The 64,947-nt window shown below is 52.0% G+C and overlaps 1 protein-coding gene across 2 annotated transcripts; it reads right to left on the minus strand.

The window, feature by feature from the left end:
- Nucleotides 1–54,217: 54,217 nt before the first annotated feature.
- On the minus strand, nucleotides 54,218–60,675 carry LRRC32 (leucine rich repeat containing 32). 2 transcript variants are annotated; one of them, XM_021708744.1, is made up of 3 exons: nucleotides 60,582–60,675; nucleotides 54,973–56,328; nucleotides 54,340–54,930 (listed from the first exon to the last, which is right to left on the minus strand). In XM_021708744.1, exons 1-3 carry the CDS (start codon nucleotides 60,666–60,668, stop codon nucleotides 54,424–54,426), a joined length of 1,950 nt encoding a protein of 649 aa, XP_021564419.1. In that variant the 5' UTR covers nucleotides 60,669–60,675; the 3' UTR covers nucleotides 54,340–54,423. The 2 variants fall into 2 exon arrangements, with proteins under 2 accessions (XP_008048603.1, XP_021564419.1); XM_008050412.1 differs by having other exon boundaries at nucleotides 54,218–56,328.
- Between the last annotated feature and the right edge of the window lie 4,272 nt (nucleotides 60,676–64,947).

Consider the following 64,947-nt stretch of genomic DNA (forward strand, 5'->3'; position numbering starts at 1 on the left):
TCAGAAGGGCTCTAATCCTAGACTACAATAATCACCTCCCAAAGACCCCATCTCCAACACCATTACTTGAGATGGGGGATTAGGATTTCAACATATGAAATTTGGGGGGGGGGCACAGACATTCAGATCAAAGCACCAAAACTGGCCTCTGTGTATCGTGGGGTTAGTGCTCAGCGTTGAACAGCCCAAAGCAGGCTGTGGATGTGGGCACTGGGCCAAGCGGCACGAGCTGGGGCAGCTGGCTTGGGGATGGGGGGTGTTCATGCTCAGAGCTGGTCTGCACCTGGCGGCCCAGGCCTTGGGCCCCATCCTACCACCCCCAGGGACCCTGTAAGATCCGCCTCTGAGGCATCAGTGCCCAGCGAGGGCCTGGCACAAAGGACTCGGTGAGAAGGAAAGAGAGGAAGGGGACAAAGGGATAGGGGAGGGAGGGAGGAAGGAAAGGGGAGGGGAAGATGGGACAGAGGAAGGGAAGAGAGAAGACAAGAAATAGAGAAAGAGGGAAGGAAGGAATGAAGGAGGGAGGGAGGGAAGAGAGTAAGACAGGTGAAAGAAAGAGAGAGAGAAAGGAGGGAGAGAGGGAAGGAAGGAAGGAAAAAAGTAAGGAAGGAGGAAGGAAAGCGGAAAGAAAGGAGGAAGGGAAGGAGGGAAAAGAGAGTAAGACAAAGATTAAATAATAAATGAGGGAAGAAGGGAGGAAGAGAGGGGGAAAAGAGAAAGGAAGGACAGAAGGAAGGGAGAGGAAAAACAAAGAGAGTGACAAAAGGAAGGAAGGAAGGAAGGGAGGGGAGACGAGAGCAGGGGGGAAGGAGAGGAAGGGATGGCAGGAGCGGCCCGTGGAGGAAGGAACGCGGGACGAATGGCGGAGTGGTATGTGGCAGAGGCCGTGCCGTAAGCACCCTTCTCTGTGGCCCAGCTTTGCTGCTGGCTTGAATGTACCGCGGGATAGGCCCGTAGTGATCTCCAGACCCAGCCCTTTCTACAGATGGAGAAACAGAGGCTTGGGAAGGGAGACGGGATGCGTGAAGCCACAGAGGGAACAGAGGCAGGGACAGGATCAAGACGTGCATCTCAGGCTCGCGGTCCTGTGCTCTTCCCACCTCCCCAGGCTGCCCTCTGAGACATGGTTTCCCAGAGCCAAGTGGAGAGGTGACGGGCCCTGAAGAGTAGACCAGCGACTGGGGCCCTGAGGCCGAGGAGGAGGCCTGAAGGAGGGAGTCCGCGGGCCAGGTAGGCAGGGCAGGAGTCGCGCTCTGAGTGGGGCAGTCGAGGCCTGGCCAGGCCAACGGGCACGAGCCAGCCTCTTCTACTGTGACCGTGACTGCCTGGGATGCTGGCTGCAGGGGGACTGCCTGGACGCGGAGGCTTCACTGCTCAGAGACTGCCCACATCTGCCTGTCTCACCTGCGCCTGCTGTCTTGGTACCTTTCCATTCTCTCCCGCTTTTGACACTGGCTCTCTGCTCCCCACCCTTCTTCTCCCTCTCTCCACCGTCTCCCCGGCTGTCTCTCCTTCCTCTACAAGTGTCTCCTTGGCGTTGGGTCTCTGCTGTCTCTGCCCGAGGGTCCTCTCTCCACCTGCTTGCGCCATCCGGCTCTGCCTCCTGCTATCCCTTCAGCCTCAGCCCCTTCTCGCTTTAACTCACTTCCTATCTCACTCTGCTCTGTCCTGGTGTCTCTCTGTCTCTCTGTTACCTTCTGTCTCTGACGTTCTCCCTGCTGTCTCCCCGACCCTCTTCTCAAGGCTCCAAAGCGCTGACAGGCTGCTCTGGGCAATTCCCCTTCCTCCCGCCCCCGTCCTGCCCACCTCTGGTAACAATTACCCTGGGCTGGAATGGAATCTTCCAGCACCCCAGACAGACCCACAGGCAGCACATGGGGACCAGATGGCGACAGATTCCTCAAGAAACAAACCACTATGGCAAGGGAGTGGGGGGGAGGTCAGGGCAGGCCACGCCAGCTCCAGAGCAAAGGCCTGCAGCCCTGCAGCTGCCCTGGGAGCCCCTGGAGTGGCAGCCAGTGTTCTGCCCACTGAGCCGAGGGGCACAGGGGTGAGTGTGGGCTCTCCAGGCACAGGCATGGGCTTGGACTCCCTCGGCACAGACAGCAGAAGCAGCAAGGGGCAGAAGGAAGGCCCACTGGAAATCACAGCCCTGCCCTGCCTTCACAGCCTGGAAATCTTCACACCCCATCAGTAACCTTCTCAAAGTCACTGGTGACTGGGCAATCAACCAAAAGGCCTGAGTCTGAATCCAGGCTCTGCTCCCAGGAGTGGGAGCCAGACGGGCTGGATCCGGGCCCAGCTTCACCACTCCCTGGCTGTGTGACCTTGGGCCGGTCACTAAACCTCTCGGTGCCTTTGACCTCAAGGACTGATGGGAGAATTCATAGCATCAGTATGTGTTAAGTGCTAGCACCGGGCCTGGACAGAGGAAGGATTTGGTCAACGATACATAGTACATAAATAATAGATTAGGCCGGACGCGGTGGCTCAAGCCTGTAATCCCAACATTTTGGGAGGCCGAGGTGAGTGGATTGCCTGAGACTGTGGGTTCCAGAACAGCCTGGGCAACTGGGCGAGTCCTCGTCTCTACAATAAATCAGAAAATTTAGCCCGGCATGGTAGCGCGCATCCATAGTTCCGGCTACTTGGAAGGCTGAGGCGGAAGGATCGCCGGAGCCCAGCGGGTCGAGGCTGTGGTGGCCGGGAGAGGGCCACTGTGCTCCAGCCTGGGCGAGGGAGTGAGACTCCAACTCAAAAATAAAAATTATAAATAAATAAAAAATAAATAATAAATCATAGTAAAATACTCATTGTGATCTTCCTAAAGCACAGCGTAGCTGAAGTCACTCCCTGCTCAGAGATCTACCATGGCTCCCACTGTCTCCTGGACAAAGTTCATGCAAGCTCCTATGGCCAGTTTTCTGCCCTCCTCTTACCCAGCTAGCCAGGTGGGAGTCTCTCTCTTAGGCACCGAAACGGCCATTCACTGGTCCCAGGGCTCTGGCCACTCCTCCAGCAGCCTGTCCCCACTCTCCTGCTGTAAACTCCTCACCCCCCTCCCATGTGGCCCTCCACCATGTCTTCCCATCCCCCACTCCCTTGGCCAGGCGGGTCTGTGGCCCTGGGCGTCGTGGGGATGGGGGGACGCCCCCACCCAGGTCTCCACTGGCCTCTCCCTGGACCTCTCACCATGCCTTGCTAGCTCTCCCCGGCCTCTCACATCAGAGGTCACGACTTGGTCCCCTAAATGTTTCTTTTCTGTCTCTCCCATTCCTCAGGTCACGTCCCTGGCGATCATTCTTGAGTCCTTTCTCGCACCCCACATCCCAGACACTGTTGGCTCAGCCTTCAGAAACACACCCGCCACCCACCGTGCTCTGACCATGGCGCCCCTCTGGGGGCTGCTGCAGCCCCGACTGTCTCATCACCCCTATCCCCTCCAGGTTCCGCTCAGCAGCCTGCGGGACCCCTTTTGAGAGCAAAATGTGATGTTTACATAACTCTACGCATGTGTCAAAACCCAAGAACCGGACACACAGAGGGTGTGTTTTACTCCTCGCAAATTATATCTTCCTTTAACAATGGAGCAATAAAGTGAGACAGATTGTGTCACGCTGCCTCACAGACCTACCAAATGGTTCCACCTCACTCTTGGTCATGGTCTATCAGGTACTATGTTAGGGTTTTTCAAAATGTGGACCATGACCATTCAGTAGGCCAGGAAATCAATTTGAAGATCATCACCAGCATTATTATTTGTAAGGAAATCGTGTAAAATAATATACATTGGAGTGTGTGCGTATAGTTTATTTCAATCTTATCTTCATATATGTATGTTTGTTCCGGATTGCAATGTAATCAATAAAAATTAAAAGTCACTGCTCAGCACACTCTGTCCCCCCAGCCCTTGCCACCTTCTTCCTTTTGCTCATACCCCTGGCACTCTCCTGCCTCAGGGCCTTTGCACTTGCTGGTTTCTCTGCCTGGAACATTCCCCCTTTCAGGTCTGGTTCAATTGTCAGTCTCCAGAGAGCCTCCCAGACCCACCTATTTACAATAGTCCCCAGTCAATCACAGTCCCCTGCCTCGCTTGATTTTCCTTGGAATATTGTGCATTTGTTTACTTGTCCACTTCCCTCCACAAGAATGTCAGCTCCATGAGGCAGGGACGGTGTTCACTTTACTCACTGTTGTGTCCCAGGGCCTAGAATAGAGCTTGGTACACAGTGACATTTATTAAATATCATCCTTCCCTTAATAAAGCACACAGTCTGGTTAAGATGGCCCCTCGCAGTTCTCTGTAAATGGTAAAGTTCTTGGAAGCTGCCTCAAACCTCTACTGAACAGAGAAAGGGCCCTGAGGATTCACTGGGTTCCAGTGGCCCCGTGACCCTGGAGCCTCTCTGGATTCTCCACTGCCTCCCTGAAATTCCATCAAGGATTGACTTTTCCGAGTTCCGAGTTCGAGAGCAGCTTTGTTGGGACTGCCTACTGTCCTGTCGGGATCCTGGTGGTCTCCCAGAACCCCTGGGCCTGGGCTTTGCTGAAGTAAACAACACGGCAATGCTGTGGTTGGGATGTTTTGTTCCTGCCAAGATTTGTGGGCGGAGGCTCCAGCTGAGAAGAAACAGAGGAACCTGAACCAGATGGATGGCGACATCCCTGTCAGCCGGAGGGAGGCCTCCTCGCATGGGCACCGCCCGCCAGTTTGGACGCCAGCCTGCGGCGCCCCATCCCATTGGTGGTGGCCAGAGAGCCCTGACTTGGAAGCCCACACCAGCGTCAGAGGCGACTGTGTGTGGGGAAGGATGGGGCGGGGGGGGGGGGGGGTCCACAAGTCGGAGAGCTCCCGGGCCAGGGCACGCTCTTGCTACCAAACACTCTCAGTGCTTGTGAGACTGAGCGCCCAGTGCTGGGCCCACCCTGTGGCTGCGTCAGGCGCCTGGAGCACTCTTCTGGGTTTGGTGTCAGAGCTTGTCTCTGGCTGGGGTCCTGAGCCCCAGTGTTGTTCTTTAATGTCAACCATGATCTGTTGGGCCCTTAGTCTGGGCTACGACTTGAGCTTGGTGCTCAGGCTTCAAGGTCCCTGGTCTTCGGAGCAAATTCCCCAGAAGGGGAATCACAGGCTCAGAACCCTGGGAGATACCAAAGAGATCATGAAATGCCACCGCATTACATGGGCAGGCAAACTGAGGGCCAGGCAGGAGAGTGACACCCTCAAAGTCACATGGCGAACTGAGGTTAGTACTCACAACCCCCAACCATCTGTTGGGGCGCCTTTTGAATCAAGCAAAGCCACAGGATGGGCAACCCTGAGCCAGGGGACAGAGGGCACTGAGGCACAGCCATGAATCCTGAGCCCACAACATCAGGGAACTTGCACGGCCATGCATTCTGAGCCCATGGCATCAGGGAACCCGCACAGCCACACACCATGAGCCCACGGCTTCAGGGAACCCACATGGTCATGCACTCTGAGCTCACGGCATCGGGGGACCTGCACGAGTACGGTGGCATGTGAAGAGACTCTCTTCCGAGTAAAGAAGGCATTCCTCGGTGGAGAGGCTTCTCAGAGTTTAGGCCATTTCAGAGGTGGGGAGTCTGTCGGGAACACGTGGGGAACCATGTGGCTGGTGTCCAGGTTGGGTCTGTGGGTGGGGTAGTGGGAAAGGAAGCCTCACGTTGGCGGTCCACGGTCAGCTTTGTGCACAGGGAAAGAATCTGGGACCGAGGTCTTAATGCTTGCGGAAGAATCTGGGAACACAAGAGCATGCTACCTGGGAGTTGTCCATCTAGACTGTCCTCTGACCCAGACAGCACTGCCCCTGCATGCAGGTGGCTGCCTCTCCCTGCCAAGTGCTGATGTTATTTTGGGATGCAGGACCCTGCAGTGGAACGAGCCTCACCTCCTGCAGAGATGCTGAGGGTCTGGGAAGCAGGCGCAGGGCCTGGGAAAACAGGCCATCAAAGCTGCCCGGGCAATTCCCTCCGGCCATGGAGAAGAGAGGCTGCAAGGTCACAGCAGACGCTAAATATAGGGACACTCAGAGGTGGAAGTGGTTCCTGCCGCCCGCAGGGGGCCATCCAGTTCCTTCTCACAGGGCCACGGCTGCGGCTGGAGCAGTCAGTGCTTGTGAGACTGAGCGCCCAGTGCTGGGCTCACCCTGTGGCTGCGCGTCAGGCGCCTGGAGCACTCTTCTGGGTTTGGTGTCAGAGCTTGTCTCTGGCTGGGGTCCTGAGCCCCAGTGTTGTTCTTTAATGTCAACCAGGATCTATTGGGCCCTTAGTCTGGGCTACGACTTGCACTTGGAGCTCAGGCTTCAAGGTCCCTGGTCTTCGGAGCAAATTCTTTCCTGGGTGACAAACTTGTAAATAGCCAACCATCTGTGGGTACATGGAAGAAGAACTCACCCAGAACATCAGCAGCCACTTGCTCAAATGCGAGCTCCCAGAGTGAGGGATTTTTGTCTGCTTGTTCACTGCTGTATACCCAGCAACCCCGGATTGGTGTCTGGCATATAGTAGGTGCTCAATAAATATTTGTTGAATAGTGGAATTAATGCGTCTACCCACAAAATCCGAACAGGCTTTATGGAGAGGCGGCCTGGGGCTGGCACTTGAAGAAAGGATAGAATCTTGAGCTAATCCATTAGGGTTGAGCATATCAGGCAAAATAATTGCATTACAAAGACTCAACAATGTGTGATGGATTCAAGAACATTGGATCTAGTTCTATGCGGGGGCCAAGGTAGGAGGAAGACTGGACAGATCCCAAGGGGCTCTGAACATGGCCAAGGACCCTAACGTGTAGCCCAGAGCTGTCCAAAATGAGGTACACATACAAAAAGAAAATTTTAGAACTTTAATTTATATTTATTTTTGCTTTATAAGAAAGGAAGACAGACTTGGGCACGGAGGCTCATGTCTGTAATCCCAGCCCTTTGGGAGGCCAAGGCAGGAGGATTGCTTGAGCCCAGGGGTTCAAGCTGGGCATGGTGGTGCATACCTGTAGTCCTAGCTTCTCGGTAGGCCTGAGCCCAGGAGGTCAAGGCTGCAGTGAGCCTGGGCAACAGAGTGAGACTCTGATTCAAAAAAAAGAAATAAAGGAAGACAATATAAGTTCTACTAATATATAACATTACAATACTATTTAATAAGTGAACTGGCACTGGTATGTCCACGTGTCCCACACTGCAGGGCTCCTAAGGACAGTAGGGTGGGTTTGGCTGACCACAACACCCTACCACACTGCGACACCTTCAGTAAGCTTTCCATAGCATGTAAAGGTGTTTAATTTTATAAAATGTCTTTATGTTTAGGATATTTTTTCAAAGCTTATTGGCAGAAGCAATGGCCACAAAAATCTTTTGTACCATACAGAAACTAGCTGGTTATCTCAAGCAAAATACTTAAAAATTACCACCTGAAAGATAAGCTATGCCTTTTTCTTTTTATGAGAAAACACGAATGATCCCAGTGTGCTGGCTCCTTCCATGACAACTAGGGGATGCCATCTCGCATCTATTACAAAAATAAATACATAGCAGAGGTCAAGATGTCATTTTAAAATTGAATAGGAAAGTAACTGCTTTGGGACAGAAAGTCACACTACAGAGAGAGCACTTTGCAGACCGACATCTTAGAATGATTTTGTGTGAAAGTTCAGGGTATTTTGAACCCTTTTGTCAAAAATATGAAAAAGTAGTAGCACCGTCTGATTGTTTCCAGTAACAACTGGTTGACATCGGTCAAACCAAATTTCAACAGCAACAACAAAAAAGCCTGTGCACAGAATTGAAATTTGCACTTTATGATTTAGTAAGTGCGTCCAGAAATATACATCTCCCACCGGGCACTGTGGCTCTTTGTAAGATATACTTTTCCAACTACAACAGGCGTTGAACCAAGTGGAAAGATGCATATGGAATCTAGTACCAGAGTCTCAGATGAGTGTACCACATCGTTACGGCCAGAGTCTTTTTTTTTTTAGCTGAAGCACACTTAATCGCAATTTTTAGTAACAGTATATTTAGTCAGAGCAAGAAGCTTTTTTAGCCCATTAAGTAGAATGAAAACAAAACTTTAAAAATAATATTATTTATTTAATCCTTCATTCTTTTTTCAGTGTCTATTCCTGGCATATGTTTTCAAACTTATCCTATTATTTATTAACTGATCACTTGATTTATCCATATTTACATGGCAGCATAGGTATATAGTTTATAAATAAATAAATGCACATATTGGATTGACTGCAAGAACTTCTTTTTACTCATAGGAGGATGAGATTCAGCCATGACTAGGGTGATGAGGAAGCTAGGGAGAGGTTCAGGAGGTAAGGGACAGGGAGGAGGAAACTGTAGGCTGGAGTCTCGAAGGAAGGTCGAGCATTGATCCAGACGGGGCTGAGGGAAAGGGGGGGCTCTAGAGGCTTTCTGGAGAGGCGGAAGTGCAGGCTGTGGGGTGTGGGGGTGGGGAGAGCACCCATGCTGCTGCCCGGGACGTTGGCCCACGTGTCAGGATGGTGGCAGTGTCCTCACTGAGAAGGGGCATGCAGTGTTGGGGAGGGAGACCGAGGGCAGTTCACTCTTAGGTGTGGGTCCTGTACCCGTGGGGTCCCTGCTGGAGAAACCAGGAGATCGGGGCCAGGGAGACAGAGAGGCGTCAAAGACTCAGTTTCCGCTCTGCTCCCCACACAAGGTTAAATGTCCTCGCAGGCACAGACAGGGCCTCCTCCTGCCTTATGCTCCTCTCCCAGTTCAGCTGAGCCAGGGTGGGCTCACTGCCAGAGGCCAGCGTGGGGCAGTTGGAGTCCCAGGTCCCAGGCCACCGAGTCTGGAGGTTGCTCTGGTAACAGGCTCTGTTGTGATGCTTCAGGGACTCAGGGGTCTGTTAGTCAGAGCCACGCAGGAAGGGGCCATCATGTCCCCTCTAGCCCTGGGAGGCCTAGTAGGCCAAATCTGGACACGCCTGGGAGTGGTCTGAGGACTGATCATTGTCTGGCTGCCAGGGGGAAGAGCAGCTGGTCAAAGGGGAGAGCCCGGGCCAGCAGAGACTTCCAGCAGGGATCTGAGTTCAAAAATCAAATGACTATCTCTTAACAAACTGTCATGGGACACCAGGCAAGTCAGACCTGACCCGTGGCGGCGGAGGAGGGGACCCTGTGGATCGCGTGAGGTGGGATATTAGGGGTGGCACCCACACAGCTGGGTCTCACCCTTCCAGATGCTCCTCACCCTTGAAGCATCCCCTGGGGATTTACCTGCTCTTACACCAGGGAGACGTTGGGGGTTCCACATTTCAGGACTCATTGTGGGGATCGCTTCAGGGCCACAGGGGAAAGGCAACCCCTTCAGACTTGGCCGGAATATTCTCGTCTGCCCTGGGATAGATGGCTCCCCCTTTTCCTGGGCCTCAGGCTCCTCATCGTATGTCAGCAGATTGCTCAGGTGGCCTGCCTCCAAGCCCTCTCAGAGCCCACCTCCCTCACACTGCTCTGCAAGCCCGCACTGTCCCTACACCAAACTTAGCCCACGCATGTCTCACTGCCACATCTCTGTGCAGGCTGACCCGCGTCCCTGGGGCTTGCCTGTCCAGTCCCATCCGTCCTTCCCACCGCCTTGCTCAAATGTCACTTCCAGGCTGAGCAATTCACTCCTTCGGTGGCGGGACCTGTGACTCAGACCCTGGGCCCAGTCCCCTGTGAACAGGCGTCTTTTCTCCCTCCCTAAGACTGGGAGGACCCACTGGGTTAAAGTCTACAGGCAGGGGTCCCTTCCCTACGGTGCCCATCTCCCAACACACACTTCGCCGCGACACCCCCACGTGAAGGTGCACAGTCTCATCCGACTCGCCGCACGGCCTCAGGGGAGCCACTTCTCTCCCAAGTCTCAGCGTCCTCATGTGGACGGAGGGCAGTGAGTGACCCCACTGGCAGGGTGCCACGCAGAGCTGGCTCCTGTGCTGCTGGTCACATCGGAGGGATTGCTATTCTTATCATTAACACGGGCAGCTCTTGTTGCCTCTTTTGGGCTGTTTGATGAATAATCCTAGGGGTGGGTGGCGCCCCATTTCCCTTGACCCTCCTGTGGGTTGGAGGGGATGGGGGTAGGAGGGTGGGAGGGAGACCACACCCTCGGGGAACCTGTCCCCAGCATGAATGCCAGGAAGCTCAGCGTCAACAGCAGGGCACGCCGAATCACTCAGCCATCTCCATCCCCTGGGAGCCTGGGGGAATCAATCCAGGAGGCAGCCTGCACTCAAGCTGAGGCCCTACTCAGAATCCTGCCTCTGCAGAACCCTTCTTACTGCTCTGATTGCAATAATCTAGGCTGGGCGTGGTGGTGCATGCCTGTAATCCCAGCTCTTCGGGAGGCTAAGGTGGAAGGATTGCTTGAGCCCAGGAGTTCGAGACCAGCCAACATAGTGAGACCAGCAACATAGTGAGACCTCGTCTCTACAACAAGTCAAGAAGTTTGCTGAGTGGGGGTGGTGTGAGCCTTAAGTCCCAGTTTCTTGGGAGACTGAGGTAGGAGGATGCCTGAGCCCAGAAGGCTGAGGCTGTGGTAAGCTGTGATTGTACCACTGTACTTCAGCCTGGGCAATAGAGTGTGAAACTTTAACAACAATGACAACAACACAACGTTGCAACTATCTCTGTCAGCCCTGTTGCTCAAGCTCTGCCCTCTACTGGGTCTCTGGGCCCAGCCACTGCCTCCATGAAGTGCTCCTGGGTTCCCTGACCTTGGACCTCTGCACTTTGTAGGCATCACTTCAAAGGCCTCAAACACGAGCTCCCACTCAGGGTGTGCAGCTGGGCCAGGGGCTGGGCCCTTTCTCCATATCGTCTCATTTTCCTCCAATTTACAGACCAGGAAACTGAGGCTCAGAGAGGTGCAGTAACTTGCCCTTGACAATTTGCAGAGCCAGGATTTGGAACAAGGTGACACGGAAGCCTATATGTCTTTGCACGCCCCAAGTACTTCCCTACCACCATGTCGCCTTGAGTTAAGACAAAGCTGATGTCTGAAGGAAAGCTGAATTTTAAAAAACCGAAAATTAACCAAGCATTACCAGAGACTCAAGTTCTTTTCAAACTACTAGCGTCATACCTCTCTTTCCTGGTAGAAATGTATTTCCTGAAACAAACCCTCTCAGTGAACTCAAAGAGCTGGGAGAAACATGGAAGTCAACTATCTCCTCTTTCATGACCCGGGGTCTGCCTCCTCACAGGGACCTTCAGGTCCTCTTGGCGACTCCTGTTGGGCTCAGCTGACAACTCCTCCAGGGCTAAGGACACTTATATAATAACTGAGTTCACAAGGTAAGCCCCTTGACAGAAAGAGGGCTGAGGTTTTTGCCTCGGTCCATCCTTACTCAGAGATGTGGATACTATGTACAGGGGACAGGGGGAAACTGAGGCTAAGAAGGGCTGGTCAGTGACCCCCAACAGATCTGCCGCACTCTAAAGTTCATGTTCTTTCTTTCTTTTCTTTTTTTTGGGGGGGGGGGTTGGAATCTCACTCCATCACCCAGGCTGGAGTGTAGTGGCACACTCATGGCCACCCCAGCGTCCACTTGCTAAGCTCCGGTGATCCCTCCACTTCAGCCTTCCAAGTAGCCGGAACTATAGGTGCAAGCTACCACGCTCGGCTCAGTTTTGATTTATTGTAGAGAGGAGGTCTCGCCAAGTTGCCCGGGCTGGTCTCGAACCCGCGGGCTCAGGCAATCTACTCACCTCCGCCTTCCAAAGTGCTGGGATTACAGGCTGAGCCACTGAGCCCGGCCTCATGTTCTTAACCTACCAGCCAGGGGCCTCCCCTCCCTTCCTTCCCAGGGCAGTCCCTCTCGCTATGGCCAGGGGACCTCTGCCTGGGGGAGGCATTAAGTCTCTTGCAAGGGACTTGCCTTGGGGAGGCTCCTTTGGGACTTTCCCTCCTTCAGGGACCACAGAGCTCGGCTGACCCTCATACCTCCTGGTCTTGTCTGCTTCTGTGGTCCCACGGACTGTGGTGCCCTGCTAGTGTATTGGAGGCAGCTACTAAGGATGGAATGTGGACTTGGAGCCAGGAACCTGGGGTTCGAATCCGTGCTTTGCCACTTGCTTGCTGTGCCATGGCCTTGGATGAGTCCCTCACCCATTCACCTCTGCCAGCCTCCCAGGGACTGCCTCCCAGGTGAAATGAGAGTGTGGAGATGACAGGAAGAGGAGCATAGTGGCCTTGCTGGACATGAGCTGGGTCTGAGACCGGGTGGAGGGCTGGGCAGGAGGAGCTGGGCCCAGGAGACCAGGCCACGCCAGGTCTGGGTCAGGAAGCTGAGGAAGAAGCACACGAGGGGAGGATGTGCTCGTGCTCATCTGTGCGTGGGAGGTTTTGGGGAGCACCTCCCTCCTGTGGGTAGAAAGAAGAGGGAGCTTTTGCCTTTGGAATGTGCCCTCCCGCCTCCCCCGGGTCGCTAGACAGAGACCTCCAGCATTTGGGCTGAATTAAGAGCGTCAGACGTCAGCTGCCTCTGAATCACGGCTGCTCTGAGCCAGGCGAGCACAGAGGGATCACATCCCCGACAGTGGTTTCACACTGCATCCGGCAGGCTCCAGGGGACCCTGGGGATGCCCGGGAAGAGGAGGGTCTGGGCCCCCTCAGCCCCCGGCTTCTCTCACAGTAGATCCCTTTATCTTCTTTACAAGTCAGGGTCCTCTGATTTCAAGTGAGGAGGGGGTGTCTGCATTCAAATGGAGGAACCACCCATGATCCAACACCCTCATCTTATGGAGTTCTGGAGAAGTCACACAGCCAGGTGGGGGGATGGGATCAGAACCCAGTTGCTGGGCTCATTCACTCAGGCATGCGTGCATGATTCATTCATTCATTCATTCATTCAAAAAGTAGGCATCAGATGCTTTCCCTGTGTCAGCCATAGTGCCGTTCAGGAGGGCTCTGTGGAAGACAAATAGACAGGTCCCTGTTCTCGCTGAGTTTATAGTCCTAGGAGACGACACTGATTAACAATAGCACACACATTAGCCCGTATTACCACGTGTCATATGGCTTTACATGTATTGACTCCCATGACAATCCTATGAGATAAGTAAGTGCTCAATTTACAGAGGAGGAAATTGAGGTACTGACCAGTGAAACAACATACCTAGGGCCAGGCAGTTAGTCAGTGGCAGAGCTGAGATTCGAACCTTGGCTATCTGGCTCCAGAGTTTATGCTCATTTCTGTTCCATTATATAGATAAATATAGTTTATAACCTATGGTGCTATCTATGTGTTTTATATATACAAGGGAACCTGGCCGAGCTAAGGTCAGGGTAGGGAGAGGTATCAGCAAAGGCTTCTCTGGGGAAGTGCTACTTCAATGTTAAAATGAAAGGACATTTACAGGCAACTGATTTTCAGTAATAATGCTGAGACCGTTCAGTAGTCTTCCCAACAAATGATACTGGGACAACTGGATATCCACATGCAAAGGAATGAATTTGATTCCCTACCTCACACCATATACAGACATTAACTAAAAATGTACCAAGGACCTAAATGTAAGAAGTAAAACTGTAAAACTCCTAGAAGAAAATACAGTTGTAGATCTTTGTGACTTTGTATTAAGCAATGGTTTCTTCAATATGACACCAAAAGCACAATCAATAAATGAAAAATTAGATACACTGTATATGTTCTGTGCTTCCAAGAACTCTATCAAGAAAGTAAACACAAGGCTGAGTGTATGGCTCATGCCTGAAATCCCAGCAATTTGGAAGGCAGAGGCAAGAGGATTGTGTGAGCCCAAGGGTTTGAGATCACGCTGGGCAACTTGACGAGACTTCACCTCTACAACAAATAAAAAACTTGACTGGATGTGGTGGCATGCACCTGTAATTCCAGCTATTTGAAAGCCTGAGGCAGAAGGATCATCTGAGCCCAGCACCAGTAGGTTGAGGCTGCAGTAGCCGTAAGCATGCCACTGCACTCCAGCCTGGGCGACAGAGTGAGACTCCAACTCAAAAAGAAAAAAAAAAAAAGACAGATATAAAGAAGTGTTGGCCAGGGGCAGCAGCTCATGCCTGTAATCCCAGCATTTTGGGAGGCCAAGGTGAGAGGATCATTTGAGCCCAGGAGTTTGAGACCAGCCTGGGCAACATAGCAAGATCTCCTCTCTACAAAAATTTAAAAAAATTAGCCGGTGTCATGGTACACACCTGTAGTCCAGCTACTCAGGAGGCTGAAGGAAAAGGATTGCCTGAACCCAGGAGGTCGAGGCTGCAGTGAGCCGTGATCATGCCAGTGCCCTCCAGCCTGGGTGACAGAGTGAGACTCTGACTCAAAAAAAAAAAAAAAATTGTGGGTGAGGGTCTGAGGAAACTGGAACCCTGATACACTGTTGGTGGGAATGCAAAATGGGGCAGCCTCTAAGAAAACAGTCTGGCAACTCCTCAAAAGGTTAAACACAGAGTAACCCTATGACAAAGCAATTCCACTCCTAGGAACATACCCAACAGAAGTGAAAACATGTCACACAAAAACTTGAACATGAACGTACATAGCAGCATTATGCATCATAGCTAAAAAGTGGAAAAACCCAGATGTCCCCCAGCTAATGAATGGATAAATAAATGTGTTATCTTCCATGCAATGGGAGATTATTTGGCAATAAAAAGTGAGTAAACACTGATACATGCTGCATCATGGACGAACTTTGAAAACATTGTGCTAAGTGAAAGGAGTCAATCAAAAAAGACCTCATATTGTATGATTTCATTATATAAAATGCCCAGGATAGGCAAATCTAGAGAGACAGAAATTAGATTAGTTGTTGCCTAATTGGGGATTGGGGCAGGGACTACAAATGAGGATGGGATTTTGGGGGTGAGAAAGTGACACAATGATCTAAAATTGATTGCGGTGATGGTTACTTAGCTCTGTGAAGATACCAAAAGCTATGGAATTGTACACTTTAAATAGGTGAATTGCATGATAGAGGAATAAGATATCATTAAAGCTGTTATTTTTAAAAGACGGGAGACTGAAGAAGCATTGACTGTGGACATGGAAGGAACTGGAGTTTGAAGAGTGCCTTCTAAACTAAGGAAACTGCATGTGCAAATGCCCTGTGTTTGAGAGCCTGGTATGTTTCAGAAAGCAAAGGAGATCGTGTGACAGATCTCACAGGGTGGAAGAGAAAAGAAGGGTAAGAAGAGGTTAGAGAGCCAGTGAGGCTAGGCTGTCCAGGGCCCTGAAGGCCACGGCAGGGCCCCCGTGAAGGCAGGGCGAGCAGGTGAGGCGCTCACGATGCTGCAGGGGATTGCATGTGGCCTGCCACACTCAGCTGCCCTGTCCTTCCCCTCTTCCTGATGTCACCCACCTGCCCAGGGGGAGCCCTGGGATAGGATGTGAGTTCCAGAGGAAGTGCAGGGATCTCGTGACAGAAGTCTCCCCGGAGGACAGGCTCTGTGGCAGAGCCACAGTTTAAGGGCCAGCCCTGCCACTTGTCAGGGGCTCTGGGCAAGGGCTTCCTTCCCCTCTCAGGCTCTAGTTTCTGTATCTGTACAGCGACGGCTCTACCTGTTCCGCCTTCTTCACGGGGCCGTGGTGAGGAGGGTCCCTGGGATGGGGTCTTGCACTTTGTAAAGAAAGTCTGACGGGTTGTCATCTGCCGCCAGCTGCCTTGCTTCTGATTTCCAGGGGATTGAGTGTGGAGCTGGCTCTGATCCTGAGACTGGAGGGAAAGATCCCGGCTATGGGCCGCTCCTCCCAGCTCCAGGACACTGATGGGGGTGGGGCAGTGTGGGGGGGAGGTCCGGGAGTGGGAGAGCTGGGGGCAGATGGGCTGTGTCCTCATCCCATGTCCTAGGATGTGACTAATGGACAGCGAGGCAGGGCTGAGTGTGGGCTTCTTGGAGAGGAGCAGTCTGGGGCCTTGGCAGCTGGAATCCGTTCGCTTGTCCTTTGAACAAACACAGAGGCCTTCTGTGCAACCTTAGAGATCATTCCAGTCTGATACAGGCTCCGGGTTGGACGAGGTGGCTGAGGCCCAGAGTTGGGAGGCCTTGCATAAGGCTGCAGGGTCAATCAGGGTCAGAGGGAATCAAAGAGGAAGAAAAGGAAGGGGCTGGCAGTCCTCCACGCTGTGCCAAAGGACCAGAAGCCCACGAAGCTCCAACCAGTGGCAGGGCCAGGCCAGCCTGCCATCCCGAGATGGACAGGGTGACCTGCCATGCCCATGGGGTTGCTATTGTCCCCGTCCCTGAGGCCTCTTCTTCAAACCCTTGAGAGGAGGAAGCCTTGGCATTTTCCCAAAGTCCTTGTCCTATCAGCACACCCCACACTCCCCTATAACGCCCACTTCCACCTCGACCTCTGCCCGCATTCTCATGCCTGACTGGAACCTGCAGCCCCAGCGTCAGGGTCCATGCTTGGTGTGTCACCTGGCCCCGGTTCTGCTCCCCACCGACTGGTATCGGCCAGCGAAGGCCACCCCCACCCACTCTGTGCCCAAGCCTGCTAGACACTAGGGGCTCACCCGCCTCCCCCTGCTTCCTCTGACAGCCACGTGCTTCCCAAGGCCTCCCGTCATCTCGAAGCAGCCCTCCCTGCCCACTGCCACTGGCCGGGTCCAGACCCCCTCCTGTCCCACCTGCATCTCCAGGCCTGCATTCCCAGAGGCCCCTCCGGCACGACCTCCTCCCTAGAGTCAGAGACACCTTTTGGACACACGATTCAGCTGACGCCTCACCTCTCCTCAATACCCTTCCATGGCTCCTCGGCACCCTCGGGACAAAACCCAAGCTCCTCACGGCCCTTCTACTGTCCCACTGGCTCCCGTGGACCTCGTGTGTTGCCATGTTTCATTCCCAGGGCGCCATTCCCACTGGCAGACTTGCGGGTCTCCACCTCCAAGGCTTCATCCCTAGGCTCCTCCGGCCCAGGGCTCTCTCCTCCTTCTGCCTCTGGGCTGCCTGGTAGCCATCCATTCATTTTTCAAGGATCAATTCCCCAGAGACTGCCCCACAGGCAGCGCTGACCACTCCCCACTGTCCTCTGTGCAGCCCCAGACTGAGCCCCAGCAACCCTGAACGTACAGGTCCCTCCCCAGCCTGGAAGCGCCCCAGTCCTGGATCAGGTCTGACTGGGCTTAGGAAAAAGTGTAGAAAGAAGGAAGGAATTTGACTGCCGTTAATCCCACCTCCCTTCGGGGGGCACACCTCATCAACAAGGGTATCTGCACAATGAATATTTGTATACCTAACCCTTAACTGTACCCCACAATTTTAAAATTAAAAAATAATAATAAAAAATAAAGACTACTTTGGAACCACAAAAAAAAAAGAAGGAAGGAATTTATTTGAGGTACCTGCTCAAGCGCCTCCTCCCCCAGGAAGACCTCCAGGCAGATGGTATCTCCTGCCGTAGCCTCCCAGGCACCCACGGCATGGTCATGGGCTAATTCACATGAGGTACTTGTTTGTGTTCACGTAGAATTGAGACATTAGAGCTGAAGGCCTCAGAAGACCATTTGGGCCACACTCTGTTTCACAGATTGAGGAAGTGAGGCCAGGAGACCAGCAGACATGGCTGAGCGTCACTCGGCCGGTTGGAGCAGAGCTGGGATCTAAACTCCGATCGTCAGACTCCAAACTGCAAGCTCTTTCCCCTGACCTGCTGCCTGCTTCTGTCCCCAGGGCAGAGGAAGGCCCTGCTCCGGTGCCTGCTGTCAGTACCTCCGCATCCTGGGAGCCCGTCATGGGGGCAACAGAGCCGGGAGCCTCATCTGGATGACAGGAGCCCAGGCTCACATTGGGGCAAGTGGCCCTGGGGGTGGAGGGGGAAGGGACATTCAGAGGCTATGCCAAGCCCTTTTGGGGCTCGGTCTGGGGTGGGCAGCAGGAATGAGCCTCCACGGGGCACCCGCTCGGCACCCCACCCTCTCCATTCCTTGCCTCTCTAAGCTCACCCTGGCTCAGCCAGGCAAGTCATTCTGTGATGCGACCCCCGCCCCCGCCGTGGCCCGATCCCAGCCCTCAGTACGCGGTCTGTGGAGTCCGGTCCCTTGGGTGGGCTCCCAGCCCTACCACGCACTCGCTTTGGGAGCTCGTGCAAGTGCCTTTTCCTACCTGTGCCTCAGTTTCCTCCTCCACAACAATGTTACTTCCTTAGAGTTGTTGTGGGAATTAAATGAGTTAATACACGCACATCACTCAGAGCAATGGCTCAAAACAAGTTTGTTCATGATCATCCCTTTTACGTGTCTGTCCAGCTTGCCTGTGAGGCAGTGAACTCCAGGGGGCTATGTCCTGGGGGCCATTTGTCACCCCAATGCCCAGCCCTGTGCCTGGCCCAGCAGGGATTCGTGTGAGGACAAGAGCTTGTTGTGTGAAGGGACTTGGTCTAGGTGACACAGGCATGCCAGCCACAACCTCATGGCAGGGCGGGTGCCATGCCGAACACACATGGGAAATCAAGGCCAATACGACATGAGCGGGAAGGGCTCCTTGAGACCCCTCCACATCTGGCTGTGGCTTGTAGGAAAAAAACGCATCCAGGGTATCAGAGAAGTGGACCCTGGGACCATGGGGCCAGTCCTCCCATCTCAGGCACGTGAGGGATTGCTAAAGAGAAATGGGGGGCGAGTGGGGGCGAAGTTCATCCCCCTGGGTCTGCTTTGTGTCTTCCCAGGTCTGGTCTGTCAGATCCAGGCTGCATGGCGGGAGAGTTTACATTCCCAAGGGCTCTAGATAAGGGCGGCTGATAAGACTGCCTCTGCTCTGGGAGTGTCTATCTCTAGATGGGCCCAGACTGGTCTGGACTCAGAGGGTGGGGGGTGTCTGAGAAACCTCAGAGCTCACACTCAGGAGTGGCTGCACCCACCAGGTTCTGGTGAGGTTTCTCCCGAAGGCCTTCACCCCGCCCCCACTGCTGTGCTCTCCATGCCCCTGCTGCACTCACCGTCAGCCACACCCTGCCGGGGCCTGCCTACCGCACTTGGCTACCTCAGGTACCTTGGTCAGTCTGTGGGCACCCTGAGGCCAGTCCTCCTTGGGGACCCGCAGGACCCCTACAAAAACACCCAGTCACCACTCATTTCTCTCCAGGCTCCTGAAAACCCGCCCCCCACCGAGACTGGGGCAATGCTTTGACCTCTTCCTTTCTCCCAAACCTCATGTCTCTGCATCCACTGAATGAGCATTGACTGTATGCCAGGCGCTTTATCAAATCCCCCCAAGACTCCTGAGAGGCACTATTATACTTTTTATTTGATGCAGAGGAATTTTGGGGGGGGTCGGGGACTTGCCTGAGGGCACCCAACTGGAAGTGACAGAGCTGAGCTTTGAGCTCAGCTTGGAGGGCCCAGTCGTGGGTAGGAGGACTGACTCCAGGTTCTGCCTGTGGGGTGGGAGTGGGGCCTGGGGAAGGAGCCTGGCCATCCCTGGCTGGGGGGATGGGGAGGGCGGCAGCGGAAGAGGAGAGACGTTCCTGTTCCCTGGTGCTGTGGACCAAGTGACCCTGAAACACAGTGACTTAAAACAATGACATTCCTCTCGTTCCCACATCTGCATTTGGGCAGGGCTCAGAGGGGACGGTTCATCTCTGCTTTACTGGACATTACCCGGGAGGGATGGACGTCTGGGAGCTGGAATCATTTGGAGAGCTGTTCACTCCTGTGTCTGGCAGGTAGAGCTGGGCGGTTTGTCAGGACACCCATGGTGGCCTCTCCATGGTGCTTGGGCTTCCTCACAATATGGCATCGGGGTTCCAAGGGCAGTGCACTCAGAGGAAGACGGGCAGAGACATACATGCAGCCAGACAGGAGGAAGTTGTATCACCTTGGAAGACTGAGAAGGTGTGTCTTATCACTTCTGCCACATTCCTTTCCCAGAGGCATCCACAATGTCAAGAGAAGGGACAGTGGCCTCCATCTCTCCATGGGGAGTGACAAGGTTCTCGTGTAAGTAACTGGAAATACTCCCCAAGCTAGCTTTGGAAAATGTCAATCGGCCACAGGTACCTCCTCTCCTCTTCTCTCCTCAGTGGTTCCACTTCCCCAGCCCAGCAAGACACTCCTGGGGACCCCACCAACACTACCCCTTTCTCCCCAACTTGGAGGCACGGACCCCAACCGTGGAGAAGAGGGATGGCGAACGCTGTCCACTGAGTGCTTGCTGGGTTCCAGGCCTACTCAGGGGCACTTGAGTGCTGTATTTCCATCATGACCCTATGTAACAGGCAAAACAGCCCCTATTTTGGTAGTAGGGAAACTGAGGTTGTGGGAAGGAGGTGACTTGCCAAGGCCACCAAGGAGTCACAGGAGAGTTGAAGCCAGCTCTGTGTGGCTCTGAAGGCCTTGCTCTCAACCCTGCACCAGCTGCCCCTAGGCTCAAGATAAGGAAGGCCCCTAAAGGTGAGGGACCAAGGACATGGGTTTGGGGATCAGAACACCTTGGGTCCTCACGGAAGCGCCTTGACTTTGGGCAGGTCACTTCATCTCTCCGAGCCCGTTTCCAGTGGAGTCGTGACCTCTATGTCACAGACTTGGAAAAAACTGAAATGAAGTAATCTTTGTGACAAACTTGGCACTGCCTCTGGCCCATGACACACGGACCCAGACCACCTAGACCCTCCCTAGGCAGGACCTGCTCATCTGCCGGGACAGAGCAGGTCCGCGGCCGCCTGGGGATTGGGCCTGCTGCCACTCAAAAAGGGGGAGCCCCTGAGTTCCTGCTGGCTATTTTTAGGTCTGTGTGGGCAACCACAGAACCACATGTGGGGTTTACCACTGCTTGGCCAGGCCCAGAAGAACAAGGAAACATCCCTGACGACACAGGGTGGGCAAGCGTGGTCAGGATGGGCCTCACTTCCTTCCCAGCACCTCCAGTTTGACGTCCGACACGGTCCGAGAGCGTCTCTAAGCCTTAGTTTCGTTACCCATGAAACAGAAATGATAGTAAACACCGCGGCCCAGCTTTTGGGCAGCTCGCCGTGTGCCAGATGTTGATGGAACGCCGCATGGGCGTCACCTCATGTGATCTAATGAAGTCTCCCTTTGAGCGGGCTGACTGGGGCAGACGTTCAACCAGAAGCAGCAGCAGGAATGGAACCAGCTTGGCTGTTTCAACCACTCTGTCCCAGCCCCCCGCCACAGACTGTGGAAGGAGGGCCACAAGCTGAGATTACGGATGTGGCTGTGTTTTGTACGCTGTAAACTAGAATGTTTGCTGAACAGGCTCAGAGACCACCTAGGCCAGGCCTTAAGACCACGCTCCATGGAGACCCCTGCCAGGGACCCCAGCCTGCAACCAGAGCATGTCCCATTTATTCACCTGATTTTCATGTAGGGTGTAGGGGATCCTGGTAAGATTTTATTTTGGTTCCACTACCAAAAAAAAAAAGGACTTTGAAAGCCACTGAGGGTGGACTAAAGACCAGAGGTGTGCCAGGCTCGGTGGCTCAGGCTGCAATCGGAGCACTTTGGGAGGCCGAGACAAGTGGATTACCTGAGCCCCTGGGTTTGAGACCAGCCCAGGCAACTTGGTGAGACCTCGTCACTACAATAAATAAAATAAAATAAAGAATTAGCCAGGCATGGTAGCGCATGCCTGTAGTTCCAGCTACTTGGAAGGCTGAGGTGGAAGGATTACCTGAGCCTAGCAGATCAAGGCTTGGATGGCTGTGAGGTACCACTGCACTCCAGCCTGGGGGACGGAGTGAGACTCAAACTTAAAAAAGAAAAAAAAAAAGACCAGAGGTGGCAGAGATGAGATTTCCCAGGGCATATGGTAGGGGCAGTGGAGCTGAGGCCACAACAGTTCTCAGAGGAGCCCAGCCTCAGGCCCAGTCCTTTTCTCACTCATATGGGGCCCTGAGGTGCTTACCTTGTGGGTCCAGGATGCTATGTTCCTGGAAGCACCACTGGCCATGGTTAGGACTCCAAAGCTGTATAATTCCCTAAGAGGGAAAGAGAGAAAAGGCAGATGGATATGTGTCTGCACACACACCAGATGCATCACATGGGCACACATGCAAATACACTAATATACACACAAGTCTCCAGACACACATGTTCACACAGGCACACGCCCATATATATTACACCCATTCATATTTGTACATTAAGATGCTCCTACAGAGTGTACACACACCTTACACAAACATCCACACATATCGCATACACTTAAATGGATTAACACAACTATACCAACATGTGTCTCTGCAAAAAGTATAAACACCAACAAACATGCATATTTACAAATACCCAATCATCATACACTTCCAAGGATAAATCGGTGCATTCACTCAATATGCACCGGTTGCAGTGTGAACACCTGTATACAGATAGATACTTACACAAACACACGCATCCCACACAAACCCAGGTCTACACAGGTACCTAGTGACAATCAACACAGATACATGAGCAACTGAATGTATGTGACAACACCATACATCACAACTGTCTGCATGTGCGCCTGCAAACTCGCATGCACACACACGCATGCACAGCGCATACCCTTACCTGCACAAGATCACCCACGCTGCACCCTGTGTGTACACCCTGCCTTTTCTGGCTCCTTTGTTGCTGAGTGATCCTGCAAAGGTGCAGAGAAGCAAATACCTAGTTCCGCTTCACCTGAAAACCCCCAGCCCCTGGGTGCGTGGGAGGGTGAACCAGACGCCCTCCCTGCAGGGGGCACAGTGGAAAGTATGACCCGAGTTGACTTTTACCATGAGAGCAAAGGTGAGGGTTTTTCCCACCCGGTTACCTCATTGTGGCAGGGGTGACCAGGGTCACCGTAGCTAATCTGCTTCCTATGGGCCCCCCGCAACCGTCCGGGACCTTCGGGTCCAACGTGAGAATCTCTTCGTTTATTCAGCAATTAACGAACGAACCAAAGTCTGGACACTCCTGCGTGCCAGGCCCTGGGGAGGGCTGGGGAGGAAGAGATAAAGTGGACTTGTGCCCAGTCCGTGAGGCCCACAGTTGAGAGGAGGGGTGGTGGGTGGGGACTAGGTTCTAGGTCAAGGTCAAGTCCCTGACAATGTAATCCCTTGATGATCAACTTGTCAGTTGATCAGTTTTTCAAATGACCGATTTGCTGAATATACCAAACTCGGCAACTCACCGTTAATTTTTTCTTTCAACTCAACAGGATATGGCAATTGTATTGGAGTGACTGATACTGGTTTTCATTTTGTCTTCATAATTCAGTGTATCCGATGTTCAGATCGTCAAAAGCTAAGGGCCAGAAAGGCCTTGCTGAACGAAGGCACTTAATATTTGGATCGGGAAAGGGACTTTCTAGGTGCATCCACCAGGAACGGGGCATTCTGGGAGCCCTGTAGAAAGACATGCTTTCTGGGACCACCTGACCCCAGGTGCCATGTGACCTGTATCTGGTTCTCTTCTGCCTAGCTCGGTGACCTTAGCCAGGTCCCTTCTCCTGTCCGGGCCTCAATCTCCTCATGCACAAGGATCGCTTCATTAGGGCCTTGATGACATTTAATGAGACCCTGAAGCTTCCTGTGACCTCAGTCCCCCAGGGGTCCAGATCACAGGTACCGGAGCGGATGCTGGTGGCCCAGCACTGCTCAGCAGTCAAAGCTGTTGTGTAGCTGCCTCAGCCTGAGCGGTGACATTTCTGGATCCTGTACCCAGCCCCAGGCAGAAGGGCCTCTCCTGCTCTGTGAGGGGGACTATGGGCCTGCAGAGGGCGGAGCCAGCTAACGTTCCTTTCCTGGTAACAGGCTCGTTAACCTCGTTTCCTTTTTCTGAAGGGAAATGCCATTGACATCACACAACTGGATTTTCGGTGATGCCAGATGAGAACTCGTGATCCTTCGCAGGCAAGAAGGATGACAATCCATCCGGGGGAGGGGGAATTTGGAGAACTCCTGGTCTGAGGCGCCTATGCCTTGCTCTAGAGATGGGAACCCCTCTGCAGAGAGGGCTGCAGCTATGCTCTGAGTTGCATAGCCAGAGGCAGGGCCACAGCCAGGACCCAGCCCCTGTTTCCCAGCCCAGGGCACAGGATGAAGGGGCCTGGCCTGCTCCACTCTTTTTCTTTTCTTTTCTTTTCTTTTTTGAGTCAAGGTCTCACTCTGTTGTACAGGCTAGAGTGAGTGGCATGATCATGGCCCATTGCAGCCTTGACCTCCCAGGCTTAGGAAATCCTTCTGTTTCAGCCTCCTGAATAGCAGGGACTACAAGCGTGTGCCACTATGCCCTGCTACATTTTTTATTTTTTGTAGAGATGTGCTCTCGCTATGTTGCCTGGGCTTAAGCAATTCCCCTGCCTCGGACCCTCATAGTGCTGAGATTGTAGACGTGAGCCACCATGCCTGGTCATTATCCTCTCTTATTAATTGCACTAACATTCACGAGTTGCCAAGTCAGAGACTGGCCTCAGTCTGGACTCTACCCTCCTCAGCACCCTGCTACTAGCAGCAACACTCACACGTGTCTCCTGCAGTCTGTCCCAGGCCACCCCCCAGATCAGGCCTCCTTGTCTCTCTCTAGCACCCCTACCCAGGAGATACCTGTCCTCTGCTCAGCCTCCTTACCGCATCCAGGGATTTTTCTCCATCCATCCTCTGTCCAGCTGCCCGGATGCCGTGGCTAAAACCCCAAGCCCATGGTGTCACCCCCCAGCTGAAGCCCTTCCAGGGCTCCTTGGCTGGGCACTTGAGACGCTCCATGAAATCTGCATCTTCCTCTCAGCTGCTATCTTTGCATAGACTGCCTGCCATGCTCGCACTGTGTGTCATTTTTGTATTTGCTCGTGCTATTTCTTCTGCTGGAAACTCTTTCCTCTCTAAGCACAAACCTGCTTATGTTTGCTCTTGAGGGAAGTTTGGCACTTCTGGATCCCCTCTGACCTTGGAAGAAACTCATCTCTTTGGCTTGTATGTCTAAGTCTCTCTCCCTCTTTGAGAACATCAAAGACATTTTATTGTGGAAAATTTCACGGCCGGGCGGGGTGGCTCAAGCCTGTAATTCCAGCACTTTGGGAGGCCAAGGCAAGAGGACTTCCTGAGCTCAGGGGTTCAAGACCAGCTTAGGCAACTTGGTGAGACCTCAACTCTACAATAAATCAAAAACTAAGCCGAGCATGGTAGCGTGCACCTGTAGTTCCAGCTACTTGGAAGGCTGAGACGGAAGGATCACCTGAGCCCAGCAGGTCCAGGCTGCGGTGGCCGGAGCATGCCACTGCACTCCAGCCTGGGTAACAGAGTGAGACTCTGACTCAGAGAAAAAAAAAAAAAAAAAGAAAATTTCAAGCATACAGTAAAAATAGAATAGTACAAAGAGCCCTGCATGTTCCTTACCCAGCTTCACCCCTCACTCACATGGGGCAACTTGTGCTTCCTACTGGAGTATTTATAGCAGATACAAACATAAAATAATTTTACCCAAAAATATTGCAAGGAGCCAGGGGTGGGGAGTGGTACACACCTGTAATCCTAGCCACTCAAAAGACTGAGGCTAGAGGATCACTTAAGCATAGGGGTTCAAGACCAGCTTGGGCAACATAGCTGGTCTCAAAAACAAACAAAACAAAACAAAACCCATAAATATTGCAGCGTGTATTTCTCTGTAAGATAAAAGCATGACCATTATCCAACATAAATTTTAATTATTTTTTGTCATCATCAACTATCCAGTAGTGCTTAAATTTCCCCAATAAAATTATTTTAGGCCGGGCGCAGTGGTTCAAACCTGTAATCCCGGCACTTTGGGAGGCCTGGGTGAGGGGATTGCCTGAGCCCACGGGTTCGAGAACAGCCTGGGTAACTTGGTGAGATCTTGTCTCTAAAATAAATTTAAAAATTAGCCAGGTGTGGCAGCGCACGCCCATAGTTCCAGCTACTTGGAAGGCTGAAGTAGAAGGATTGCCTGAGTCCAGGGAGTTGACGCTGGGGTGGCTGTGAGTGTGCCACTGCACTCTAGCCTGAGCGATGGGGTGAGACTCCATTTTAAAAAAAAAAGTTATTTTAAAGTTGATCTGTTCTATATTATGCAGTCATAAAGAAGGACAAAATTATGAACTTCGCAGCAACTTGGATGGACTTAGAATCTATACTACTGAGTGATCTATCACAGAAACAAAGAACTGGGTATCACATGTTCTCACTCACAAACGGACCTTGAACAATGATCACAATACCATAAGAAAGGGATTGGCAGTAGTGGGAAATGGACCTTTCTGACTGCATCTAGTGTTATCTAACATGTTCTTCAGTCCCCTGCCTGTCCTATAAATTTGTAGTTAGATCTAAATGCTTGACTAGATTCAGACTCTATGTTTTGGTGAGAATACTTCACAGGAAGTAAAGATGCATGTACTTCCTCACAAGGCACGTGATATTCATAATGCTTGGTTGTCTCTCTTTGTGTTTTTAGAAGCCTTTGATGATCATTACCTACAACGATTATTTTATTCGAAATTTGTGAGGCAATGGTATTTTAATGTTATCATTTCTTCTTCATTTATTAACTGGAATACTTCTGTAGAGAGAAACCTCTCTATCAGCTCTCTAGTTCCTCTGAGGTACAGATTGTTCGGGAAAGACAGAATTAATGTTTGTGATTTCTCCTTTATCAGTTTTTAGAATAACAAGTTGGTTCCCTAACATTCTCTAGAGGTAACCAGCAAGGGTGCTTTTTGTTGTTGTTGGTTGGTTTTGGGGTTTTTAAAAACTGTTATCTTGGCCAGGTGTGTGGCTCATGCCTGTAATCCCAGCACTTTGGGAGGCTGAGGCAGGAGGATTACTTGAGTCCAGGAGTTCGAGACCAGCCTGTTAAAATAAGAAAAAAAAAATTATGTGTGTTGTGGTGGCACATGCCTGTAATCCCAGCCACTTGAGAGGTTGAGATTGAAGGATCACCTGAGCTGAGGAGGTTGAAGCTGTGGTGAGCCGTGATTGTGCCACTGCACTCCAACCTGTGATAGATTTCAACTCATTGCAGTTATTAGCCTTGCTATCACTCAAATTGTCCCGTCTTTGGCCCATGGGAATCTCTTTAAATGACTTCTGAGTCCTTTTGACCTGATCCTAGTAGGGTTTAATAGCTTCCTGATTTTCTAGTATTATAAGATTTCAGGTCTGTCTTGTACATTTTCTGATCAGAACTGGAATCAGCTATTTCTCCAAGAAGCCCTGGTTCTTTTTAGTGAGAAGTGATATTTAGAGACCACAGATGTGGGTGCAAGGGGTGCTCAATGTTACTTGATCTTTTCAGTGTGCAGAGCTAGGAAGTATTTTTTTCTTAAGAAAATATCTATCAAGAGTTCTTATTGATATTTTGAATAAAACCTTCAATTATAGGGCTTCCACTTAAGTTCTTTGTATTTGTATCTTTTCTGTCTAATGCTGAGAATCTTGCTTTCTCACAACATTGTCATGATTACTGATTCATTTCTCCTACTTTTTTTTTCTTTTTTTTTTTTGAGTTGGAGTCTCACTGTCGCCCAGACTGGAGTACAGTGGCCGCTCCCGGCCACCACAGCCTCGACCCGCTGGGCTCCGGCGATCCTTCCGCCTCAGCCTTCCGAGTAGCCAGAATTACAGGCGCGCGCTACCATGCCCAGCTGATTTTTTGATTTATTGTAGAGATGAGGTCTCGCTGCCCAGGTGGGTCTCGAACCCGCCGGCTCCGGCAATCCACTCACTTCAGCCTCCCAAAGGCGTGGGATTACAGGCTGAGCCACTGAGCCCGGCTCATTTCTCCTACTTTAAATATATATGTTTCATAAAAATTTCAGAATGATAATGCCAGTACTATTCACTAACAATATGATTACTAAAAACACATTGTTTGCAGTTTTTTTGTCTTTAGAATATATAGCCTAATAGTCAAGTTACAGTCACGTTAACCAGGTTTTGAAATCACTTAAAATAACTCAACTTCATTTGAAAACACCGACTCAATATACAGATGTATTTGTTTTACTTTACTTTTGATTTGGGAGGGTTGCTTTTGACTTTACTTTGATTTTGTTTTATTTATATGTAAAGCATTTACCAGGTTCTAAAGTTAATTGACAAAAGAAGCTATATTCAGAGAAGTCTGGCCCGACCTCCATCTCCTTTACCATATTTCCTCCCCTTTACAATAAATAACAATTCAAAAATTTTTATTATTTAACTGATTTGTACTGAAAGAAGATATGCATGTATCTGTGTTCCCTTCCCTTTCTTTAATAACATGCTAGTGTCCTATGCACATTTTATTCCACTTGGCTTTTTCGCTTAACATTGTACTGTGGAGATCACGCCATCGTGACATATAAAGCTCTTTTTCATTCCCCTTTCTAGCCACAGAGTTATCCATTGTGTGGTCAAATAACCCCTATTGATGGACAGTTGAGTGTTTTGGGTTTTTTTTTCCTATTAAAAATGGTGCTGCCATCATCGTGTTTTTTGCCAAGTAGGATTTCTGAGTCAAGGGTAAATATGTATGCAATTTTGCTACAAATTGCCAAACTCCCCTCCTTATAGGGCTTGTACCATTTTAGTGCCACACAGTGTACAAGAGGGCCTGTTTTCCCACAGTCTTGCCAAGAGAGTATGTTTTCCAATATTTGGGTTTTTGCCAGTGTGATAAATGAGAATAGTATCTTGGCTTAGCTTTAATCGTCATTTCTCTGATTATGAATAAGGTTAAACATTTTTCTGTATGTTTAAATTCTGATGTACTTTTGGGTCCCTAGTACCTGGTACAGATGTGGCCCTCGGTAGAGATTTCTAGAATAAAGGAAAGAAGGAACGGATGGACCAACAACCAAGGAAGTGAAGTCTTAAAGAAGATAGCCGGCTTGCCCAAGGTCATATGTACAATTGTCACCAGAATTGGGACGAGAGTTAATCTTTATTTCCCTGTTTCTAATTAATTTTTTTCTGACTGTAAAACGAATGGAAATGTTTGCAAAGCACAGGAAAGTGTAACCATAAGAAAATTTTTAATCTTTCTACACAAAGTCAACCTTTTTTTTTTAGCATTTTCCTGTATTTCCTCTCAGATTTTATGCATTTTGAAACAGTTATGATCACACTATGTATATGGTTTTATATCCTGTTCTTTCTTTACTTTCCATGTTGTGAACAACTCTTTGCAACCATAACTTTAATGGCTATACAATATTTCGCTATCTGAATAGATGCGAATGTATTTATCCTTTGTTGCTGCTAGACTTGTAGATTGTTTCCAGATTTTTGCTATTATAAATAAATTCTGCCATGTTCATCTTTGTTCACATTCTGAATTTTTCACCCTTAGGATTAATTCCTGGAAGTGGAGCTCCTGGAATCTCAGCACTGAGTTCCAAGTTCGGGGTTTTTCTTGGCTGCGCTCAGAGGGGATTGTTTGTTAAGCTTCACCCCCCTGACTTCACAGAGCCCAGGGCCTGGCCTGCATCACTGTGTCTGTGACCTTCAATGGAGACATACTCGCACCCGAGTCGGATCAGAGGGTGAGTAGGGCTGGGTGGGCTGGAGTCCACTCAGGGTAAGGAGTCAGAGTCTCCTACCATTCCCACCACCTTCCTCCACTCCCTGCTCCACCCCCAGGCTCTTTGCCTTCCCTGGGCCATGGACAGATAGCCTAGAACTCCTGGCACAGTGGAGTAGACACTGGACTCAGACCTGCCTCCCCATGAAGGGCTCCATGATGGATTCAGACAGTACGCTATTGACAGATGGAGGAATCTGGGAAAGCTGCCAGGAGGAGGCAACACCTGAGTTTAGAAGTAGGAGTAGAGGTCTTGTTTGACAGATGAGGTTGGGCAGTGGCCAATCACGAAGGCCCCCCAAGCCAGCTGAATGGTGTCCCATAGGCAGGGAAGCCTGGGGATGACAGTCAGTTCTGCATTAAGGACAATTCCTCTGGCCGCTGTCTGGGGGGCAGGATTGTAGCTGGAAACTGTATACACTTTGAAAGAGGCCTGTAATCCCGCGCCTTTGGGAGGCTGAGGTGAGTGGATTGCCTGAGCCCGCGGGTTCGAGACCCACCTGGGCAGCGAGACCTCATCTCCATAATAAATCAAAAAATCAGCTGGGCGTGGTCGCGCATGCCTGTAATTCCAGCTACCTGGAAGGCTGAGGCGGAAGGATCGCCGGAGCCCAGCAGGTCGAGGCTGCGGTGGCCGGGAGCGGCCACTGCACTCCAGTCTGGGCGACACAGTGAGACTCCAACTCAAAAAAAAACAAAAAAAACAAAAAAAAAAAAAAGAAAGAGGCCACCCCCAGTCAAGAGACCACAATGCCTGAATCAGAGTGGTGACCGCAGAGACAGCAAAGGAGGATGACAACAAGAAACATGGGGGATACCATGGATACTCAAAACAGGAAAAGCTCTGTCAGTGAATGACCTTCCCATAGTGAGCAGGACTCAAGATACGTGGGATCTGGGTCCAACTCTGTGACCTGACAAGGCCTCTTGCCTGTGTTTAAGTCTCAGTTTCCACTTCCGTACACCCAGAGGCTGCACTAGGTCATCTCCAAGAGTCTCTGTTTTGAAAACTCTGATCCTAAGGCTGTAAAGTGGATGAGGTCTCCAGAGTGAGAATGCGGCGGGGGGGGGAACCAGAGACTGAGCAAAAGGAGTAGCCAGGCCTGGGGTCTCAGGGTCCAGGCTCTCTGTCTCCCTGCCCCATCAATCTTGCAGCGTTCATACCAGCGGAGTGGCCTGGGCCCAGGCCAGAGACCAGCTGTGCGGAGGGAGGAATTGTCTCTGGCTCGAGGAACAGAGAGGAAAGAATGCAAAGCTTCCAAAAAGCCGTGAACAAGTCGTCAGCTCTGGCAGGGTGCCCAGGAGCTGGAGGACTGCCCTCCTGTGAGCCAGCGTGGGGGGCGAGGGGCCTGTGACGCCCTCTGTGCATCAGAGACTGTAAGATGACAAGGAGCATGAGGATGCCTTTGGCTGCAAGGAAGCCCCTGCCTCCTCCTGGCTAAATTAAACAAGGGTGCATGTATCCTCTCACACCACAGCAAGTCCAGGGCAGCTCCTGGTGTCAGCGAGCCTGCAGGCTTCTCTATTCTCTCTGGTCCTTGGCTGGCTCCCGGGTGGCCTCATGATGGCTGTCACCCTCCTCAGGGTTGGAAGATGCCGCCAGTGGCAACAGTGGCTCTGTGCTTGCATGTGGGTGTCCAGACATTAGGAGAGAGCAAGCGAGGCCTTTCCTTGCAACCTGGACTGTCAGTCCTTTTTTTTGGATCTGGATGGGACGACTTGGGTCATATTTCCAACCAACGACAGCCTCTCCAGGAACACCAGGTGTTAATTGGTTCAGATCACTTGGGATCTGGTGCTGAACCCATGGGAGGAAGAAACAGCCAGACAGAATTGGGGTTCTGTGAGGAAGAGCGGACTAGATGCTGGGTGGGCAGCCAGCATGTCTACACGATGAGCCTCCAGCCTGCAGCTCATGGCATCCCCACAGGGTTTGGGGGCAGCAGGCTGGGCACCGCTCTCACCAGTGAGGATTCTGAGGTGTAGAGAAGGGGAGTGACTTGTGTGGCTCACACAGCGGGTGCCTGGCAGAGCCTGAACTGGGAAAAAGAAACACACAGGGAGCAACTGGATGGGTGTCAAGCTGCCAGCTCAAGACCCTGACGCTGGTCTCCCAGGCAGGGGGCTGCTGCTAGCCTGCAAATGCGTGCACAAACCCACCACTGAGGCTTCCCAAGAACTGTCAGGACCGGGCCCTGCAGGGTCTGCATCTGGGGGCGTGAGTTCAAATCCTTGCTTTGAGCTTCCATGTTCTCTTCTGTGACATGGGACCGTGAATCCTATCTTCAGCAGCCCTTGGCATAATCATTGAGGGGATCAGATGAAATGAGGAGATGGTGCTTTGCTAGCTATGAAGTGCTGTGGGACCATCAGGCTTTCCTTCTGGTAGAAAAGGGCCCTTTCCATGGGCTTGGTCTGCACTGGAAGTTTGCAAGAAACAGGTAGCCAGAGGGACCAATGAGATGAGACAGTCAGGCATGGATTTATTCAACTGCAAATGCATAGTTTCAATTCACCAATTAACAGATAAGGAGACATGTCCAGAGAGAGGTGGTGACCTGCCCAAGGTCACACAGGACCAGAACCCAGTCACCTGGTTCCCAGCGCCGTTCTTCTGCACCAGGCCCCGGGGTCGAGTGAGGACCGCCCGCCAGCCTGGGCGGGGAGGTGCCGCTGTAACACAGTCCGTGCCTGCCAGCACGTCCCCAAGTTTCTCGGGGGCCATTCTTCAGGGGTTCACTGAGGCGAGGCCATACTTCCCCTAGGGTGGCTTCCTGTTTTGGCCAGACAATGACTCTTGTGGGGACCTGGTGCCAGCTGGCTGCAGCTGTTGCCGAGGCCTTGACTTCTTGCATGCAGAGAGGCGAGAGGTCCTGGTCCCCTGGACGACATGCTGGCCTCCCCAGGCCGGGAACCCCACGCTCAGTTGTGACCTCTGGGCTCCACCGAAATCAGCCGTTCCTTGGTGTTCTGCTCACACACACAGTGCCTTCTGTTTGCCAGGCTCTGTCTGGGTACCCAGAACTTAGAGACTCAGAAGATGAGAGGTCAACAATTCTGCAAATGGTTATCCTGCACCCATGAGGAACAGGATGCTGCTGGATTCAGATGATACAGACTTGAACAAGATACATCCTCTAAACCCCCTAATTGACTAACTGATCCATCTGTTTATCCTCCTGTTACCTTGTAAAAGCTCATTTTGTTGCCAATTACGAGTTCATGTGGATGAGCACAGGCGTTTCTGCTTTGAAGGAACAACTCAGGGCACAGGGAGCACGGATTCTAAGGGTGTGGGTAAAAATAACAGAGGTGAAGTTTTTTATGATGACTTTTTTAATAAGGGAGGAAGTCAGGATTCAGATGTGGGAAGAGACTGGCTAAGGGAAGGGGTGGAGTCAGGGCCTTAACCCAGGTCTTCCGGCGCCAAGCCCTGCACGCCAGGATGCTTCACAGAGCAGCTGGCCTGAATGAGAGCCTCAGGATCAGAGGGGTTGCAGGAGGGCCCGTGTGTGCCTGGGGTGGGGTGCCTGCAGCTGAATAAGATCTGTGGTGACCAGATGAAGGGAGACGTGTTGAGCATCTACTGTGTGTTAGGGACGTAGCAGGTGTCATCGCGCCCACTCTGCAGATGGGAGACGCTGCTGCATGGGAAGTCAGCCTCCTGGGCAGAGAGCAGGCCAGGCCGGGGACAAAGGGAGCAGGCCTGGCCTGCTCTATGCCCTGGAGGCTGACTTCTGCTAAGGCATTGTCTTTCTGCTAGGTTCCACCAGTGGGTGCCGTGAAGGGAGACCAGTGAGCCAGACAGAGAGAAGGGAGCATCTGGGGGCTCTGCTCCTCCCTGCATGGCCGTGGGCTGGCCGCTGCGGCATTCCGAGGTCCCAGCTGCTGTTGGGGGGTACCACACTGGCCTGGCCTCTCTGCAGCATGCCTTTCCTGCCCCTGCAGGCCTCGGGTGACAGGTCCCCCTGTGCTGCTCTCTGGGCACTTCCCACCCCTGGGTGGTGCTCTCCACCCAGCCCACACCTGCATTCGTCTCCTCAGTCTGTCCCCTCAAGTCAGCCCCATTTCCTGCCAGAGTCCTGCCTGATGCAGGCGCCGTAGCCAAGACTCCGAGCCGGACCATCCCCTGCCTGGCTGCCTTGCTCCCTGGCTCCAGTAGGATGCCCCACCCGGGCCCATCCTATCCGGAGAGAGGGCAGTGACTTGGCACAGGCTGCTTCCCCTCGAGCCTCTGGAATTGTGTTTTGGGCTGGCACTGTTCTGGAAACAATGAGAGGGAGGTTCCCAGGGGCTGGCACGGGGTCCTTTCTCCCCCATCTCCTGGGACAGGCTGTTCCTTCTGGGATGGGAGCCTGGGAATCAATGTCCTGCTGGGGGATCCTGGGGGAGCAGTGATCCGGCCCAGGCTTGTCTGTCTTCCACCTTTCAGCTGGGAGTGAGAAAAGTGCTGAAGACTGGGAGGGTGGTGGGGGGAGGGGCTCCTTGTGCTAAGCTGCAGGACCCCAGAGTCACCTGAGGCAAACTTCTTGGCTCTGTGGCAGGAACAGGCCTGGCGGGAGGGACAAGACTGAGGTTGCTAGGTGGATGCCTCCCAAGTCTGCTTCAAGTCTGAGTATCGCATACAGACCTCCGCTGAAGTGACTTTGCAACCCAACAGGGTCCCCTTCCTCCCTGCTCCCCGCCCCATGGCCCCTCTATCAGGGGAAGGCACCAGAGACCTGGAGTCAGCCCTGACAGCCTCCCCACGGCCTCCAGCCCCTGACCTTATCCAGGCTCTCATCAAGTCTAAGCAGCCCTATTGTCTACACTGCTCTTGACTCAGCGGCCTTCTCTCCAGGCTGTGGCAGCCTCCCTAGTCTGGGTCTCATCATACCCACTCAGAACAATGGCCTCCTCACTGGCCTCCCTCACCCCAGTCTGGCTAGCCTCCAACCTGGCCTCCATTTGGCAGCCAAAGTGTCTTCTAGAAATTCACGTCTGAGCCTGTCTCTTCTGTATTTCAGTGGAACCCTAACTGAGTGTTACACCCCGGATTCCCCTCTCCAGATTTACCGCCAAAGCAAAACCCTATTTGATGTCCCATAATCCACCAGCCCTTGCTGGCTTCTTCCTGATCAGCTACCTGCTACAGTCAATTTCAGCATGGCCCCACTGGAGGGGGATCACCTTCCCACCAGCACCATCACTGTCTCAGTTTAGATTTCTCCAAAAGCCAAGTTGAGACAAGGCCTTGGAGCAAGTAGTTCTGGGAGGTGAACCCAGGAGGCAGGAGTAAGGAAGGAAAGAAAGCCAAGACCAGGTGGGTGTTATCAGCCTCCACAGGGGGCAACAGGGCTGCATTCCACCAGGACCCTCCCCCAGCCCACCAAGCCTGCAAAAGTCCTCCCAGAGTTGTCTGCCTGCAGGACTGGAAGCTGGATGTTGATCCACTGACTCCAGGACCCTTGGGGAGGACCCTTAGACTTCTGGGCTGTGTTGTCTGCCCAGACAACCTCCCGTGGTGCCAAAGAGCCTGAGGCTGGTGCAGATACTTGCAGCTCAAACCTGGGGTGGGACGCTGGCCATGGGAGATGATCCTGGGTTGGCAAGGAATTGTCCACCCCAGCTGCAGTTGATGTGATATGGCCTTCTCAGTGGCTCACGGAAACACTCCTCGATCGGTTGACACGTGGATTGCTGGAGCTCAGCTGTGCATGAGGTGCCTGGGCTGCTGAAGAAGAGCCTATACTCAGTGTGTACCCGAGGAGGTATGAAATGAGTATGGACATTGGACTTCCCGAGTTCAAACCCACTTCTGCTGGTATCTACTATGGGACCTTGAGCAGGTCACATCACCCTTGGGCCGTAGTGTCTAGAAAATAGGAACAATCATTTCTGCTATAGAAGGTGTTTATGAGAATCAAATGTGCCCACAGACACGAATGCATGTGGCAGAGTCTGAGGCCGAGTACAGTCATGTTTTTCAAGAAGCCGGCTGCCCAGAGTAGGCCTCATTCCCTCCTCCTTCCCTCCATGCCTGGCTACACTGGTTCCACTTATGGTACCCAGCAGCCTGGGCTTCCAGTGGGCCATGCTGGTTTTGCCCTGTCCCGGCTTTGGGACCAGTATGTCAGCAGTCCCCTCCCCCACTCCACAGTGCCGAGTGTGTGGAAACACAGAAGAAAGCTGGCATTGCATACCACACAGCAGCGACTTGTGTTTTGCCATCCCCATTAGCTGTTTCTGTCCCCCCAGTCCCCGCTTCTGACCCAGCTGTCTTTCTCACATGGGTGAAGTTAGCTTGAGCCCAGCACGCCCTGTTGTGCTCCGTCATACTCATCCCTGCCTTTGGGTTCCAGGCTCTCCTCACGTGTTATGGGCTGAGTTTTGTCCCTCCAGAATGCATATGTTGAAGTCCTACCCCTCAGTGGGTGGGACCTTGTTTGGAAATCGGTTTCTTGCTCGTGGTAATTAAGTAAGACAAGGCTACACCAAAGTAGGGTGGCCCCTATTCCAATAGGACTGGTGTCCTTCTAAAAAGGGGAACTCTGGGGACAGAGACACATGCACGGGGAGAAGGCCACGTGGAGACTGCAGTCATGCTACCACAGCCAAGGAACTGGCAGACCCAGAGGAGAGTCCTGGACACATCCTTCCCTGGCACCCTCAGATGGAGCCTGGCCCTGCTGACCCCTTGATCTTGAACTTCAGCCTCCAGACCTGTGAGACAATATATTTCTGTTGTTTAAGACAACCACCTCATGGAAACTCATATAGCCGTAGAAAACTCATACATTATCTAAAAGGGCCACATATTTTTTCTGCTACAAATATTATCTTCCTGCTTTTTCCTTCTAGTCCAGCCTTTGTTGCTCTGTTTACCTGATGACATTTCTCTACTTCCTGGTGTACTGTGAACTCCTCAGAGGCAGAACCTGTGTCACTCTCACTGTTCTGTCTTTAGGGCCGAGCTCACAGCCTGGTCCACAGTGGTCACTCAGGAAAGGTTTGCTGAAGTCTTCTCGACTGAAGCAGCTTTGATGCGTGCCCTTCAAGGGTGGTCCAGATCTGGACAGGCAGTACCATGAAGGGACAGCATTGCAGGAAATGAGCAAATGCACAGTGTAGGGCAGAGTGGGCAAGCTGGGAAGATGTGAGCAGCCCACAGCAGGTGGGGTGTCGACACAGGTATTGAGGAGAGACGGGGTGGACCCAGAGGTGGGGAAATGTGATATCAGGGTATCAGGGTTCAAGAATGTTTATAATTGAGAAGGCATTTGGGCAGTGGGGGCCACGGAGAGGAGACAGAACCAGAGCAAGGCTCAGGGGAGGAAGTCATTCAGCTGCAAAATGGACCAAACACAGGCAGACCAAGGAGGTCTGCGGCGGGCGGCACCATAGGGGAGAGATGATGAAGGTCGGACTTCCCATGGACGTGAGGATGGAGACAAGGTGAGAGACATTTAAGAAGGAGAAATGCCAGCCTGCTGGCTGACTGGTGGGTATTTTCCCCTTTGAGGTTCTGCCTCCGAGCTCCTCCTCCTTCTGAAGGTGCCATGCTGAGAATTTCCATGATGTCTGCAGTGACATATAAGCTACCCCTCCCCCAGTCCCCTCTCTGATGGCTGACGGTTTTGGTGAGAGAGCAAAGGAACCAGCTACCCCCACCCCAGGCTACTCAGGTTTCTGGTCCACGATTCAAAATGTCAGTTCATGGAAGCTGCTGATTTTTCACCTTTAAAAATTTTTTATGATCACTTATGAGTAATAAAAGTTAACTGCACCAAAAAAAATCTGAAAATACAGTGTCATTTGGATCTTATGAATATAAGGTGAAAATTACATACAGTGACAAATGACCCTAGATAATACCTTAAGTACAATGACCTAGGATATTAGAAATTCTGAAGACAAAGACCATATTATTTAATTTTCTTTATGCTTTGACTGTGACCTCCTTTTCCCCGGAGCATCAAAGGCCAATGTCTAGTTCAAAGTGGAGTGATAGGGCAAGATTTTGAGGTGGGAAGGTGGCTAAATCAAACGCTTGTTGGGTATAAGTTCACAAAATGAATAAATCAAAGAAGCAAATAAAAATCACCTGAAATCTCTTCTCCCACCTTTATTTTCTGGTGAATGTCCCCATCCCAGTCGTTGTATTTTTTTTCCTAATGCACATTAAAAGCTAGACTCAGGGGAGCAGAATCATGCGTTAGCTTTATTTTTCTGACCACTGTATGTTTCAGTCCTGTTTCACTGACTTTTCCTCATCCTGGATGATGACATCCTGAGCAGACCTTATAGCTTTTTGGGGGAGGGCATATCAGATATCAGTGAGCATCTCATTCTCAGTTTTTTTTTAAAAAGAGAAGTCTGCCAAATAAAAACATCAAAGAAAGTTATAACATCACATCTGCAGTGCGATATTGTAATAGAATAAGAAATATATATTTAGACTCTGTCTTTCCTTCCTAGCGCACAACTCCTAAAACCCTTGGCCACTCTGGAGTGATAAGGCTGCATTTTACATGCTAATGAGATGACAGGTGGCTAGGGCCCCCTAGAGAGCTCCATGATGGAGGCTGGTCACAGGAAAGACCAAGGCGTGGTTAGAGGGTTGAGACTTTCACCCCCATCCCCCAACCACCAGGGAGAAGAGAGGGGCGGAAGGTTGAGTCAATTGCCAACAGCCAATGACGCCATCAAGCTTTCATGAAAACCCGAAAGGTCTACGCTTGGAGAGAGTCCAGATTGCTGAACACATGAAGGTGCTAGGAGGATAGTGTGACCAGAGATGGCTTGGAAGCTCCCCATTCCTTGCCCTATGCGTGTCTTCCATTTGGTTGTTCACCTGCATTCTTTGTAACATCCAAATAAATGGGTAAGCGGAAGTAAAGTGTTGCCCAGAGTTCTCTGAGCTGCTAGCAAATCAATAAAACCTAAGAAGGGAATCGAGGGGATCCTGATTTATAGCTCACTGGTCAGAAGTACAGATCACAACATGGCTTACAACTGGCATCTGAAGTGGGGTGGAGCAGCAGTCTTGTGGGGCTGAGCCCCCATCTTGTGAGATCTGATGCTATCTCCAGATAGGTAGTGTCAGAACAGAATTGACTTGTGGGACACCCAGCTGGTGTTTGGTGGGAAGAAATTCTCACACATTTTGGTGACCAGATGTGAAGTATTCTGTGTTGAGTGTGGGAGCAGAATAAACACTGGTCTTTGTCTCATGCAGGGTGGTATTTCCACCAAAAAAGACAGAACCTGACAGAGAAAAAATTGGGCAAACCCAAAAGTATTCAGTACAGTCTCTAAGACAGTTGACCCAGACTCATCAAAAGTGTCAATGTCATGAAGGACAATAAAAGATCGAAGAGCTGCTCTGGATTAAAGGAAGCTAGAGAGACGGGGCAACTGAATGAGATCCGTGATCCCAGATTAGATCTAGGGTCACAGGGGAAAATTGCTATAAAGGATATTATTAGGGGCATTTAGCAAAATTGGGATCTGACCTAAAGATTAGATAATTGTATCCCATCAATGTTAAATTGTCTGAATTTGATAACTGTATTGTGGTTATGTAAGAGAACGTCTTTTTTCTTAGGAAATACATGTTAAAATGTTTGAGGCAATGATGTATAAAACTTACTCTCAAATGGTTAAGGAAAAAATGTGTGTATGTACACGCAGAAGGTGACAAAGCAAAATGTTAACAACTGCGAACAGTTGGTGAATGTGGGTGAAGGGTATATGGGAGTTGTTTGTACTTATTCTTGCAATTTCTCTGAGAGCTTAAAATTATTTCAAATCTAAAAGTTAAAAAAAAAAAAACTCTAGACCAATCCAAATAAAAACCGGAGTCTCTAGGAAAAATGTTTGCAAAAGACATATCTGATAAAGAACTGTAATACAAAATATATAAACTTTATATATATATATATAAAACTTTAGACAATAAAAAAAGGAAGAGGGGAGCAAAGGGAAAGCAGGCTGAAGCTGCTAACCAAGAAATGAAAGAAGAAACCTGTAGAAAACAGAGAAACTAACCCGAGGCAAGACCAGTCTGGTGGGGGAAGTTGATAACAGAGGGAAGAAATTGTGTCTGTGACGGCAGGGGGAATGTAAGAACGCTATCTGTTCTGTTCAATTTTGCTGTGAATCTGAACTGCTCTTAAAATAAAGCCTATTTAAAAAAAACAAAAACAAAATTTTAGTTCCCTACTACACTCCCATAAATGGATTAAAGAAAATAATGACAATACTAAGTGTTGGTGAGGATGTGGAACAACTAGAACTCTTAGACTTTCCTGATGGGAAATAAATATTGAACAATCACTTTGGAAAGCAATTCATCTGTCTTTTTTTTTTGTTCTCATAATTGAGAGCTTATTGATTGTATTGGGGAATCAATACACAGTTATTTCGATTTGTACACGATTCTTAACATATGTACTGAAAATCTAAAGAGTCATGTATCATAATTTTTAAAAAGTTATTCCAGTGACTTTCTTTTTTTAATTTTTTTTTTTGAGTTGGAGTCCCACTCTGTCACCCAGGCTGGAGTGCAGTGGTACAGTCACGGCCACCGCAGCCTCAACTTGCTGGGCTCAGGCGATCCTTCCACCTCAGCCTTCCAAGTAACTGGAACTAGAGGCAAACACCACCATGCCCGCCTGACTAATTTTTTGATTGTTTGTGGAGACGAGGTCTCGTCGAGTTGCCCAGGCTGGTCTCACCTCGGTCTCCCAAAGTGCTGGGATTATAGGAATGAGCCACCACGCCCAACCTTCCAGTGACTTTCAAGTTTAAAACATGGAGGTAAATTTTCCTTAAGAGGATGTCAAGTACCAGTATCTTCAAATGTTGATAAGCTGTTACATACGTCCTACCAATTCACAGTTTATTATCATATACACAACATATTCAAATTTTCAATCTTTCACAGCACATTTACAAAGTTATTAGGATAACAGGATTACCACGGCCAAAGATGTTACAGAGTGCACCCAATTTTGACAGGGAGAGCCATGGTCAATGTGTGTGTGTGTGTGTGTGTGTGTGTGTGTGTGTATGTATGTGTGTGTGTGTGTGTGTGTGTGTTTAAGGAAACAATTCTACTAAAAAAATAGCATGAGAATAGGAGCAATTTTTTTTTAATGTTTAAGAAATTAAATGCAAGACTGTGATTCACACTGCCATTTAGTATGCTTTGTATCATAGGATATAAAGACCAACTCCCCATCCATGGAACGTTAAGGTGACAACCAAGAGAGTCAAAGCCTCTGGCAATTCAATATTCCACACTATTTTCTGGTTGTACTAAAAAATAAATAATCGGGAAATGATTTCACCTCTTAAAAAAATCATTTACACTTTAAAAAAATGGAATAACGTGGGATTACTTACTTCTTAAACATGTTTCTAGAACTACTAAAAAACTTGCACCTACAAAATAATGGATAAAAATATTCCTCTAGATTGTACAAGAAAGGAGGCAGGTACCACCAATAAGTATTTAAGGTTTTCGAAGGAGGACCCCAAAAAACCCCAGAATTACCTTTTGAAGGGCAGGTGCCTTGTAGTACAGGCTTCCCCTACAAGGTGAGTGTTCTAGGAACCCATTGGCATCAGTGTACCTGCTAACATTGTGAGAGGCTGTGCTCAGCTTCAGTGAAATTTTTTTAGATTCTTTCAAAACATTTGCTCATTTCGTGATGGGTGATTTACGAGCATGCCTGCCCACGTCGCGCTGAGTGTTCAGCAGTTTTTGACCCAAAATTTGCCCCACTCTCCCTATTCACCCAATCTCACCTGGAACGACTTTATTTTTGTTGTGTTTTCCTGGATGAAATAAGTCCTCAAAGGAAAATGTTTTGCAGATGTGGAAAAGGGGAAACAAAAATTACAGAAGTGTTAAAAGGCATCAAAACTGACAAGTTCAAAAACTGTTTTGAGCAGGAAAAAGCATCTTGATATGTCTATTGCATAAAACAGAGAGCACTTTGAAGGTGGCAGAAGTTTAAACATGTAAGAATAAATACACAATGTTTTCTAAATAAAGTCTGGGTTTTTTGGGGTTCCCCCTCATAGGACCTTAATCAGACTTGGCTTCTTTCTCTCCTGCTTCATCAGAGGCACCGGATGCTTGCGGGCTGCGGCACGCCGAGAGCTTCACAAAGCTGGGCTGCCTGGCCACTGCCCCTCTGCCTAGTTTGTCAGTGTCTTTGAAAGTGAAACATACACCTGCCATACAATCTAAAACCCCACTCCTTGGTATTTACCCCAGAGCGTTGAAAACGTGTGTTTACACAAAAACCGGCATGTGAATGATTTATTCATAATTGCCAAAAAATGGAAGCAACTCACTCAAATGTTCTTCAATAGGTGAGTGGTTCGACAAACGAACTGGTGTATCCATTCAATGGAATACTACACAGCACTAGGCAGGAATCTCTGATACTTTCCCAAAAAAACACGGATGAATCACAAGTGCATTGTACTAAGTGAAAGAGCCCAGATTCACAAGGCTGCATACTGTGTGAGTTCATGTACATGACATTCTGGAAATGACAGAACTTTAGGGAAAAAAAGGAGCAGTGATTGCTGGGGATGGAGAAAGGAGTTGACTATGAGGGGCGCAGGCAACTTTGTGGGTGATGGGAAGGTTTCATATCCTGACGCTGGCGGTAGTTACACAACTGTAGGTGCTTGTCATAGAACTCATAGAACTGGACATGAAGGATGAATTTCACCATATGTAAATTATACCCCAACTAAAACAACCAACCAACCAAGAGTTTCTCATTCCATTTGTAGCCAGACCCAGCTTGGAGACCTGTGGTGAGGACAAGGAGCCTAGCTCGTCTCTCCCTTTTACTGTTTTGGGACCTGAGGGGGGAGCGGGGAGGAAGGCGAGTCAGGGTCTGCTCTGAACGGAGTCATTGCAAACTGGTATTAGACTGTTCTGGGAGGCAGATGCCCAAACGCTGGCCCATGAGCTAAAAGGATAAACACATCTGGAGTTGTATGGAGCCTCCTTTGTGGGTCTCTCCTCCCATTGGTTCCTGAGCTGGGGTGACATAGCCCCCACCCTGGATGACCACATGGGCCTGTCCCCTCATTCCTGCTGAGGTGTCTTGCCATAGGGGTCCCCGTGCTCTGGAGGGCAGACTTCTTGGACAAGGACCTTTCATGATGGCTCAGGCCCACATGCCCGGCCACCCTTTGCACCGTGTCCAGCTGGTCCCACAGGAAACATTCCTCTCTTCTGCACTCTGCAAGCACAGGCCACTCCCATTGCAGCCCCCACACTGAGCACTACCACCAGCAGCTCCCACCAGTCGCTCATCTGTGAGTTTTCCAGGGGAAAAGTGGGTCAGACTCTGTGTCCTTCGAGCTCCAGGAAAGTCCCAGTCACTTGGCTTGAGTCACAGGGGGGTGAAGTGCACTCCCCACACAAGTCTCAGCATCCACCCTCCTCTCCCGGGTCAGTGCCTGCTTTGAGGCTAGAAGCAGCGGATGGGGTGAGGGCATCACGATCTGCCCAAGTCCTGTAGGATTGGGTCTGGTGCTGCTATTGAGGCTCTGTGGGTACAGCAGCAATTCTGAGACATGAACATCCTCTTTAACATCCTATTATACACATCAAAATATGGCATTTAACAAAGCTGGAATTTTGCTGCACATATCATTTTATACCCGCTTTTTTTCCCGCTTCACACTGTTTTTTTAAATTTAAGTTAAAAAAAATTTTTTTTTAAGTTGGATTCTCACTCTGTTGCCCAGGGTGGAGTGCAGTGGCATGCTCACAGCCACCTCAGCATCAACCTGCTGGGCTCTGGCGATCCTTCCGCCTCAGCCTTCCAAGTAGCTGGAACTACAGGTGCGTGCTACCATGCCTGGCTAATTTTTTTATTTATTGTAGAGTTGAGGCCTCATCAAGTTGCCCAGGCTGTTCTCGAATCCATGGGCTCAGGCAATCCCCTCACCTTGGCCTCCCAAGGTGCTGGGATTACAGGCTTGAGTCACCATGCCCTCCCTAACTTTTATTTTAAAGATGTGGGGTACAATTCAGGGTTAGGTATACAAATGGTCATTGTACAGGTAAAGTTTGGGCCTGTTTTGAACATCTTACCATGACAGTAAGACACCTCACATTCATATCACTTAAATTGATTAATGAGTATTCTCTTGCATAGATATAACACAACCTATTATCTAACTCTCCAATTGTTGGCTGTGTTAGGTTGTTTCTAGTAATTTTAGATTATTATTCATAGTGCTATGTTTGGGGTGGATTCATGGGAATCTGATATAGGGCTCCCATTTGCATAAGGCCCTTTCAAATACCTGGAAGGCTCTAGCAATTTTATATCCATAATTTGTATTCTTTGCATTAAAGGAGCCCCCAGAATTGTGTACACTTCAGGCTCCACAAAAACTAGATGTGTCTTTGGCTGTGATAAACATCTTCCACACAATTTTTCTCTTTTTGCTGCATATTTATTTCCTTAGAATAAATACCTAGAAATAGAATTGCTGGATTAAAGCAGATACACATTTTAGGAAACTTGGACTATATTGCCAAAGAGCCTTCCAGAAAAGGTGACCTAATTTACACCCCAACCCTACCCTGAGTGAGAACACCCAAGACTGAAGTGATTTCTGTGGGATTGTATTTCTTTGGCTCAATTATAACTGCCATTAACACCTTTCCCCAAAAGTAGAGGCTTTGATCTGCGATCCGTGGGATGCAGGAGAGAATTCTTGGGGGTCTGTGAACTCCATTGAGAAAAAAAATCGCATCTTTATTTTCTTCACTAGACTCTCATTGAAACATAATTGTTCTTTCCATCTTGAAGGTAGGCCACAAATCCCTGTGATATTAGCAGTGCCTGTGACTTTAGCAGTCTTGATAGTACAGATCTAGATATCATGGATGCTTTCGTGCCTTTTTACAGGTATTGCAGGTCACTCAGACTATCATTCATGCTCATCAGGGCTTCAAAATTATAGAAGTTATTAGACCTATCACTAGATCTTATTATGCAGTGTTAATAAAAAATGCACTTCTAAATCACTATTCATTTTTTAATATTTTAATAACTGCATTTAATAGAATTGGGTTCCTTTGTAATCATGTATATTTTTTGCTTTATGAATTTAAAAACCTTATTCTGAAAGGGGTCCATGGATTGCCAAGGTCTTTATTATATGGGTCAACTTACATATCTTTAAAATTTGTGCATGATACTGAAGGAAAGAAATGAAGCCTTCATAAACCCCTGCCTGGAGCCAGGCCCCGTGTCAGATGCTGAGGGTACAAAGGGGACAGAATGACCCCTTGACTTTAAGGGTCTCAGAGTCTAGGTAGGACATGCAATTTCAGAGCTCCACTCATTGTCCTGTGGACCAAAAGTCCAGTTTCTCAGATTTTCTAGAATTTTAAGAAAAATTGGAAATCCAGACTTTTATATGTTCCCATATAAAGCAACTCTTCTAATTTTCAAATGTTGGCAACTAATCAAAATTTTTAGAAACCACTATGTGGGCCAAAGAAAGCATGTCTGAAGGCTAAATCTGGCTCATAGGCCACGAGTTTTCAACCTTTGCTCTAGAAGGAAAACAGAACTCCAGCCAGTACAAGTTCATTCTGTGGAACAAATCAGCAGGGGTGCTGAGCCCCCACTCATACCTCCACTCTGTCCCTGTAAACCAGAGAAACAGAAAACTGGAGTTTTGATTTTGAGATAAGAGGAGATGGGAGAAGAAACTCTGTGATGGGCAATGGGAGTTTCTGTAACCTGGGTACAGCTTAGATGGGAGCAGCATACTGGAAGCAGATGCTACTGTGGCGAGACTGTCAAGGGAATTGTGGGAACAATGAGGCAATTACATGATTGTATACCCAGAAAGCCCAAGCGCCTCTAGCAAATAAAATAAAATAAATGCAAAGCAAAATAAAAAAGTCTATTTTAATTATTCAGAAAAATGATGTTATTAGATATAAGATAAATAGACAAAAACCAATTACTTTTCTTATTTTTGATAAATATATAGAAGTAGAAATAGAACAAATATTCCTTTACAATATTGTCAAAAGACACAAAATACTCAGGAATAAATTTGACAAGAAAAACATAGGGCCCATGTGAAGAAAGCTATACAATCTTAAACGGAAAGCAAATGGAAAGCAAGAGCATGCCATGCTCTTGAATGGAAAGACTTAAAATCATAGAAAAGTCAAATCTCCCCAACTCAATCCCAAACAGAGTGCAATAATCTTGATGTTTTTATGGGAGAATAAATGCCCTAGAATAGCCAAAAACCTATGAAAAATAATAATAAGACAAGAGGACTTGTCTTGCAAATACCAGAACAAACTCTAAAACCAATCATTAGGATATTGGTGTAGGGATAGAGAAATAGATCAGCGGAACAAAACAGGAAATCTAGAAATAGACCACAAATATATATCAGGATTTAAATTTGACAGAGTGGACTTTCAGTTATTTATTAAACAATGCTGGCACAATTGCTATCCACCTGGAAGCAAGTAAAATTTGATGATTATCCAACTTCATAATCAAAAATACATTTCAGATTATTTAAATATTCAAATGTAAAATAGAAAACAATACAAAATATTTACAAGAAAATGTAGAGACTATATGAGCAATCTGAATGAAACCTCATCAAATTGAGAAGCCATTAAGGAAAAGTAAAGCCTTCTGTACTCTTACAATGGAAAACGTTGTAGGCCATAAGATACATAAACAGCAGAGTCAATTGACAAATAAGAGATGTGGAAAGCATTTGTTATGAAACTATGAGACAAAGTTTAGTATCTACAATACACAATGAGGTTTTGCAAATTGACAAGAAAAAATTAACTGAATAGAAAAATGAACAGAAGATACAAATGTACAATTTACAGAAGACTTCATTCAAATGGCCAAAAAAAAAAAACCCACAAATGAAAATGTGCTCAGAACCAGCAGTAGGGAAATGCAATTTAAAGTAACAAAGAGAAATCTTTTCACATCCACCGCTCAAACCTACATTTCTTGCAAGGAAGCACAAGAAAAGATATTCTTATAAATTGTTTGTGAAAATGTGAAACCTTATTGTCTTCTTGAAAATTAAACTTCATTAAAATTATATATATAGGCCAGGCTCGGTGGCTCAGCCTGTAATCCCAGCACTTTGAGAGGCTGAGTTGAGAGGATTGCCTGAGTCCGTGGGTTGGTGACCAGCCTGGGCAACTTGGTGGGACCTCGTCTCTACAATACATAAAACATTAGCCGGGTATGGTAGCACTAGCCTGTAGTTCCGGCTACTTGAAAGACTGAGGCAGAAGGATCGCCAGAGCCCAGCAAGTCAATGCTGGGGTGGCTGTAAGTGTGCCACTGCACTCTAACCTGGGCGACAGAGTGAGACTCCAGCTCAAAATCATGTAGAATATATAGATCCATTGATCTAGAATCTTACAGGTATTTATTCCACAGAAACACAATCCCTGGGGAGTACAGGCACATGAACAAGAATTCTTTGGCAGTATGACTATAGTTGAAGAAAAGATGAAGCTAATGTCCGTCAATAAGTGAATGACTGAATGAATTATGGAATTCTTATACTGTGGACTATTACATACTGTCAAAAATGAATCAGTGCTATACCAGTTTTATTTGGGGAATTTTGTTGAATTAAAAAAGCCGGACGCAGGAGATTGTATAAACTACGATCTCATTTTCATAAGACAGCCATCAGAAATCCCTAATACCTGGTTGGGCACAGTGGCTCACACCTGTACTCCCAACACTTTGGGAGGCTGAGACAGGAGGATGACCAGGAGTTTGAGACCAGCCTGGACAACATAGTGAGACTTTGTCTCTACAAAAAAGAAAAAGAAAAGTCCTAATATATGTATATGTGTATTTGCATACAACTTAAATGTGTCTGTCCATGGTTACTTGATTATGAAGAAAACATACGGATGGTTGAATACAAGAATGTTCACAGGGTTACCGGGGGCCCGTGGGAGAGATGGTGCAAACTGACCTGAATGCGTGGAAAGAGGAAGGAGATAAGCTCATCTTCTGCCAAAAAACCAAAAACAGGGGCCTTTGGAATTGGCTTCTCTGCAGCCTAGCTAGCCCCCTCCCACCACAACACTTGACTCCAGGGATCCCCACCCCCTTGGCCATCTCTCCCATCACCCTACATGAGCCTTCTATGTTTTTCTCCATGATTCTAGAATGGGGCAGTCAAGGCCTTGAGAGGCAGGGAGGGTCCAGTGGAGGCTGCTTTCCGTGCCTGAGAAAGGGTCTCAGGGTCCAGAGTTCAGTCCCCACTCTCCCCAGACATCCTGGCGAATTCACGGGAATGAGGGGAAGTGGCCGCAAGGCATATAAATCATCTATTCCCCTAACGTAGGCCCTCCCTCAGCCTTAGCTTACAGGCCAGGTCCTCGGAGGACTCCTCTGAGTCCCACCCCACCTCAGTCATGTCTCCTTCTTACGCCCTCTCATCATACTCATCACAATTTGCTGTCGTGTAGTGTGTGTGTGTGTGTGTGTGTGTGTGTGTGTGTGTGTGTGTGTGTGTGTGTGTGTCTGTCTGTCTGTATTACCACAATAAGCTACAAGTGCCACAAGGGGAGGGACCTTATATGTGCAATGTTCAGTATGGAACGTGGCAGGGCCCAACAAACGCTGGCTGCTTTCAATAATTTACTCACTCTCTCTTTCATTGACTCACTGTTATTCATTTCTTTATTCATGTATTCCCTTATTCATCCCAGAAACTTGTGCTATTGGCCAATGCCTTTTCCTGATCAGAATCTTCCGCTTTCTAGAGTGGCTTTTTGGGGGGGGGAGGTGGGAGTGGGGACATGACAGCAGAGTTCCAGGAATGCGTCCACAACGTGGGAGAGCCTAGCTGGGTGAACTGGAAGCTCTCCAGAGAAGGAGGGAAGATTCCAGAAGGCTGGGAGTTCTGAGCGGAAGGCGCTAAAGGATCAGAGAGGACAAAGTGGAAAGTGATGGTGGAACTGGGCACAGGTGGCCTCCTCTCTGGCCCCCCATCCTGGTGTGTCTGGGATTTCCCTGCCGTTGGTCCTTTGCCCGTGTCATTTGCTCTGCCTGGAAGAGCTTCTCCCGGTCTCTGCATGCTGAAATCCTACCTTTCCTTGCCAGGCCAGCCCAGATGGCCTCAAAGTCTCCCCTCACTTCTCCAGCTGGAAGGGCCGCTCCCTGCTGCAAACAAACTCTCCAAGCATGAAATCTGGACCTCCCTCGCGGCGCTGACCACTTCCTGGCTTGTGCTCTGGTGTGGCGCCTTTCCCCAACCCACAGGAGGGGGCTCTGTCCACTGTTCCCACATATCCTGCAGGATCCGGGACCCAACACAGAACAGATGCTTGAGCCACTCTGGCCTCGTGGATCTGCAGTGCTATGAGTTTATGGGGGCAGTGGTTATGACCCCATTTTACAGATGGGGAAACAGAGGCACACATAAGTGGTGTGACTGGCCCTCATCTCCACAGCGGAGGAACAGCAGAGCCGAGACCCAGGCCTCGTTTCTGGTCCCAGAGGCAGGGCTCTTTCCAGGCCAGCTTGGTGGGAGGCGGGAGCGGAGTGGGGTGGGGTGGGAGCTGGGTCCTGAGAACCAGCAGGCCTGAGAGATTTGGCGTTTGGATGGCCAAGTTCAGGGAAAGCATAGCTGGGGAGGAGCCAAGGTATTTATTATGCTTGGTCTCTGGCTCCAAACAGAGCTGATGGATGGAGGCTCCAGTTCCTATAAACAGCCAGCCTCCCGGCCCTCCACCCTCCCCATTCTCGGCCACCACAGCTCAACAGTTTCCAGTGAGATAGGGGGTGAGGGCGGGGGAGACGACCAAGAAGAGAAGTGTGGGGTGGAGAGGAGAGGACTAAGATAAGGCAGGGTCCCAGGGGCAAGAGGAAGCTGGAGGGAAACGGAGGCTGGGCACAGAGGATTCTTTTTGGCCTCCCCGCTGGCCACTGCTGCTATGGGCAGCCCACATCCTGCATCCCCCTCTGTGTCCTCTGGGCCTGTGAGAAAAGCCTCGTCACCTCATTCTCTGTCTGAAGGTTTGTCTTTGTCCCACAAGCTTATAAATCCTAGAGGGCACAGTCATTCACTCAGGGAAACTTTTCTGAGCTTACTCTATTTGTGCTGAGGACAGAGAGGACACTGGATAGGACCTCCCCCCAAGAGCTCTTGGCCTGGTGGTGGGTCAGGCAGACACCAGGTGCTATGGCTAAGGGCAGCCCAGGGCTTTGGGCAGCGGGAGGAGGGAAATTCAGACAGTCTTTCCAGAGGAGGTGATGGGGAAAGGGTTGTAGAAGGAGAGTAGGGGCAAGGCGGTGGCTCATGCCTGTCATCTCAGCACCTTGGGAGGCAGAGGCAAGAGGATTGCCTGAGCCCAGGGGTTGGAGACCAGCCCGGGCAACTTGGCGAGACCTCATCTCTACAATAAATAAATAACTAAAATTAGCCGGGCATGGTGGCACACACCTGTGGTACTCAGAAGGATCTCCTGAACCCAGCAGGTTGAGGGTGCGGTGGCCATAAGCATGCCACTGTACTCCAGCCTGGGCAACAGAGTGAGACTCTGACTCAAAAGTAAAAATAAAAATAAAAAAAGAAGAGTATGTAGGTGGGTCCAGGAGGGTAAGACGTCTTAGGTAGAGGAGATAGAGGGAGCCTGGTGAGGAATGGTTAGCATTGCTGGCTATGGAGCAGGACAAACCCAGGTTCAAGTCTCAGTGCTGGAGTCTCAGTTTCTCTAAGAGGGTGATAACAGTAGAAATCTCTTTGAAGATTGTTAGAATTAAACATGACAATGTGCATCCAGGGCTCAGCACAGGCCTACCTAGGAGTCCTCAACAATGGACACTCGAAGCATGTTGTGGGAGGTGGAGAGAGAGAGAGAGAGAGAGAAGAGCCTCCTGGGCCCAAAGGACAAGGGCACAGAATGCAGACAGTGGGTCCCAGATCCTGGGGACATGGCCAGCACAGAGGGCCTTCGAAGTTGAGGAGCTGGAGGGGGGTCCCAGGCCCTGCCCTGGTGGAGAACTGCACCAGCTCACAGAGCTGAGGGAGCTGGACCCTGGCAACTCAGGCCAACTGTGGCATGGGGACAGCCAGGGCCTCCCACTCCCTGGAGCTTACCAAGAGCTCGGGAAGCCGGATGCTCTGATGACCTAGTTGGCAGCCAAGTCCATGTTTGGCTGAAAACAGGAATTTCTGCCTCGCTGGGGGTCTTGGCCAGGTGAGAAAACTCCCCTGTTTGTCAGGAAAAGGGGTCAGGGGCCTGGTGGGCTCTGGTTGGATTGGAGGCCTGCAGCCTCTGGGCTCAGCTCAGCCCTTGCTACTGCTACCACCTTCCCCCACAGGCCTTCTCTAAACATCTGTGTGTGGGGGGGGGAGGTGGAGTCACAGCCTCCCACCCCCAGCCCCATCCCATGACATTTCCTATTGGAGAGTAGGAGCCAGGAGCAGGAATGGTGAGGTGAGAGGGCACAGACCAGAAAAGAAGCTGGGTGGAGGACAGAGCTCTAGGGACAGAGCTGCCAGCACTGGGCTCAGGAGCTGCCAAGACGACAGGAGGGGGTCCAGGGTGCTGGGGGAGGAGAAGCAGCACTGAGCCAGAGCTGGGGGAGAGGCAGCTGGGAGGGGAAGGGTGGCACCCGCAAAGGCGACAGCATCTGGGTGTCAGGCTGCCGAGACGGGACAGTAGGAGGGAGGTGGGGACCATGCCTTATTCTCCAGACTCTGCCGGCCTCTCTGGTCTCTTGGGTCTCGCTTTTTCACACCCCACCCAGGCAAGGTGGCTTGTCTTCTCCCATCCCCCAGCCCCATGTTCACCCTCCAACTCCATCCAGGAACCAGGACTGGTCTCCTAGGTCAGCCTCGGTCTAAAGCCTGGCTGATCACTAACTGAATTCTCCAGCCTTCAAGAACCTTTAGCCCTCTAGCTGGGGAGGCCTCTGGGTAGCCTGGTTAGACACTCAGGAGGCTGGGGCTGGGACAGAGATGTGGCCTCATCATCAGAGCCATGAGGTGGCCACAGCAGTGAGGGCCATGGTGTTCCTGAGGGAAGAAGGCCTAGGACGGCTTCCTAGTGATCACCATTGCAGGGAGAAGCACAGAAGAGCCCCAAAAGGGGTGGCCTGGGAGGGAGGGGACAACTGGGGGGGGCACAGCTGCAGGGAAGTCTGCCTGGGGGGTGGCATGGGTGAGAGGCCTGCTGCCCAGTGGGGTGTGGGTGAGGGGGCCTGCTGCCCAGACTCAGGGAGATGAGGTCTGAAAGGTGTGCTGAGTCTGGCAAAGGACACGTCGGAGCCCTTAGCAAGGGCAGCTGGGCTGGGAGCAGCTGGAGGCAGCTCGGGGCAGGTTGAGAATGGAAGGGGTGGGGGGGAAATTCCTTTACACAAGAAGTTGGCCTGAGAGGCGTAGGAGCAGGAGGAGAAAGTGGTTGAGGGGCTTCTTACTGTTTATTTAAGATGGGCAAGTCTTGAGGCCAACGGAAGTCAGACAGAGAGAGGCTGGAAATAGAGTTGGAGAGAGAGGGAGCAAAGGAGAGAGGACAAGCATGAGAAGCCCAAGGGGGAGGAGTGCTGCCTCTGGGATGGGGCAGAGAGGGCCGAGCACAGAGAAGAGCAGGGAAGGAGGAAACCCAGGCCAGCCGGCAGCCTCTCAGCGCTGAGGTGGGGAGCAGGCTTGTCTGTTGAGTAAGAAGGGACGGAGGCATGGCAGGGCCTGTGCTGGTGGCTGAGGCCCCAAGGTCTAGGGTGGTCATGACCCGGAGTCTTGGGGTCCCCAGGGGCTCACCATGAGGATGAAAGACCCCGCTGGGAGTAGAGGAGGGCAGGGTTCAAGCAGATATAACGAAGCTGGTTGCCTGTGGCAAAAAGGAGGCTGGTGAGCAGCACTGTTTCTTCAAAATTATTTTTTAATACATTCAGGTGGGTTATACAAAGGGTGGGCCCGAGGCCTGGCTCCCGGGAGTGACAGCAGCATTGTGTAGTGTTTCAAAGATCCCGCATGGGGGCCGACACCTTGGCCCCCAGGCCTGAGGAAGTGTTGTGTGCAGTCGCACCTGTGGTCGCGATCCCACCCGGGACTGGGTCCGCCCAGCTGCCCCACACACCACCAGGACCCGGCCCTGGCTCTGCCCGTTGGCTCTCCCGTAAGTCCCTCTGGGCCTCAGTTTTCTCGTCTGTAGAATGAGGTGGAGCGTGGCACATTCATTTTGTCATACATGACGGAGCCAGACTGCAGGCCAAGCACAAGTAAGATGATGACAATAACACAGGGTCTTGGGATGGTCCCAGGGCTTCCTTTCTTTCCAGACAGCTCATGACTCCATGGCATGAGGGGCAGGGGGTTAGCTGGGTGGGTCTTTCCATCTGTATTTTTAGAGGGAAAAAAAAATCCCATGCTTGATGCGGACAAAAAGTCTGGGGCTGGCGTTCTCTTGTGATGTGGCAGCTAAGAGGACGCCCCTCAGGTCCAGTCCCCCATCTCACTCCCCAGATAAGATCTGAATTTCTTTCTTTCCACAGGCTCTGCCACTGACTTGTGCAGCTCTGAGCAAGTTCCATGCTCTTCCTAAGCCTCAGTTTCCCTATCTGTGCAATGGGGAGGCTGGACTCCATGATCTCCAACTCCAGGCGATGCTCAATGGAGGGAGAAGGAGTGAGAGAAGGCAAGAGCAAGAAGAGAAGGAGATCATACCAGTCTGCAAAGGAGGGAATGAGGGAATCTGAGGCAGGGAAGGAGGAGAGGGTCTGCAGCTGCCTGTCTTCTCTCTGCCTGCCTGGAAGACAGAGAGAGCAGGTATGCACAGCCAGGCTGCTCCCGGGCCCTGTTTGGACCACGTGGGGCCCTGTCCCCCCAATAGTCCACAGCCCCTGCAGGAGACAGAAGGCAGTGGGTCTGAGCCTCAGCTATGGCACTTATTAGCTGTGGGGCCTTGGAGGCAGACTTTTGGAGCTCCCAGTTTTGTAAAGTACTAAACTCTGAGAGTCTTTTCATATAGAGGCAGGCACAAGGCCTGGATTTGCAATGACAGCGGCCAAGTCGGGTGCAAAACAGAACCCGACCTCTAAGGCTCAAGGCCCTGGCTCAGCAGCCAGGGTGGAAGTTGAAGGGGACCGGGCAGGAAAGGGTTAGGGCAGCCTGGGGGCCAGGGTGTGTGTGCAACATGAGAGTGCCAGGTAGGGAAAGAGCCTGGCCAGAGAGGGAGATGGAATGGTCCTGTGTGGGGCCACAGGCCTGGGTGGCGACCTCTTAACCAGACCCTGCTGGAGCTGCCGCCACCCGTCCCCCAGTGCTGGATCCAAAACACACTCACGCGGCTCCGCTTCTCACTTCCGGTCACAAGCTCTGCATTTTCAAGGAGGCTGGAAATCATTATCGGAAGATGTGATAGTCTGCTTAGAAACATCTCGGACAAATCCTCTTGGGCGTGGCCCTCCCCTGCCCTGGCATGGGGGCAAGACTCTCCACACACACTGAGCCATCTGAGGCTGAGGGTTCTGTAGCCCTGGGCTCCACAACCCTACGCCCTGGTCACACTGTGTGCTCACTGCACAGCTCAGCAGCAGCCTCTCCTCCCAGACTGGGAGGATCTTGAGGGCAGGAATGTGGCTCTCTTTAGCGTCTCCTGTGCCCGGAACAGTGGGTGGCACAAAGCAGACACTCTGCTGCCCTCGAAACTGCCAACTTCCGGCTTCAGCAGCTGGACCCCAAGGACAGCCCAGAAGTGGTCACCTACTGGTGCAGCAGGATACAGAGACAGGAGCGCTGGGAAGTAGAGACGAGGGTTCTTGGACCCTGGCTCCTTGTGTGACCTTGAGCCAGTCCCCGCCCTTCTTCCACTGCCCTGAGAGCATCTCCCAGCTTCTCTAGGCTTTATACTGTTGGTTAAACTTCTGCCGGCGGATACAGCAACAGGTGGCCAGCGTGGTGAGGAGGATGGCAAAGACCAGGGTGAAGGCGAGGATGATGATGAGGTTGACATTCTTGAGCCCCCCCTTCTCACAGTCCTCGGGACGCACGTGGCTCAGGGCCACCTCCTCCTGGGAGCCAAAGCGGCAGATCAGGTCCTGGGTGGCGTCCACGTCCACACGGCCCCGGTGCAGCTGGGCCGCCAGCCAGCCGTTGCCGCAGCAGCTGAGCGGGTTCCCCTGCAGGTAGAGGCGCCGGAGGCTGGGCTCCAAGCCGCCCATGGCACTGCCCGGCAGGAGGCTGAAGCTGTTGTTCCGCAGGTCCAGCACCTCCAGGGACACGGCCTGCGTCCAGGCAGGCAGGTGGCTGAGGCGGTTCTCCGCCAGATTGAGCCGCTTAAGGCAGCTGAAGCAGGGCAGGTCCACCTGCAGGACCGCCAGCCCATTACCCTGCAGTGCCAGGACCTCCAAGGAGGACTCCAGGCCTGCCAGGGCCCCCGTGGCCACATCCAGCCCGGGGTTGGCAGAGAGGTCCAGCTCGGTCAGCGGGGTGTGGAGGAAGGCGCCTGCCCCTAGCATCTCCAGCTTATTGTCCACCAGGCTGAGGACGCGAAGGGAGGAGATGCCAGAGAAGGCCACACAACCGGAGGGGCCAGGCTCGCCGGGCGCCTCGCAGGGGCTGACCTGGTTCCCCTGCAGGTTGAGCCTCTGCAGGCTGGCCAGGCTGGAGAAGGTGTGTGGGGGCAGGTCCCGCAGGGCATTGCCCTGCAGGAACAGCGTCCGCAGGGACCCCAGGGCCCCGGGGCCCAGTTCCAGGGCCTCCAGGGCATTGTGGCTTAAGTCCAGGAGCACCAGGCAGGGCAGGGAGCCCGCGTGCCGGGCCTTGAAGGCCCGCAGGCAGTTTCGGCTGAGGTTCAGGACGCGCAGGGAGGCCAGGTGCCCCAGAAAGCCATCGGGGACCAGCTCGATCTCGTTGTAGCTCAGATCCAGGGTCAAGAGCTGGGACAGGGGTTGGGTGCTGGAGTTCCTGCTGGGGCTTGGGAGGGGCAGGGCCGACCATCCTTCAGAGGGTGCGTGGATGCCCTCGGCACCCTGGAGGGGCCCCGCGGGCAGCCGGATGAGGTTGTTGGACACGTTCAGGTAGACGAGCCTGGGGAGCGCGGCCAGATCAGGGAAGCGGAGCAGCTTGTTCTCCCGCAGGTCGAGCCAGGCCAGCTGGTATTCGGCCTGGGGCTCAAGGGCCGTCTGGAAGGCTTCGATGCTGTTGCAGCTCAGGTCTAGCACCCGCAGCTGCGGCAGGCTGAAGTCTGAGATGCAGGTGAGGGAGTTCCTGGAGAGATTGAGGAGGGTCAGGCGGGGCAGGGCCTCGAATGCGCCGTCCTCGATGTCCATGAGCACGTTGCTGTGCAGGTCCAGCCGCTCCAGCGCAGGCGCGCCCCGGAAGGTGTGGCGGGTGAGGCGCGTCAGGCTGTTCTCCGCCAGCGAGAGGCTGCGCAGGCCGGGCGCCTCCCCCAGCAGCCGTTCCACCAGGCCGCTGTACAGGCTGTTCCCGGACAGGTCCAGGGAGACCATGTGCGGCAGGGGGCCCAGCCCGCCGGCACTGGGCGCCGGGCCCATCGCCAGGCGGTTGTGGGCCAGGCTGAGATGCTCCAGGTGGGGCAGGGCCTGGAAGACCCCTGGCTGGAGGAAGTTGATCTCGTTGGTGTTCAGGTCCAGCCGGCGAAGGGCCGTGTAGGAGCCCAGGGGCGAGGTCAGGACGCTCTGCAGCTGGTTCCCAGAGAGATCGAGGGCCTCAGTGTCCAGCGGGAGTACCGAGGGGACCTGGAGCAGGCCCAGGCCCTGGCACGAGACCTCCTTGTCCACCTGTGGAGCGGGCGGGTAGGGAGAGCGGCTGGCACGAATGGGTGCAGTCGGGGATGGAAACAGACACGCTTCTCTAGGAAGGACGGCTAGACCCTGCCAGGCTTGGGGGGCCTTCCCCTACAGACTCCCAGAATGCTCGACTGCGCTCCACCCCATGTCTGGATGTCCCTGTCTGTCTCCCTGCCCCATCTAGGCAGCGCTGGGCAAAAGGCGGGGAGTGAGACTCAATGAAGTTTCGATGGGTAGACAGATGGAGAGATGACAGACAGACATAGGGGCAAATGAACTAATGAAGACAAATCCTGTACCGATTACCTCCGCATGTGAAGGAAACCCAGCTATAGAGCACACACATATAGGGACCCTGAGCCTGGGAGTGGCAGTGCTGAAACCCAGCGCTCCTGAGTCCCTTTTATGGGCACCGAGGGTTACACTCCCAGTGCTAGGCGGGAACCCACATTGGGAGCACTGTCTCCGAGAGTGAAAACTGTAACTTGTGCTGTGTATCAGTTTTTATCCTGGCTGCCTGTCTCAGATCTCTCAGTTCAAGCTCTCATTCTGTCGGGTGGAGCCTGAGTCCCAGAGCCTGCTTTCTCAAGGATGCTCCCCAGAGGTGGCCTCCTTTCTGCTGCTGTTACCTGCCGCCCCCCACAGGGAGTGTCCAGCATCGGCCCCCAGGGGCGGCGGAAAAGATAGCTAGGGTCCAACCCAGAGTCCCCAGTTCAAGAATGTGCTCGTGCTGTGTGGCCTCCACGGAGTCCCATTACTATTCTGGTTTCTCACCCAGAAAGGAACTCCTCCTGCCCTGGAACCTACTCAACACTCTACCTTTGACTAAACACTGCCAGGCCCTGGTCTCACAAGCTCCTGGCAGCAGCCACTCGACTGATATGATCACCCCTATTGCAGAAACCTGGGCTTACGGAGGGGAAGGGAGGCTCCAGGCTCTCCCAGTTGGTGAGGAGCATATCTGGGATTTGAACCCAGGTCTTTTGGCAAGCAGAGGCCCCGATCTTGTCCTTCCCCGATGTGCCTTCCGGGGCCAGCATTCTTTCTGTGCAAATGCAGGTCCGCCTTTGCTCTCTTCCAGTCCCCAGGAGCTCCAGCCTTTCCCAGCTGAGGATCTGACTTCCACAGCCACCCGGCTAGGACCCGCTCCTGCCCCAGCCTCTGTCTCCACTGGCCTCATCTGACCCATCCACCTGCCACATGCCTGACAACTGCTCAAAAATGTCACTCTGACTGTGTTGCCCCTCTGCTTAAACCCCTCCAGGGCAAAGTCCAGAACCCTTTGGAGGGTGCTCAAGGCTGTCTGTGGCCCCTGCCAACCTGTCCCCTCCTCTCTCAACTCACCCCTCCCCAGCCCACACGCAGTGACCACACCTGACCATGGCTCATCACGCCCTCCCACACCCACCGCTGGGTCTCCTCCCTGTGCTGATTAGGCCATTCCTGACCAGATCTGCATGGTGAACACATCATACTGAGCTCCAGGGTCTCTTCCACCAGGAAGTCTTCCCTGACTGCACTTCCTCTCACAGCTTTGGCCCCCTGAACTGTGACTGTGTGGGGACCTACCAGTGAGTCCAAAGCAAGCAGAGACCAGTTTGATTAGCGTGGACACTTTGACATGACCCACAGAAAGTGCTCAGCAATTTTTCCTAATGAATGAGAGTCAGACATCACCAGCTTCGTAAAGGTATGGACACTGACTCTATCACCTCTCTGAGAAGAGAAAATATCTACATATTCAGATTAGAGTCAAAGACCCTTCAAGCACCCACTTCCCAGATGGAAAGACTGAGGCCTGAAGATGGCAGGGACTTGTACAAGGTCACAGTGAGCCAGTGACTAGGCCAGCAGGGAAGGGACACAGGTCTGGACGTCCCGGGCCTGGCCCAGCTCTGTGTTCCTCCCGGAGCCCCAGGGTGAGCAGGGTGGAGGAACAGACCTGCCCAGCCTCAGGCATCCTTGCAAGCCTTCCTACTCCACGAGGTACAGTGACTGGCCTCACCACCTCCAGTGGAGGCAGCCTCAGGGACCCAGGGAGAGGCTGGCAGTTGGGCACACATGTGAACCAGCCACCTGGCCACCTCGCCAGTCCTGCCCCTTCCTCTCTCATAACCTCTCTGACTGCTGGGACTGCTAACTTCACCTCCTCCCCACTGCCCTCACGTCCTGGGCATTCCCGACTTAAAGAAGAAACAACAGAACGAATGCAATGGCACCACTGTCATGGAATGCCAGCTAGTACCAGGCTTCGTGCTTCATGCTGAGATCTCTCACTTCGTTTATCTTCCCAGGCATCGCTGACCCCCTCCCCGTGGTGCCCCCTAAGGAAATGGGGGCTGAGGGGGCTGGGCTGCCCCAAATCAGAGAGTTAGGAACTCAACACGACCCTCTACGCATTCGTTCCCTTTCCTATTGGTGCTGGCCGAGTTCTGAGTGCTGGGCCCCCGCTGGCCAAGCATCCAGGTGGGTTCTTTCAGCCCAGGCATGCCAGGCACTGTTTCCTGAGCCTGTGTGACACGGAGGGCACTGTGCTGTGCCTCACATGTTACCCCAAATGCAAATCCAGAAGCATACCACCTCTAGAGAGGCAAAGGCTCCCTGGGGCACGTGAGCACTGAGCCAGGACACAAAGCTGGCAAAGCCCGGAGCCCTGGCCCCTGGGCAGCGTGGCAGTGGGATGCCTGGCTCTCCCGTCCAGTCCAGGAAGGAGGTTGAGGGTCAGGGTGGTGCTCAGAACTCCCTTTCCAGGGCCTCCCTCAGCTTTGAGCTCTCAGCACTGACTGGCTTGTGGGGGGGTGGGGGGTGGAGATCTTGGGGAAATCAGCCCTTAGCCAGACTTGAGAGTTTCTACCTACTCTTTCTAGGATATGAGAATGCCCCTGCCCTACTTCCCTTTCAGGAGCAAAGAGGACTTGCCATCCAACTCCATTTTGCCACCTGCCCACCGGAAGGAGCCAGGGTAGGGAGAGGCACCAGCATAAGGGAGAGCTGCGTTCAAGTCCTGGCTGTGTCTCCTTCCTCTCTGTAGGGCCCTGGGGGTCACACGCCATTTCTCTAGCTCCTGTGGGTTTTATCCTTTATGCTGGTTCAGAAAGTGCTTCCCTAGCTATTATCTCATTTCCCCAGAATCCAAAGCCACCCGGTGTCTCCTCTGCCCGTCAGGTGGCCAAGGCCCTTCCTTTGAACCTCAGTCTCCCCAAGGTAGAATGTGTGTCTGGATTTGGAGATATCTGGGGCCTTCTCTGCCTGTTATTCTGAGTTCTGGGACCCTTAGAAGGACGCTGAGAGGCAAGAAGGGTGGTGGCAGCGGCAGACACTGCACAGCCCAGCGGGGCTGCGTGCAGGCGACTGCCAGCACTTCTGGCTCCTGAGACAGCTCCTATTCTGTCCTAAGCCTTGAGCCCCAGGTCCAAGTGGGGCTGCTGGCAGACCTGCCCTTGCCCCTGTCGGGTCTGGCCTTGACCCCAAGGACTACCCCTTCTGACATGTACATCTAGGTGGTCTCTTGGACCTCACAGGGTCACGGGAACTTTAGGGCTAGTTTCCCTGGCTTGGGGCAAGAAAAAGGAAAAACAAAAGCACATTAAACCTGGCCTTTGCCATAGAGAAGTTCTTGGTTTGGCAGGTGAGACAAGTTTGGACCCATTCACCAGCCCCATGTGCTCAGTATGCTCAGTGTTGAGACAGACGGAAGCTTGGAGGATGCAGGCGCTTAGAAGAGGGAGCGCTCAGACTAGGTCAGCCTGGTGAGGTTGGGGAGGCCTCCTGGAGGAGGCAGCATTTGACCTGGGCAGTAATGAGTGACAGGGATCTCAGCAGGCAGGCCCAAATCAAGGAGCCCAGTTAGGGAAGAGGATTTGACCCTAGGAGGGACCAGCACAGATCTCCCAGTTGTCCCACCCCAAATCCCCCTCACAAAGAGCCATTCTAAGATCCCCAGCTGAGCCCACTGTCCCGTGGAGATGGCATAGGCAAACAGAGCATAATATTGGCCCTGAATGACAAGTCACCACCTCTCCAAGCCTCAGTTTCCTCCTTTGTAAAACAGGAGTAATGTGCTTACCTGGCAAGATTGTTGAGTAAACAAGGTATTTAAATATTCTAGGGGGTGTTCATTAAATGCAGGGCCCATTCCCTGTCCCGCCTGACTCTTCTAAACTTTGGGGGGGGAGGGGGGCCGTAGGACCCCCTGGGGCAGGGAGGCGGGGCTGGCCCTTCCCCTGCTGGTCAGAGCCTCTTACCATCTTACAGGGCACTTTGTCTTGGTTTTGGGAGGCAGCCAGGCCTGGGGTCAGCACGGTCAGGAGCAGAAGGATCTGGTGGCTCATGGCTCTGCAGGGCAGGGAGGAAAGGGAAACATGGTAAGACCACCGGCTCTTTCCCACGGAGAGCCCCCCGCCCCCACCCTGCCTATGCCTGCCCTTGGGGAATCCCAGACCAGGCAGAGCTAGAGCAGGAACACAGGGGCTGGACCGGGGCAGGGAGTGGGTGGGAGCAGGTGGGAACAGGTGGCCCCGCCCAGAGGGCCCCCATGCCACCGAGGAACCAGGCCATCACCCCAAGGAACGAGAGCCACCTGGTGGAAGACAGCCTGGAGGGGAGGCTCAGGAGGCAGAGGGACCCGAGGGGTGGCCCTGGGCCACACTCAGGGCTGGAGTGGGGCAGAAGGACCGACTCCATTTCCACCCAGGCCACAGCGGCCCCTCCGCCCGGCTCCAGCCCACGTGGAATTCCTCGTCCTCCACCCCCTTTCTACTCTGCCCTTTTTCTTTGATTCTCTGATTCTCGAGCCCCTGCCATTGTTCAAGGGCTGAGCCCGGGCCTCGACAGGAAGCCCTGCAGGAGGCCTGCCTGCCCAGCACTGTTCTGTGGACTTCCCCAGGAGCCCGCTGCCAGGCCCTGGACTTTCACTGAAGCCATGCCTGCTGGGCTGCCCCTTCGATGTGAGCAGCTGAGGTGGGGTTGGGGGTACCACAGAGGCCCTCAGCAGGGTGGGATCCTGGTGCTCCTGGGGGCTCGCTCACTCCCTCCCTGGGAACCAGAGCCAAGTGCTAGGGGTGTACAAATTCACCCATCAACTTCATTCATTCATTCCTTTATTGAATGCCTCCTCATGTCCTGCTCTGTGCTGAGAACTGGGAACACACACACACACACACACACACACACACACACACACAAAAGGAAGTGATGAGAATATGGACAGGAGAGTTCATAAGAAGGGACATATCAAACTCTCCCAGAGCACTGGATTCAGTCACCCACATCTGACTGCTCCCGCTTGTCCCCTCTACTTACCTGCTATGTGACCTTAAACAAGTCACTTCACCTCTCTGAGCCTCAGTTTCCTCATCCGAGGTTCATGCCAGCCATGCTAAGTCTTGCTGAGGACCAAAGGACATGTACTCTTGGGAAGTGCCGTCACAGAGTCCCCCCTTAGGGGCACTAGGCCCTTCTCCTCCACACTTTACAGAATTCACTCATTTAATCTTCACCGTCATTCAATGACTTGATTCCATTATCATTTTACAGAGGGGAAAACTGAGGTTCAGAGAGGTTAAGTAACACTCTCAAGGTCACACAGCTAACCAGTGGCAGGCCCAGGCAAGTCTGGCTCCTGGGTCCATGCCCTTGACCTCTACGCTGTAAGGTCTCCCACAGCAGGTGCTCAATCAATGAGTGCTGAACTGTGACTCTGAAGGATGCTTTAGGAGAACAGGCATTTGCTGGCTTTGAGGGCAGTGACTGTTAGAACTCACTGGCAACAGATTTTGAATGAAGATGGCTGCCCTGAGGTCCTTCCTTGCCTGAAGACATAAGACCACAGCCTACCTGTGAATCCCTCAGAGCCACAGGCCCCTGCCCACCTGCCACCGCCGACCCCCAGCTGCCCTGCACTCACCTTGTGCTTTCACCGGAAACTGTGATCTACTGTTTAAGAAGCGAGACGTCACCCATCCTGCTGAGAGCTGGCTTGCTCAGACTGTGTGAGTACCCCTCTGCAGGGCCCTCAGGCCAGCTCTTCTCTCCTGCCTCCTCTCTCACTGTCCCACCTGCACACTGGATTCTCTGAGCCCTGAGCGCCTTCTCCCTTCCTCAACCTTCACCTCCTCCCTTTCCCTCTTCTGTGGAATACCTCCTCATCCTTCTGCCCTCACTTGGATGTCACCTCCTCCCAGGAGCCTTTTCTGGCTCTGCCAGTCTGAGCTAGATCCTCCAGTCCTCCCAGCACCCCTGAGCTCCCGGTGAGCACAGCGCCGAGCGCTCCGCAGTGGGCTTGCCCGGCCAGCTCCTCTCAGAAGTGCTCCCGGAGCTGACGGGCCTCCCTCTCCTCTGAGACCCATCCGAACACACAACAGGCCAGGGACAGCACAGAGGACGAGGGGTCTCAGTGACACGGTGACACTGGCGGAGTACTTCTCTTGACTCAACCATCACCTCCCTGCCACAGTCTTCCCTGACCGGCGGTTCCGATCGCTCTCCCTGAAAAACAGACCCGGATCTGCCCACCTCTCTCCTCTGTCACAGCCACAGACAGAGACACCACCCAACAACCCTGGGCCTTGACTCCAGAAAGGGTGCCTCAATTGCTTGTTTCTTTGCGTCTATCCTGACCTCTTATGATCTGTCCTCTACGGAGCAACCAGAGTGGTATTTAAAATCACATATTAGATCATGAATCACAACTGTTTGAAAATCTCCAGTAAAAATCCAGGCTTTAGACAACCTCCTCCCTGACACCATTGACATGTCCCCTTCCCTTACCAAATTCAGCTTTCTCACTGTTCCTCAGACATGGCAAGTCCATTCCTGCCACAGGGTCTTCGCCCTTGCTGTTCCCTCTGCCTGGAATGCTTTTTCCCAGCCCCCACGTGTTCATGTTTCCCACACATCAAGCATTCTTGTTCAGTTATTTCAGCACAACCGAACTAAGTAGGTGCTCACTGAAGACCTGGTGGAAAAAGTAGCAAGGGGCAGAAGCTCAGCTGCCCTGGACTGAGAGGTACATGCCAGATGAGGGCGAAGAAGGGGCCTAGTTTAGCTCTGGGCCTCGAGGCAGAGATGCCGCAGGGGCCCCATTTCCCCTTCCTCTTCCAAATCCCACCCTACCCCCGAGGTGGCCATCTGCACATCCAGAAAGGACCGTCCCTGCAGCACATGAGAACTCTGCCCTGGCAGCTGACGGGAAGGGGCCCCTGAGCTGTGGGCACCCCCTGGCAGGCCCAAGACACAGTGGGTAGCATTTAAGGGCTCCTCCCTCTCCAAAGGCAGGACTGCGGGCACTCAGACCCAGGCTGGCACCCAAATTCCACTGTTCACCGACGCTGCTCCCTGGGGCAATCCCTTACCTCCCAGTGCCTCAGTGTCCCATCTAAGGGCAAGCAGCTGGGTGCTGTTCTGCCACTGACTCCCTCCCCCAGCCATTGTGATGACCAGGTGGAGAGTGGCTGTGAATGGCCCTGGAGACTTATTGTCCTTTCCAGCTGGGACATGACCCATAGGGCTGGGCATCCCAGATGACATAGTACGCTGAGGGAGAAGGCCCCACGCCTGCAGACAAGTGTCCAGGGCAAGAGGAGGCAGGAGACATCTCAGAACTCTGACTCAGAGAAGCACCAAGAACATCGGGGGGTGTGTGACTGTGTGTGCGTGAGAGAGAAAGAGACAGAGAGAGACAGAAATGAGGGTGAGGTGTGGTCAGTGACTACTATCATAAGAAGCCCACTCCTACTATTTAAGGATGTTAGACATTCTTCCAATTACTTGAACTATATCATCTCCTTTAAGTCTCACCAGCAACCCTTGAGGCAGTTACTGCAACACCCATTTTCCAGACGAGAAAACTGAGGTTCGGAAAGGTGAAGTGACTTACCCTGAGCCTTACACAGCTCACAAGTGCTTTGGGGCAGGGACTCACCCAGGTCCACATGACCCGAGTGCTGTGTCCTCTCCACCACAGGATGGGCCAACTGTCTCCTACAGAACTGTCCCGTTTTGCCCATGACGTCAAGGAGGCTCGGACGGGGACTCGGAGTCCCACCGCCCGCAAAGAGCAGGGCCAGGGTCAGAGCCCAGTCCGTCTGCCTCCAGGTCAAGGGCGTCCCCTCCACAGGGCCCAGATCTCCCCCACAGCCCCGCCGAGCGCCTCGCACGCAGGCCCGGGAGTGGCGGACTCACGGTCTGGTCGGGTCTCTCCTCCAGCCGACGGAGGGCAGAGGGGGGTCCCGGGGGCGCGGCGGACGTTCCTGCCCGGCAGTGAATCACCAGGGGCCAGCCCGGCTCTGGAGACATGTGCATCCCACGGGGGAATCAGACCTTCGCCCAAAGGAACGCGGCTGTGAAGGCGGCATTCCAGGCCGCGGGCGGGTGGGGGTCCCGCCGGCTCGCCACCCGCGGAGAAGGCCGGCCGCGGCGCGCCCCACGCGCGACGGGCAGCCCGCGCGGGCCGTCGGGGCGGGAGGGCGGCGGGGCCGGGGCCGGGGCCGGCGCCGGCGCCTCGCGCGCCCGGCCCGCCGTGTGACCCTGGGCGAGTCCCGCTCCCGGGCCTCGTCTCCCCGGCTGTCAAACGGGACGCCGGCGCGCCCCGCGGGGAGGGTCCGCGGCGCC

This window comes from Carlito syrichta, unplaced genomic scaffold (assembly GCF_000164805.1).
Source record: "Carlito syrichta isolate Samal-C Ts95f unplaced genomic scaffold, Tarsius_syrichta-2.0.1 Scaffold145306, whole genome shotgun sequence".
In the NCBI taxonomy this organism is placed as follows: domain Eukaryota; kingdom Metazoa; phylum Chordata; class Mammalia; order Primates; family Tarsiidae; genus Carlito; species Carlito syrichta.

Bases quoted from the DNA above. Each gene is read 5' to 3' on its own strand.
- LRRC32 (XM_008050412.1), bottom strand. From the start codon at position 60,668: ATGAGCCACCAGATCCTTCTGCTCCTGACCGTGCTGACCCCAGGCCTG. The intron at 56,329-60,581 runs GTAAGAGGCTCT...CCCGCTCCACAG, and splicing joins ACAAAGTGCCCTGTAAGATG to GTGGACAAGGAGGTCTCGTG.